The sequence below is a fragment of the Pyrgilauda ruficollis genome, unplaced genomic scaffold (assembly GCF_017590135.1).
Source record: "Pyrgilauda ruficollis isolate IOZ18807 unplaced genomic scaffold, ASM1759013v1 scaffold135, whole genome shotgun sequence".
NCBI lineage: Eukaryota > Metazoa > Chordata > Aves > Passeriformes > Passeridae > Pyrgilauda > Pyrgilauda ruficollis.
The window spans coordinates 789,409-845,744 of NW_024511988.1; the positions used below are offsets into that span (position 1 = coordinate 789,409).

At 43.4% G+C, this 56,336-nt stretch overlaps 3 protein-coding genes across 8 annotated transcripts in view; 1 reads left to right on the forward strand and 2 right to left on the reverse strand.

The window, feature by feature from the left end:
* PPM1A (protein phosphatase, Mg2+/Mn2+ dependent 1A) overlaps nucleotides 1-442 on the reverse strand; it is a 37,078-nt gene extending 36,636 nt beyond the window's left edge. For 3 of the 4 annotated variants that reach the window (XM_041459388.1, XM_041459386.1, XM_041459389.1), the window contains exon 1: nucleotides 33-442. The gene's annotated coding sequence lies outside the window, so the exon portion shown is untranslated. The remainder of the gene's footprint in view (nucleotides 1-32) is intronic. The other variant, XM_041459387.1, reaches the window with a different exon arrangement.
* An 18,177-nt stretch (nucleotides 443-18,619) lies between these two features.
* On the forward strand, nucleotides 18,620-36,082 carry DHRS7 (dehydrogenase/reductase 7). Its single transcript, XM_041459409.1, has 7 exons — nucleotides 18,620-18,816; nucleotides 23,463-23,615; nucleotides 29,162-29,268; nucleotides 29,577-29,816; nucleotides 33,416-33,538; nucleotides 34,913-35,128; nucleotides 35,872-36,082. Exons 1-7 carry the CDS (start codon nucleotides 18,681-18,683, stop codon nucleotides 35,905-35,907), a joined length of 1,011 nt encoding a protein of 336 aa, XP_041315343.1. The 5' UTR covers nucleotides 18,620-18,680; the 3' UTR covers nucleotides 35,908-36,082.
* Nucleotides 36,083-37,097: 1,015 nt separating this feature from the next.
* On the reverse strand, nucleotides 37,098-52,680 carry PCNX4 (pecanex 4). Of its 3 annotated transcripts, none has more exons than XM_041459406.1 (12): nucleotides 52,585-52,680; nucleotides 49,733-49,827; nucleotides 48,687-49,413; nucleotides 46,835-47,014; nucleotides 46,232-46,746; nucleotides 45,331-45,431; nucleotides 45,060-45,182; nucleotides 44,469-44,832; nucleotides 41,560-41,663; nucleotides 40,093-41,129; nucleotides 39,427-39,613; nucleotides 37,098-39,076 (listed from the first exon to the last, which is right to left on the reverse strand). In XM_041459406.1, the coding sequence occupies exons 3-12, from the start codon at nucleotides 49,373-49,375 to the stop codon at nucleotides 38,825-38,827; spliced, it is 3,552 nt and encodes a 1,183-aa protein (XP_041315340.1). In that variant the 5' UTR covers nucleotides 49,376-49,413; nucleotides 49,733-49,827; nucleotides 52,585-52,680; the 3' UTR covers nucleotides 37,098-38,824. The 3 variants fall into 3 exon arrangements, with proteins under 3 accessions (XP_041315340.1, XP_041315341.1, XP_041315342.1); XM_041459407.1 differs by having other exon boundaries at nucleotides 49,721-49,827; XM_041459408.1 differs by lacking the exon at nucleotides 46,835-47,014.
* Nucleotides 52,681-56,336: the final 3,656 nt, after the last annotated feature.

The window sequence follows — 56,336 nt, forward strand, 5'->3', positions numbered from 1 at the left end:
GCCCCGGCCCCGCACTGCGCAGCGCCACTTACCCCCCCGGCCGCGGCGTCGGCGCCGGCTGTGCGGGCAGGGCCGCGCTCCCGGCGGTGCGCGGGGGAGCAGGGGAAGGAGGGGGGGACGAGGAGGAGGAGGAGGAGGAGGAGGAGAAGGAGGGGGGCACCCGGCTGGCGGCCTCGCCTCAGCTCATTCACAGGGCGGCTCTGTGCCCAGGGGGAGCCCAGCGCTCATCTCGCCCCCGCCGCCGCCGGCCCCCCCCCCGTCCCCGTCCCCCGCCGGAGCTGCTCCGCGCCCACCCGCGCAGCGCCGCGCGGAGCGCCGGCCGCGGACGGACGGACGGACGGGCGGACACACGGACACACTCGCACTGCGCTGCTGCCGCCGCCGCCCCTCTGCGCAGGCGCGCACGCCGCAGGGGAGGGGAGGCGGGAGCGCGCGCGCGCGCCCCCGCGCCCTTTCCCTCCTCGCCGCCTCCCTTCCCCGTTTAAAAAAAAAAAAAAAAAAAAAAAAAAAAGATTACCCACGCAGCACCCCGGCAGGGTACCCGGATGTCGGACGGAGCAGGGCCGTTACGGGTATTACATCACCCTCCGCCCCGGGTCCCGCGCCGCGCCGCGCCGCGCGGGGCGGTGACGTCATCGGCCCCGCCCCTGCCCCTGAGGGAGAGAGGCTGGCGTGAGAGCTGGGGAGGGTGTTCCCCTCCCGATCCACATCGCGATCCCAGCCGCGATCCCAGTCTCGACCCACCATCCCCATCCCGATCCTGTTCCGATTCCAGGCCGGATCCCGGTCCCGGTGCGGCGGCGGCAGCAGCTCAGCCCACCTGAGGACGATGGAGCGCACAGTGGGTCCCGAGGCGCTGGCGGGATCAGCTTCTCTCCCTGAATCACGGAATCATTCAGGTTGGAAAAGCTCTCTGGGATCATCGAGTCCAACACCACCGTGTCAGCCACCGAGTGCCGTGTCCAGTCGTTCCCTAAACACCTCCAGGGATGGCGATTCCATCACCTCCCTGGGCAGCCCGTTCCAGTGTCTGATCACCCTTTATGTGAAGAAATCTCTCCTGATGTCCAACCTGGCAGAGCTTGTGACCCTGTCCTCTGCTCCTGAGGGACTCACGCTCGCCCGAATCGGAGCCCCGCAGGATTTCCCGTTGGAAGCACAACCGCTGGCGAAACCAGCAGCGGATTACCAGTAATGAACGCATAATGGGTTTAATAATCCCACGGGTTTCAGCTCCCTTTGATGAACGCTGGCCTGTGGACAAAAGACACGGGACTGTGTTCATAAAGCGACTCCCCCATCAGCCTGCGGGGAACAAATGGAGAGGAGAAGCTTTTAGACAAACCTCTCTTGTCTCAAGGAGGGGAGGAAGACGCTCAAGGAGGCTGCGATGAGAGGGGGTGATTCTGGGAGGAATGGCTGATTCCAGCAAGCCAGGGTTCAACCTTGTGGCTGGGGATTTCTGAGGTGGAGCGGGTGCCAGGAGGAATGCTTCAAGGGGAGGATTAGGAATGCACATTAGGTAGCTCTGAGGATGTGAAGAAGGAGTTGAATACAGAGGCAGAGATGCTGAGGACTGGGAAAGGTGAAGTGGCTGCTTGGCAAGGTTGTCTAGATAGTTTCCATCTTGAACAGTAATCGCAGCAAACAGCCATATTTTAATGGCTTTAAACTGAGAGTAGTTTTAGATTGGAAATTATGAAGAAATTCTTTACTGTGAGGGTGCTGAGGCCCTGGCACTGGTTGCCCCCAGAAGCTGTGGCTGCCCCATCCCTGCAAGTGTCCCAGACCAGGCTGGATGGTGCTTGAAGCAACCTGGTGTAGTGGAAGGTGTCCCTGCTCATGGCAGGAGGTTGGAACTGGATGGTCTTTAAGGTCCTTTCCAAACCAAAGCATTCTCTAAACTGAACATTCAGAGAGGCCTCCAATTGCAGCTTGTGTTCCCACTGTCAACAACCATTAGTGCAGTTCATCAGTGACTCAGGGCAGTTTACAGCAAAACCCTGCCAAGAGAGATAGAAGAGTTGTGAAAAATACAACAAAAAACCTCATGGCTGTATGGCTTTCCTGTGCTAGATGAACTGGCCAAGTTTTGGTGTGGTTTCAGAATCTCCATTTCCCATTGCTGCCTGTGGCTGGATGGAATGTTTAGACCCAATCTCCCTGTGTTCAGCCTAATCATGATCCTTATCACGATACTGAGAACTGTTCAGTCCTGCTCAATGTTCTGGTAACTATTAAGGGCCTTTAGTTTAGAAATTTCAGGCCTTTATAGTTAAATGCAGTAAAATTTGTTGGTGGACACAGACCTTTTGAGACATTTAAATGCAAGCCCTAACCCTTCCCTTCCCAAGATTGCAGAGTTGTTCCTGCAGGCATGTGCCATGTTTCTTTACCTTCTCCATTTAAAAATAAATTTAACTTTTTCCACTTTTCCTCTTTAACTTTTTCCTCTTTTCCGCTTTAATAAAGCTCTCCTAGCACTTCAAATTATATACAATCATGAATTTCATTTAGATTCCATGTTACCTACATCCGTGTTTTGAGTGCTTTTTTTAAAATAAAACTGAATGAAAACATGGCCCTGTATCTTTTTGGCAATGCCCTCATTTTAAGCTGCAAGAATGTAATGACAGCAGAGAGTTTGCTGCTCTCATTTGCTATTTATACACTTTTCAGGGGAAATTGGACTAAGTCAAATTACTACAATATTTTCTTAAAGCATAACTTTTATTTAGCTCCCTAGATTTGCTTGGGCTGTTGCACTGACAAGGGTAATAAATATTTACAAGAAATTCAAGCATCACTTGTAATTAGGATAAAACATCTGTGTATATAATATCCCTCTACTAAATGTATTTGTAGTTGATAAGACCACATCTCCCAGCATACAACTATTTATCTTCTCTTTAGCTGTACATCAAGTTGTGATACAGATGGTTTGGACCTGTAGTCACCACACTCATTAGCACCACAGTAACAAGAACCATTGTGAAACTCAACTCTGTATCATAAATCATTTATGAGTTATTGAGAAGGATCATATTTTACTGTTTGGAACAAGAAAATTCTTTTAGCATTATAGTCATATTTAAAATTATATGCTGCTCCCCAGCCTATTTTTGGAAAATATTATTTTGGACAATTTAAATTCTGTTTCCTGTTACAGCTTTTTAAAAGTCTTTAGATGGATAGTAATTGCCAAGAGTATTTCTAAAAAAACCCATAAACCCCTGTGTATCTAAATAAACAGTTTTTTGTCACCAATGCACACTCAGTTATTGCAGGCAGGAGGATGACTTTGTCCTGTCTATTCATTAAAACTCGATTTAGAAAATTCCACACTTAGCCCGATGAAGCTGTTCCCAATGACATCATTTCCCATAAAAAGAGAAAATGGGACCACAGTTGCTACTGGGGTCATGTGGCAGTGTAACTGCACTTTGGAATCAGCTTCCATTGCAGGGGCCATACTCTGTACGAGCCTGCTGTAATCTCTGCATGCTGTATTGCTCAATATTGCTCAATACCTCTTTTAACTCTCCCTCGTTTAATACCAGTGATTAACCTTTTATTGTAAGGCATATCATGAAGTATCACAGTTTTGTCTGTGTTTTCCTCAAACAAGGGACTTTAAATACCAATATCACAGAATCACAAGATTACAGAATCTTGGAACAACCAGGTTGGAAAGAACCTCTGAAGATCACCCAGTCCAACCCCTGCCAAGGCAGGGTCACCTGGAGCAGTGACACAGGAATGCATCCAGGTGGGTTGGAATGTCTCCAGAGAGGGAGACTCCACAACCTTCCTGGGCAGCTTGCTCCAGTGCTTTGCACTGTCAGTGTGAGTTCTTCCTCATGTGGTGGTGAGCCTTGTTGTTCATGGTCTTTTCTCCTCATCCTGTCTCCTTTCAGTTCATGGTCTTTTCTCCTCATCCTTTCTCTGGGCACCACCAAAAAGAATCTGGTACCATCTTCATGGCGTCCACCTGAGATATTTGTATGCATTGATGAGATCTTCTCTCAATCTCCTCTGAACTAAACAGGCCCAGCTCCCTCATCTCTCCTCATAAGAGGGATGCTCCAGGCTCTTGACCATATTTGTGGCCTCTGCTGGACCCTCTCCAGTAGCTCCTTGTCTTTCTTGAACTGAGGCGACCAGAATTGAGCACAGGGCTCCACATGTGGCCTCACTAGGGCAGAGTAGAGGTGGAGGATCACTGCTGTAACTGTGAACAGTTGTATTGCAGCATTTAGATGTCTTGACTTCTCAGACAAAAAACCTGAACTTCTCTCATCTGAAACCTTCATTTCATCTTCCTTTACTTACTGTCCCTGTTCCTCCTCTCTTTTATGATCTGCCATGAATATCTGATGTAGGTGGGAAATAATACATGTCAAGTTACTCTGAAGCCTAAAAGTTGGTAAACTATGAGGTTTTGTTTGAAAAAGGATTTGTATCACGTGGTAATACTCATCTAAATATTAGATGTATAATCAAGCTGTTGTCCAGGTTACCTTGGTTTGGTGGAAGGAGACAGGTGATCATTACTGTCATGTTTTTGCCAGTGCCTGGAGCAGGCTGGGTGAGTCCTTTGAAGGTGACTTGTTTCTCTTCTGTAGTTTCTGTGAGTTCAGAAGAAGCCGAGATGACTACTTAGACTAGATCCTTAATTTTTACATAGCTAAAATTAATTCATTACCTTCAATCTTAGAGATGCTTAGAGGTCATCTACAGAAATCTTCATACTAATGATATGTGTGACCTGTAATAGTGGGATGTTGCCACAACTTCATGTTTGGCTTGGGAAGTACTGATGCCCTGCCCCATCCCTTCTCCAGGGGGCTGCACCTATTTTTGGAATCCCAAAGCCAGATGGATGATTACCCTGCAGGCTTTCCATCTTCCTGGTGCTATTCCTGCAGCACCCTGGTGTGATGGCACCTGTAGGGATCTGCTCAGGCAGCTGTGCCTTTGGGAACTCCAGAAAATGCTGGCACTGTGGTGATGATTAATAATCAAGTGATGTTTAAATCATCAAAAGCACACACCTAGGGTGGATCCTGCACCCAACCTGAACTGATCTGAAGGATGTCACAAAGATTTTGGTCACCACATACAAACATCCTGCGTTCCTGAAATGCAGCACTTTTGATTTAATTCCCTTTCTGCTGGACTTTTGAAAAGTGCTTCCCAATCTGCCATACTTTGTTGCCTCTGAGACCAGATCCATGCTCTGCTGATTGCTTTTAAAAACAACAGTTATGACCTCATTTAAAAACCAAATGCTGGTAATTTTCAAACTACAAAATTAGGTACAAAGTCATTAGGGCATCACAATGTGGTTTTCTTATTTTAGCTGTAAGAGAAAGCAAGTGATGCTCAGTCATGAGTTTTATTTTTCCAGGGAGAATTTGCTGATGGGAGTAACCTATAATTCAAGAAAAGCAGCAAAAGCAAAGTACAGTAAAGACCAAAATATCAACAGAAGCAAAATCCTTTTATGCTGAAAATTAATATAAAACATATTTAATGTAGAACCATAATAAAAATGCAAAGCTTGTAAAAATAAGCACAATAAAAATATAAAGCATAATAAATATAAGCATAATACAAAATAAATAATATAAAATGCAAGCATATAAAATATGTATTATAAAAGATTAAAAGGAGAATAAAGGTAATATATTTACCATTAATGTAAACTAGTATATAAAATATTATTAATATTTTAAAATATTGGGGAAGAGTCATCCCTCCATTTTTCTTTTTTTTGTATATGAAATATGGGAAAAGCTTGGCATCTCCCAATTTCTTCAAAAACCCAAAGATGACAAAAATCCAGGCAGCTCAGAAAGAGAAATGCAGTTTATTGAGGTTTTCAGAGCTCATCTGCAAAACACCTGCATTTCACATGTTTCCTTCTATCTGTAGCAAAATATCACCAAAGACCCAGTGGCTAGGAAAATTTGCTTTTCCTGTGACATGGGGAAATTAAAAAACAATGTCAATAAAAAGTCTGCAGGAATTTTAAAGAAGATGAAAAATGAGAGGAAAGAACAAAAACATTTAAACAGTGATTTTCCCCCCCCTCCATTAGAATTTCTGCTGCCTTGGTAGTTGAAATGGAAAAGCCTTGCTAGAAAGCCTGTGTGTCCTGAACTTATTGTGGAAAAAGGGACAAAATAACCACGTTTGATGTCTGGAGAAGTGCTGGCATGGCTTGGCTGGCTGTGCCAATTCATTTTGGCCCCTGTCCCTGAGCTCTCCACCAGTTTCTCAGCAGTACAATGCATATGGTCTCTTTGGGACCATCTGTGCTCCTCCGCAGCACAGAAACCATCCATCAGCTTAAAGCCGCATTAGGAGACAGCATAAGTTCATTTGAAGTATTTAAAAGGCTGGGGCAGATTAGTACACACCAGGACTCCAGCAGGGATACCTTCCACAGTTCCTTCCAGCATGGAGGGATACACTTAATTTAATCTTCATCACTGGACACTAAGAAATGCCTATGCCTTGGTATTCCATTTCTCAAAATCTGATTCTCTTGACAAGATCTTTTGCTACAAGACAGGTTATGAAGTGGAGAACACCCAGAATACTTTATCAGCCAGGCTTTCGCCTATTCTGTTTATTAGACTCTCTTCTCTTTTCAAAATGTGAGAGAAGTTGCTGGTTTTGTTTGCTGCTGGTCCGTGCAGGGTGTCCTCACCGGAGCCGGTGACAAAGCTGCCACTGACCTCGGCGTCGCAGGATCAATCCCCAGTCATTAGCGCGTTGTAAAAACCACTCTTAGCCAGCCAGTTGTAATGGGCCTGCCCACAATTGCCGGTTGTTTAACCTAAGAATTAGCTTAGCAATCACAGCTGAAATTACATGAGAGACTGACGATGCGTAAGAATACTTCATCCTGAGTCATCGAGAGTCTTATGATGCTCTTAAGGGGTTTATGATTATTAACATCCAGGCAAGAGACTCTGAAATTTGGTAAAGACTGAAATTTCCAGATGTGAGGGAGATTAGTTTGGATGAAAGGATGAGATTTATATTCTGTAAACTCCCTTTTCCCCCCTTTTGTCTTACTAGTCCTTTTCTTCTCTCAATATGTAGTCATCTTCTTTGTAGAACCACGCACTATTTATGCTTTGCTACGTTCATTCACATAAATGTGTTTAATCAGTTGTCTCTTTTAAGGAGCTGTTAGCTATGACACAGCTGAGCAGATGAATTTTTTTTTTGTGCCAATTAAACGGTTAAATTAAGCTAAAAGCAACATCTCTGAGTCAAATAACCAAGGCATGGAGATATTTAAAATCTAAACATTACTCAGTATTTTGAAAAATAAGTTTTCCACTGTACCAAGGATTCTGGAGAGTCCCAGATTTACAGGATAATCCTGGTCTGGAGCTGGATTTTTGCCACCTATGACTTTTTTTTATTTGACAGGATAACCAAAGTTTAAATTTAGTTTCATTACATAGGTGCTGAAGGGGTATGACTAAGAAGTAAAGACATTGTTTCATATTTGCTGGCATAAGGGAATTGGTAAAAATGGATATGAGATCACAAGTTCCATGTGTTGGCTTTCTTAGGAAAGCAAAACAATCATCAATTTGGATTTTTAGCATTTTATGACAACCCTCACCCTGCAGTGACGGTGTTCTGTTTTGTTGGGGATGGTGCATAACAAAATATTAGCAAAACAATAGGGGCCATTATGAAAAGAAAGTGCTCGTTGTGCATTTTAAGCCCAGAGGTAGCAGGAAAGGAAGATCTGTATTGCAGGTCACATTAGCATACATTCTTTTGGAGAACATTTAAGGTGCAGCTTCATATCAGAGGATTACTCAAAACATGGATGCTACTTGGAGATAATCCAAGTCTCCACCCTAACCAGAAAAGTATCCTTCCTTCTCAGGAAATTTCAGTTAATCCAAGGGATTAGGACAGCTACTTCTTGAGGGATTGTGAATGTGATTTCTTTTAAGGATTTGAAACAAATATGTTTCCTTGCTTGTTTTCTTTCTTTGTACTATATGACTCCCATATTTATTAAGATAAATCTATGTTTCCATTCTCTTTGTGTGTGTAAAGGCATTCACTATGTTTTTACAAAGTCATTGGCCTTTTTTTCTTTCATAGGAATTTTTAACCTTCATAGGAATAATCAAAATAATTGACTAGTACTTGACATTTATCGTGTTGTAATTACTCCCTTGTGTTGTTTTCCTCTGTTTCATGTTGAAGATAAATAATAGGATCCCTTGTAAGAGACAAGATAAGGAAGGAAGAGTGGAAAACTTGTCTTACAAAGAAAAATGATGCGGTGAAAAAGGGAAAGTAGTGGCCGTGGTAATTCACAGCAGTCTGCTGAAAACAGAATTGGAACCATTAGCTCACTCTACAGAGGTCACAGGATTGCCATTCTATGACATAAATTTCAATGATTATAGACAGTGTCTCAACACGAAAGCAGCAGTTGACCTGAGCTGAACCCACGTTAGACAAGAGGCTCATTACCAATAACACCTGGCAAATGGGAATTTTCCTGCTGAAACTGAAAAGTGGAATTACACCCACACAGAACACTGAGCAAACTCCTGCTCTGCTGGTGACCCTCTGGGCAGGATTTGTGACTTCTCTAAAGACAGCACTTCTCATCTAACTGCAGAGACATCCTATTGAGAAACTCATAGTTAAAAAAAAACCAATTTCTAGTGTCACCTACAAAGCTAAAGTTTAGTATCTTTTCTGAACTTGAATCCTAAAAGCATTGAAGTTGATCCAGTGCCTTTCAAGTTAAGCTCAAGATTCCCACTGACTTCAGCGAGTCTGGATTTGGTTTAAATTTCTTATTTACTCATGAGAACTGTCAAAGTAACTTCCATCAGGTTAAGCTGGATTAATGATCCAGTAGTCACTCACCATAAAATCATGGAATATTTTTGGTTGGAAGGGACTTCTGGAGTCACCTGGTTCAATTCCTGGCTCAAAACAGGTCCAATGAGGAGTTGCTTAGGTTTTTGTCCAGCTGAGCCACAGAATCTTGGCGTATCCTGAGTTGGAAGGATCATGGAATCCAGATCCTGACCCTGCACAGAACAACCCCAGGAATCCCACCCTGTGCCTGAGGGCACTGTCCAAACCCACCTTGAGCTCTGTCAGCCTTGGTGCTGTGACCACTGCCCTGGGGAGCCTGTTCAGTGCCAGCCACCCTCTGGATGAAGCACCTTTCCTAACATCCAACCCAAATATCTCTGAGAATGGAAATCTCACCTGACTGGGCGCTTGTTTTTGTTTCCCACCAGAATTTCCTGTTTTATAATTTGTGTTGTCTCTTATCACTATGTATCTCTGAAAAGAGTCTATGATTGAAGGCAGCAATAAAACCTTCCCTTATCCCTCTGCCCTTACAGCTGAGCAATGACAGCTCTCTAAGTCTCTCCACCTTGGTTGGTCTCCACTGCACTTTCTCCAGTACATTCATGAATTTTCTTACCCAGGGCAGGTAAGATTTAAATACCCGTGGCCAGGATCTTGCCTGTGACATGTGAAATGCTTTTAAACATAATAAAAAATCCTGCAAACCCATGCAAAATAAACCATTATTGTCTTTTGTGACTCTTCTGAACATCTTTGGGTTGACACCTGTGCTACCACCCTTTTCTGCCTGATCCTGGGCAATGCAGGAAACATTTTTAGGTGTTGGTATTAGTTAGAGCAGTCTTGGAGCTTCTTTTTCTTAGTTTTGGATAGCAGAAAGAAACTCCTGGAATACCAGGTGCACCAAACTTCCCTTCTCCCAATGCCAGCGTGTCCTGCCCTTCATCTGGTTAAGAAAGCACTGTGCTTTAATTCACTTCTCTGACATCCAGGGATTTCCCCAGATAATCAGATCTCAGTTTTACAGTGTTGCTGGAATGGGTGCTAATACTTAGCCACCTCCTTACCTGTTTATCTCCTTCAAATATTGCTCTCTAAGCAGGACTGCGGCCTCTGGATTTTGTTAGCTGAGATCCACAGAAAAACCCCATCCCCAGCAGCCTGTGCTTCTCGAACTCCTTACATAATATCTTCATTAAAACGCCAATCACAGGGTGCTGCTAAGAGCCAGATCAGGTTGGGATCAGCTTTTTAGGCCATGTTCACTTTTGGACTTTTTGCCTGAGAAATTCCACAGGTTCACATGCTTGATTATGCAATTATTTTCTTGAATTCATTTTAAAAACTGCCCCTATGCTGAGTTCACAACCCCAAAGCTGATCTTCCTTGTGATTTAATCTCTGATAGTAAGAGGTTAAGAAAGAGAAATCTGGAATTTTCTCTTAAAAAGGTTCATTGGTAATGAAAAGTCCCTGGTATTTTGTGTTTTGCTTTGGGAAGACCAGCAGAGGGGGCCTAAGCCAGAGAGCAAACCCCGTCCCAGATTTGTGCTGGAGTTGTGAACAATATCAGTGTAAAAAACCCAAAACAGCCCCACTTTATTTTACTTCTCTATTAAAACCAAAGCAGAATACACCTGTGAAAAGGAAGGGGCCGTAGCTGTCTTAGGAAAACTGCACTATTAAGAGGCTGTCCAAAAAGTAGTACTAATTATTAAGGAAAAAAATTGTCAATTAGGAAAGAAATTTTAATTATATGATTCTGTCATTGGTTAAGAGCTACTAAAGGACTGATTCCTTGAAGTATCTTTTTTTGAAAGACATTCCCTCCACAAACTACTTAAGTTACCTCTGTGTCAGGAGATGGAGGAAGAAAACTTCTTTCAGTGCAGGATTTAGAGCAGGCTCCCAACTTATGTTCCATGGCCAGCCCAGGGAACTCCATGGTGGAGTTTTTTTTCTGCTGACTATTGCAGGTGGCCAGTGAGGCAAAACTCTGAAGAATCAGCCTGTTGTAAATACTCCTTTTCCTCCTCCTGCCCCTCACTCACAATATTCAATGTTGCAAGAGAGAAAGTTTTCCCTGTTCTCTTTGAGGAATCCTTTCAGTTCTAGTGCACTGAGAGAGCCTACATGGAAAAAAAAACCACCCTTCTAGAGTCATCACAGCAGATCTAAATGGAATAAATATTGTATATATACACACATGTAGAGATATATACATATATAAAATTCCAGATGTGTAAAGGGAATGCAAACCTTTCCATTAAATTTGGTGACCTTGGAAAAACCATCCCAAGCTGATAGACACAAAACAGGGACCTAAGAATCAGAGTGTAAATAGCAATGATATTCTCTGCCTCTTCACCATGAGAAGATGGTTTGTTCTATAGCAAGAAAGCAAGAAGGCTGTTCCTTTAAAGCAAAACAGAATTAACAACTTCTATCTTGACTTCTTCTAATGCTTCTTTTGAATGATCATAAAGAATTATGTAGAAGAAATGTCACACAAACAAAATGTTATTATCACCAAATGGGATTTTCTTCAATTTACCTGAATATGTTCTCTATTTCTGTTGTTTAAATAAACACAGGTGATTTAGTCACACCCCTAATGTAAACTAAAAAAAAGTATGTTATGAAAAGGAAATGGATAATATGACTCAAGGACTCTGGGTTCCATCACTGTCCCTTCATAATAAACAAATCTTATCTTCATATAGATGGCTCATCTCCTGCAAACAAGGCTGAAGTTTTTCTGGATTTCTCTTTATTATTTCACTGAGTAAAAGCGCTTTTAATGTCAATAAACAGGAAAAGAAGTCAAAATAGAGTGGTCTGGAGGAATGTGCAGGTCTCAGGCAGACCTGACTTGAGTTCATCCTTATGTGAAGGACACATCTGGATCACTTCAGTCACAATAAAATATCCTGTTGGGTCAGAGAGGGGAGACTTGATGTACAGGAATTCTTTGGCTGGAGGCAAACGTTGTCCTTTAAAAGCAATGTGCCTTTTTAAAACAAATACAGTTAGTGCAGGTGTCAGTGAATGCTCACACAGCACTTTGCAAACAAAACCCAAAGCCAAGCAGTTTATAATCCAATTGAAAAGTCATGGATGTGAAATTGGGGAGAAGGGCAGGGCCAAGTGGAGCTGCAGGTGGCTGGGATCACTGCAGGGTTTTACTGCTTCAAACACAAATGTCACACCAGGTACAAAGTGGTGGCTCTTGCTTCTTATACTGAGGAAATCCTGCCCAGGGTATGCCACAAAAAGTCACTGACCAACACCCAGGAATCATCTTCTGTGCCAGAAGATGCTCCTATTTTTGTCCTGGCTGTCTGCATAAGTATTGTCTTACCCCTGTGTATTTTATATTGTTATTTTGTATTTTTTCTGTGATGCTCTGTTGTTATAAGACATTTTTCTATCTATTTTTCTTTTTTTTTTTTTTTCTTGAGGGAGCAAACAGTGAGGTGTGAGGAGGGGAGAGGAGGAGAGAATGATTTGCTCACAGTTACACTCCACTTATCTAAACAGCTGCAAAGACTTGTGTAACCACCTTTGCTCCTTCTTTGCTAGCAAGTAAAGCAATCTTTGAGCTTTCTAGTACTGAGATCAGCTGGACTGGCCTGGACTGTGTGTGTAGCTGATGTCCCTCAGACATGCCCCACATTCCTAGGGACAGTGCTTGTGTGCAAAGCCACACCAGCAACCTCAGAAAGAGATTGAAAATGTGGATGACCATATGCCAGCGTACAACTCCACACCCTGGCCCTGTTTGTCTGACTGGTACAGATGCAGCTTACTCTGGCAAAAAAAAAAGTGCAGTGTCTCTAGTTTACCATCTACTGCTTGGGAACAGGCTGTATTGAATGATAAAACAGTGGCTCACAGCTGTATTTACTGTTTTACACATGGATAGAAGACACAGTATTTCATCGTCCTAATTGTTCAGCCTGGAGAAGCAAAGGCTTCAGGGAGTCCTTAGGGAACCTTCCAGTGCCTAAAGAGGCTCCAAGAGAGCTGGAGAGGAACTTTGGGCAAGGGCCTGGAGTGACAGGATAGAGGGGAATGGCTTTAAACTGACTGAGGTTAGATTAGAATTTAGGAAGAAATTCTTCCCTGTGAGCGTGGTGAAGCCCTGGCACAGGGTGCCCAGAGAAGCTGTGGCTGCCCCATCCCTGGAAGTCTCCCAAGCCAGGCTGGATGGGGCTTGGAGAAACCTGGGATAGTGAAAGGTGTCCCTGCCCATGACAGACGGGTTGGAGCTGGGTGATATTTAAAGTCCTTTCCAACCCAAACCATTCTATGATTCTATGAAAATTGGAATTAGACTTCAAGTTTTAAATTGATGGGAGCTCACACACAAAAGTTTCACTAAGCAAAGTGAAATGAAATGGATTCAAGACATAAGCAAAATTAAGGAATGATTTGAAGGAAGAAAAGATGGGAGTTATTTTCTTCAAGTCTCTAAATTGCCTGAGAAAGGCAGCAGGCAGAAGGGGCTATGTGTGAAAAAACATGAAGGTGGAACAACATGCTGCTAAAAGCTGAAATGAGAGGCAATTAGGGGAGATAGGAATGCAGAGGCTTAAGTGCTGAAAACCTCAGAGACTTGAACTCAAGAAAGTAACTTGGATGCAGAAAACAGAGGAGCTTGTGCTGTTTGTAAGCAAGAGGAAAAATTTCATTGATTAGTGCCAGCAGAGTTGTTCCTTGAATCAACATCAGATCACAATGATTGCCTCATTTAAAGCTCAAATGGATGATTCTTACCTGGGATACAGTTTTAGGTTTTCAGTAAATGCCATTACAAAAGAGATGACACTTTCTGAAATAGTAATTTGTGGTTAAACAAGGTATAAAATAAAATCAATAGAGGGAAAGTACACATCCGTTGTCTGATCAGACAGATGTATGTAAGAAGTATTTTTGGCACTCTGTTACATTTACATGGGACTGTCTTTTCCTGGATGTATGTTTGTTTGTCTCCTCTTCAGGAAACACTAAACCATACAGCACAGATCACATTCTCAAGCAGATAGGATGGAGACATGGCCTTACTTCACTTGCATTCATTTTATGACAGATTCTCCCTAAAGTTTTGTTTTCCTAAACAAAGCAAAGAGCTTTTCTGCTCATAAAGTATTCTATTTTGTTCATGGTGAAAGAGAAAATAGAAGAAGAGGGTGCTCTACTTACTGCTGTTCATTTTAATGTTGTTGTACTCTCATGAATAATTGAGTGAAGTAAGAGTGTTTTTCAAATCTATGTTTTACACAGACACTGAAATAATCTCAGATAATTGCTCTGGAGCTTTATTCACTCTAATGTGGATCAAAGAAATTGCATCACAGCACTGTGGAAAATACTCACGCCCATGCTGTCAGAGTATTATTAGCAGGGCTGGCAGCAAGTCATGTGAGGCCCACCTTGTGAACATTCCAAGAGGAAGCACTTCACCCATAAATCTGTGCAAATGTACTCATTTTATGGAATCACAGAATGGCTGGGGTTGGAATGGACATGAATGACCATCTCATTTCAACCCCCTGCCATGGGCAGAGACACCTTCCACCAGACCAGGCTGGTCCAACCTGGCCTGGAGCACTTCCAGAGCAGGGCAGCCACAGCTTCTCTGTGCAACCTCATCATCCTCACAAGGAAGAATTTCTTCTTAATATCTAATCTAACCATGCCCTCTTTCCGTTTGAAACTGTTGCCCCTTGTCCTGTCACTGCAGGTTTTGTAACCTTTGTGTTTCTTAGATGTCCCTTTATATTTTAGCAGGCCACAGGCCACAATGAGGTCTCCATGGAGCCTTCTCTTCTCCCAGGTGAGCAACTGCAACTCCCTCTGCCTTTTTTGCCACAGCAGAGGTGTCCCAGCCCACTGACCATTTTCATGGCCCTCTTCCAACAGGTCCACACCTTTTTGTCCCAGAAATCTATAGCAGGACACAGACCTTCAGTCTCACCAGTGCAGAGTAGAGGTGGAAAATGTGGGTTGCAAATCATATTGCTGGTTCATGTCCAATTTTTCACTCTCAGTATCCTCAGGTCTTTCTCTGCAGGACAGCTCTCAGTCCTTCCATCCCCCAGTTCTACACCAAATCTCCTCAATACTGTACAGCTGGAGGAAAAAAAAATGTAGAAAGTGCAATCCAATCAAATCTATATTTCTGCCATATTTCTTTAGAGACAGAAGGCAGCTTATCTTGCTTTTATTTACACTAAGTGTGTCAATATAATTTGTGTAACTCTTGAGAATAAGGCTCGTTATCATATTATGTGCTGAGTTTAATTGACCTGTTATCTGCTGCCACTGACACAGCAGGGGAACCTCAGCAAGGCTCACAGAGGGTGTGGAGCAAGACTGTGACCTCCCACATCAGTAACTGCTTGTGATTTTGTTTTCAGGGCCTTGCACTCCAGCTCTGCATTGGCTCTTGCACTTCCCAGCTGGAGTTAAGCACGTTGTGCAGATATAAGGATGTGTTTGCTGAACTCCAAAGTGCCATCTGCACCAGCCACGGGGCAAAGTGCAGAGCTGTCACTCCTGCTGCTGATGTCCAGGTTGACTTTGGTTGAATTTTAAAAGCTGTTAGCAGTGATGGCCTCTTCAGAAAGTGAAAATTAGCTTCTCATGTGGAAACTAACTTCAGGCACTATAAGGAGAAATTTTTTTTGGTCTTCCTTGGTAACTAAGATGTTGGTCCAAGGGCCCTATTATGATGTGATCCTTTCAGAAATCATAGAATAGACTTTAATAGAAAATTCCTTAAGAATTTTCCCAACAATTCCTTAAGATTTCTCCCTACCTAGCTTGGGAGACTTCCAGGGATGGAGCAGCCACAGTTTCTCTGGATAACCTTAAGATGTACTTACCTATCATTAAGATCATACTAATGAGATGAGTGTATTTACATTTCATAAGTTATAAAACAGCAAGAATGGACATTACCTTGTAAAGGATGTTTTAAATTTTCCGAGTGCTCTCCTTCTGAAGCTCAGGTTGACACCAAGCAGGAACTTCATGCCTGTCTCAGGGCAGGACATAAAATCTCAATTGATGGAGACTGTGCAGGTGTACAAATGCACAAAATGCTCCCTGACTTAACATTTTTTTTTTTAACAAGAGAAATATATCTTACTCAGTTTTGGTTTTGTTTTTTTTTTTTTTTTTTTTTTTTTTTTTTTTTTTTTTTTTTTTTTTTTTTTTTTTTTTTTTTTTTTTTTGGTAAAAGAAGGGTTGAAGCACGGAGTTAACACAATAAATTCTCACCACTAACCAATCACAAGATGCTGGAACTTCATCACAGGATGCTTGTGAGTTTCTCCTATTCATCTTTTCTGTGCTCAGCCCCAGCTGCTGCATTTCTGTGTCTTTGGGGATAGCTGGGAAAACCCCCACTGGGAATACACTGTGCAGCTGCAGTTTACATCCTTTTCCAGCTTTATGCTGCATGTTTGGGTGTGTTGTGGCACAAAGCTTCACAATTTTTTTTTTTTTTTGTTTGTTTTTTTTTTTTTGGTAAAAGAAGGGTTGAAGCACGGAGTTAACACAATAAATTCTCACCACTAACCAATCACAAGATGCTGGAACTTCATCACAGGATGCTTGTGAGTTTCTCCTACTCATCTTTTCTGTGCTCAGCCCCAGCTGCTGCATTTCTGTGTCTTTGGGGATAGCTGGGAAAACCCCCACTGGGAACACACTGTGCAGCTGCAGTTTACATCCTTTTCCAGCTTTATGCTGCATGTTTGGGTGTGTTGTGGCACAAAGCTTCACAATTGTGTGTGCACCCCCTGCAAGTAGGAAATGACACCCAGGAAACAGTTTACTTACTTGCTATTTATTTATATTATTTGTATTTTTAATGATGTTAAGGTTCTATTACACTGTGCATTGCATTAACACAAGATAAATAGTTCTCAACTCAGCAAAACAGGAGAAAACAGAGGAATATAAAGAATAGCTGTTACCTGTAACTGTGTAACTGTGAACATTCATAGTTCTGTGACTTCCTTTGTAACCTTCAGAGGCCTGCTTCTATTCTGAACTACCACAACCATTTAATTTACAATTATTAGTTTGGACATGGTTGATGACTGGGGCTATTTACAGAAACTAAGTATGTTGATGGTGTATTTTTATTTTCTGTCACCTTTCCCTTGTCATATGGATTGGGTTTGGACAGATTTGCTGAAAAATCAGTAAGAGCCCAAAGGTTCAAAGGTAGACCATGGCTGTGTTTTGCCTGAAAAAGCTGTAATGCAAATTTTATGGTAATTCAGGAGGTGATTCATGAATTCTTTGCTCACTGGTGGAGCTGGAACAGACTGAGCAGCTGCGTGTGGTAAAGAGCCATCCTGTGCTGCATCTGCTGGCAGATCAGGGGCCTGAGCCTGTGAGATTTTGGGAACAGGATGTATGTCCTGTGCTACATAAGCTCTGTATGCATTTGTGTCATATCTGGTGAGGAGCCAGGAATTACTGTGGGTTACCCTTTTCATAGAATCACAGAACAGTTTGGGTTGAAAGAGACCTCAGATCATCTGGTTCCACTCCTGCTGCCGTGGGCAGGGACAGCTTCCACTATCCCAGGTTGCTCCAAGCCCCATCCAACCTGGCCCGGAGCACTGCCAGGGATGGGGCAGCCACAGCTTCTGTGGGCAGCCTGTGCCAGGGTCTCATCACCCTCACAGGGAAGAATTTCTTCCTAATACCAAATCCAAAATCCTACCCTCCTTTAGCTTAAGGCCGTTCCTGCTTGTCCTATCACCTTATGTCCTTGTAAAAAGTCCCTATCCAGCCTCTTTTTTGCATCTCTACCTCCTCTTGTGAAATACTTTGGTACATCAAAGCAGTAAGAAGATGCTTGTCCTATCACTTTATGTCCTTGTAAAAAGTCCCTATCCAGCCTCTTTTTTGCATCTCTACCTCCTCTTGTGAAATACTTTGGTACATCAAAGCAGTAAGAAGAGAGATTTTCACCTCTGTACATAAGCACTAATAAATCTGTCATTAAGAACTGTAGATGAGTGACATGGTGACCAGAAATGCTGCAGTCCCTGGTGGTTTTAGTACTTGGGGGTATCCACCACCATGAATTTTGGAGCCCAAGGTCTGAAACATTGGCCAGAGCGGGTACATGTGAGAACTGGGCTCGCATTCAAGGGCAGCATTCCTGCAGGAACCCGGCCGGGAAAGGATGTCACCTGTCACAGGTGCTGGGGGTGGCTGCAGCTGGGCTGGAAGCCCTCAGAGAGCTCCAGGGGCGAAAGGAATCACCGGTGTCTCGTAGGGACAGCCACGATGTTCTGCAGGAACACGGGCACTGGTTTTGCTCTCGGAGCAGCGTTTGCTCTCCGCACAGCGAAGCCAAGCCCTGGCCGCGCTCCCGCTGCCCGGGACGTGCGGTGGGCAGCGCTCTTTGCAGCGGGGAAAGGTCGGGCAGCCCTGGCTGCCCTGGGGGGCACGGCGAGAAGGGGAAACAAAGCTCAGCGCTCCCAGAAACCGACCTTCACCGCCGGCGGCACGCTCGGCCTCTGCCCCAGGCACCCCGCGCTTATCGCGCAGCCTTGGCGGCCGCGGGGCCGGGCGGGGAGCGCCTCCCGCCGCGGGGGGAGCGCGGCCGGGCCGAGCGGCCGGGGAAGGGAGGGGACGGGGGTGGAAGGGAAGGCAGGCGGGAGGGAGGCGGCGAGGAGGCCGGCGCTGGCTGCGGACAGCGGGGGCGGCTCCCGATAAAGGGGCGCCGGCGTGCGGGTGGGCGGCGGCGCGGCGGCGATGGCGTGGGGGTGCGCGCTGTGCCTGGCGCTGGCGGGAGGGGCTCTCCTGGCGCTGCTGGTGCAGCTGCTGCGCTGGCTGAGGGCCGACGGGGACCTCACGCTGCTCTGGGCCGAGAGGTGGGGGAAGAAGCCAGGTAATGCCGCCCGCCTGCAGCCCCGGGCAGGGGACCGCGGTGGGAGCGGGCGCGGCGCGCTCGGTAAAGCGGGTGGCGGGGGGCGCGGGGGTGCTGGTGGCATCAGCTGTCCTCTGGGGTTGTCCAAAAACATAAACATACCCCAAAAGTGTACTTTACCTGCCCTTTACCTGCCCTTTACCTGGAAAAGGCTCGTGGTGCCCCTCGTCCCGGCTCCCAAAAAGCCGCTTCGGGGCACCCGCGATCTCCCGCGGGTCTGGGCCGAGGGCTGGCTCCTTTGGGCCAGAACTGTTTGTTTTGCACAGTTTCTGGGCGGGTTCCCGGTGCTGGCAGGGCCCCACGAGCAGCTGAGCGCAGGGACAGTGCGGGAGGAAGGCTCGGGAAGGGACGAGGGTGCCTGGCCCGTGTGGCCGGGACCAGCGGCTTTGTAGCCTGTTTGGCTGCTGCTCCAGCCTGTTTGTTCTGCGATCTTCAGGCAGATACTGCGTTCACAGGGCTGTCGACAGTGTTTACGGTGAAGTAAACATGAGTATTATTAATGCTGGGGCTAGCAGGGTTTCCTGTTCCGTGGGTTGTGATCTGAATTGCTCCAGGGAGCAGCCCCGCATGCGATGCTGTTGGGGACTGTCCCTGCATCTCCAAAAAGTGCTGCCATGGTCACCTGGGGGACAAAAGTTCAATGAAACACTGTCAGACAGACACTTCCACCTCTTGCTCGTGCTGAGCTTTCTATTCTGACTGTGACTCTCCCTATTTCTGGACCTAGAAACCTAGAAAACAAAAACCTAGAAATCATAGGTTTTGTTCGCTTAATAGAAGTTTTTGGTCAGAAAAGGCACAAAGTTGTGAAAATCCCCCCTTAGTGTTTAGCTTGCTGGGGTGATTTATGGCTGCTGTGAGCTCCTGGCTGTGGGTGCTTTAGGTGGAAGTGGCATCCCATGTGGGAATTGAAATGGGCTGTTGGGTTGAGACAGGGAGAAGGGACTGCATGGAATGAAGGTGGACCAGGAGTGGTGGAGGGAAGGTTTGAGCTTGCGACCATGATTCCTTAGGGGATAGTGGTGAAGTTTGGTGTGAGGAACAGCTGGAGAGAAGAGGAGGACAAACTTGAGATGTCCTTGTCTCCTGCTCTCAGCAGAAGCTTCCTGCAAACGTGCATCCTTTTCTGTTCTCCGTTAGATGGACTAGCACAAGTAATGAAGCTCCAAAAAATACTGCATTTAAATCAGTGTGAACCATCTCTTGTAGCTGTTTGGGTACTCAGCCCAAAGTTTTGTATCAACTCCATCAGAACGTTCCCTTGCTGTAACAAAACTGCAAAAAATCCTAGCACGTGGACTTTGTAGAGAGCACGGAAAGAATCAGGGCAGGGAAGTGAGATAAATCTTGACTAATACAAACAGAATTGAAGTTTTGTCCTGAGGGTTCTATGTGCAATATACATCAAGGTGTAGGAGCCCTCTTGGGTAGACAAATGTCATTTGAGTGTAGCCTTCAGAATTATTGAAGGCCTGGAAACCCTTTAAGTAGTCTAAAAATTCACATGCAAAGACCAGTGTTGGAATTTTATGATGGGGTTGTTTTAACATGTAATACAAGAAGAATCAGGCAAAAATTCATCAACATAAGAGGTCAGCTGCATTTTGGCCACCTCCCCTTTGCCCCCAGCCTCTGTGGTTGTTATTAAGTAAAATATTTAACTGAAATGGTACCATTTAACAAACCAGGTAGGAAAATAGAAGAGACAAACACTAGAAAAGATGATTTCATAAAATAACTTCTCCTTTTCCTTCTCCCTACATTGTGCATGTAATGTAGGGTGCCTAGGTAAATAACAGGTGGATCCCTTAATTTTTAATTAAAGATGTTATTAGAGCTATCACTCTTACAGTCATTATATTGTGTTATCACTTCTACAACATTATTATGGGTGTTCAAGTTCTTGGAGATGAAGGTGTTTAGTAGAAAGTGGACTGATCTCCTGTGTTTCTTGTGCTATAAACTATAATTACAAATAAAGGCCTTAATAAAATTTGCCTTGGTTCCAATTCAGTGATTCAATTCTATAGAGAAATTTGGATTTATTCATTGGCACGTGCTGGATTGCTTCCCATCCTCTGAATATGTGTGTTGTCAGGAGAGAAGGATTTTTGGGTGCTGGATGCCTTTCCTTCTGTTTTGTGTTTTTCTGAGTGCATAGAAGTCACCCTAAACCCTGTGCTTTTCACAGGCATCTTAATATTATGAAGCTAAGGGGGAACCTTCCATGTATGAAAACCCTCCTCTTAAATTTAGGAATAATGATATGATTCTTTAGGGCTCTGGAGTAGATGTTCTGTTTTAAACTTCCCCACTTCTCATCATTTTCCTGAAAGAAATTACATGGCAACATTTGCTATAAGAGCTATGAAATGTTGGAAAAAACTCTAAGCAGAGCTACAAACCAACTTTTTGGGTTACTTGCAGTGCTAGTCAGTTCAGCCTTTCATTTGTTATGCATTGTAGCACAGTAGTTAATAGTTAGTAATGGCATAATCTACTTTTATTTTTTAATTTGGCATGGTTAATTTTTAAGCTTATTTCCAGCAACAACAGGACATTTATTCTGGAGCAAAGTTGATGGTTTGGTGCTTGTTCTGCACCAGCATTTGAGGTTTCCCATTGTGTTAGCTCTCAGCAGCTCAGTGCTTGGAAACAATCAGCTCTGGGGAATGGGTGGGAAAACTCTCCTTATCTCAGTTAATTATTCTGTTCACAGAACAAGATCCTCAATAACTGCAGAGAAGCTGCCCAAGACAGGTTGGGAACAGGGAAACTAAGTGGTAGGAGGAGGAAGCGGATTTGTTTTCAGTAGCAAGAGGAATGAGTGTGGTAAGCAGGGCTGAAATTAAGTCCATGTGTTGTTTTGTTCGTGTGGTGTTTGTCTGCCTGGGTTTTCTGCAGGGAAAAAAATGTTGTAGGGGAGGAAAACTCCCATATTTACTGTGTTTAATTCAATAAATTGGGAATATGTTGGAATAAAACTGTAGGGAAAGGGTGTGAATAAGCTTTACAGACAGCAGCCATTTGTTCTAATGATGGACACTGCATATTTCTACAACTTCAACAGAATCTCTTTCCACCTCCCTAGTTCATCACCTAGAATACTTTGGGAAATGACTCCTGTTGCTGTTGTTAGTGTTTTTAGACACAAGAAACTCCAAACGGCCCCAAGCCACAAAAGCCTGGGTTTAGGAGGGAATTTTTTGGGGCTGAAATGCAGTCAGCTTAAGAAAAGACAAATAATACTGCCAGCCCCACAAAGTCAGGCTGGGCTCTGACAGCCGGTCTTGAGTGCTCACTGCTTTTGTCTGAAGGGTGAAGGGTTTTGATGCTGGTCTCTTTGTGGGGTTTGTGTCATTAAGACTCCAAAAATAGAAATTTGAAACCCATTGTGGTGTAGAGAGAACCAGGAACTGATTACTGGAGAGAGCAGGAAGTAAAAGCAGTCTCAGCCACAGTGGAAAAGGAGTATTTTTTAATAAATTAAATTAGTGGTTAAATTGCAGTGAGCTCAAAAAAGCTACTCTGAGCCTTTTCAGAGTGGAACTGGCTTTAGGTCTCAGGAACTGCATTTGGCTCTGATGTTTGAATTATGCTGTGAAATCTTTCTTGGTTGGCTAGATGTTGGAATGCACAAACTTGAGAAAGAGAGGGAAGAGCTGCTGTCAGCAGTGCTCTGAGTGAGTCAGATTTTCCCCAAGACTGATACTCACCATGGCTGACCTTGAGGAACACAGACACATGTCAGGCAACGGCTGCTTCTGGAAAGTGCTCTGATATTTGTGACCTTTCAGCCCTAAGTCATGTTCTGGAATTAGTTGAGTGATTTTTCAGCCACCTGTGGTATTGGATGATTTTGGATATGGGCTTTTCCCAGTGGCCAGGTGTACCATGGAGTGGGAATGATTGTAGACAAGTGGGAGCAGGCGTTATCAGCAGAGCTGTAAACAGAGCAAGATGCTCTTAATTTTACTACAGGTTAAAAAAGCATGTCAGGGCAGGAGCTGGGGAATCCACATGTGAATTTACACCTTGGGAACTCTGTGTACTGTGCCCTGGCCAGTGCAGGAGCTAACCTGCATCAGATGCTAAACAAAGTGGATGAAAACCCATTTGGGATTTTGTGATTAGCTGTCTTTCTGTTCAGGGAATTTTACTCAGTCAGCAATTACTCTGGAACATTTTTTGGGATGAAACATTATTTGGAAAGACTTGCTTAGGCTTTTGTTCGTATTTGCAATACAGTAACTGTTTCCTGTCAATTCCAAGAATTCTCTTCCCCCTTTTCCTCTGAAAATGTTTTTGATGAGGTTAGTGGAATTGTTATGTGTGGATGGCCTGCAGAAATGCAATCAGATTCCTTCCCTCAGGTAAATAACCCGTGTTTATCCAGATTAGCCTTGGAATAAAGTTCAAATGGCAACAGAACAGCTATGAACAATTTCACAACTGCATGTGACTAAAAAATAAAGTCAGGATTTTGTAATACCCCCCCAAAAAGAGCATATTTCTTAAAACCAGCACCAGATTACCCCCCTGCAGTGAGTTAGATGCTTATCCTAGCATTGGCAATGTGTGAACTGCTGTCTTGACTCTTTTGACAGAACATGAACTGCGTGGCAAGGTTGTCTGGGTGACAGGAGCCTCAAGTGGCATCGGAGAAGAATTGGCTTACCAGCTGGCAAAGCTGGGAGCCTTGCTTGCCATCTCTGCCAGAAGGGAGGATGAGCTGCAGAGAGTGAAAAAGAAATGCCTTCGTAAGTACAACCTAGCACTCCATGCGAGCAGTTCCACCCTGGCTGGGCTGGAATTGCCACAGGAACACTAACCCACATATCACCAGAATAAATTTAATGAGGAAAGTCAACTTTATACAGAGCTGGTATCTTCTTTTTGTGAGTGAGGAGCCTTTGTATAGACATGCATTTCAACTTCCTGCATAAGCCACTGTTACCTAAAAATCTCATTATCAATTGCAAGTGCTTTTGTAAGATACTAGATTAAGAAATGGAATAAATACTGTGGGGAATGGAGGAAACAATCCCAGGGGTATCATCCTGTAAAGACCCAAACCACCTAGCTGCTTGCAGCTAAGAAATATTCTTTCTTCAGATTTGTGCATGTTACAGGCAGAGAGAAAACTTTGCTCTTCACAAAATGGACTAATAAAAATATTCAGAAAAAGTTGTTCTAAGAATGTGGAAGGAGGATCTCCTGTAATCAAGAGGAAAAAATGTGGAGCAAAATTTTTACCTATTCCAGTTATCTTCCAGTTAGCTTTTAGCCTGATGACTCAGTGGTCTGGCTTCATTCCTCCTGTTTCTCTTTTTCCCTCCTGTTTTCTGGCTTGGCAGCAAGAGGAATAGGCAGTTAATTCACACTGATAGACAGAGGGTTTGAACATGATTAACATTATGCATTTTTTCAGACTATTTATCCTCTATAGCTCAGGATGGAGTATTTTATGTGGAATGTGTTGTCACACCAAGAGTTCAGTCTTAGTAATGTTGACAGAATGTCCACAGTCTTCTTGGAATGTGTGCTAGAGAATAATCAGATGTTTTTCTTGGATTACCACCTAGACATGTCTAGAAAGCTGAAAGTTGCAGCAGCCTACTCAGAAAAGCTTTCAAGGAACTTTCAAAAATGCACAACTCCTTTTATCCTGGTTTTATTTTCTGAGGGCTCCAGAGAGCAGTCACCTAAAGAGTTTGATATTTAAAAAGAGGCAGGGGACACGTGATGACAGTGTGGTGAAGTGGCAATTGTGACAAAATCCCAGTGCTGTGTGATGCAATGGTCAGCACCAGTCTGCGACACCATTTGCGTCCGTGGCTGTTTGTTGTGATTGCAAAACTGATGACACCAGACAGGCTGGCAGCAGCTGCAATCCTGGACAGGCACTTTCAGGAAACACTCATGGGGTGTGCTAAGGAATATTCAGAAATATTATTTCAAGGAATGTGAACCAAGAGCATTGATTTAGCTGAGAGGATTTCTGCCTCTGCCAACGTTCAGTGTCCCTGTGAATGTCTGAGCTGGGCCATACACATCCTTGGAAGTCTTATGCAGCCCTGTGCTTTGCAAATGTTTGCTAATGAACTTTGCTTTAACTGAAGGTCTGATTAGTAGGAGTATGGGAAACTCTTCAGTAACACAGAAACATAACCAGGGCAGGAAGTGACAGGACAAGGGGGAGTGGCTTTAAACTGACAGAAACCAGATTTGGATTAGATATTTGGACGAAATTCTTGCTTTTGAGGCTGGTGAGGTCCTGGGACAGGTTACCCAGAGAAGCTGTGGCTGTCCCATCCCTGGAAGCATCCAAGGCCAGGATGGATGAGTAGCCTGCTCTAGTGGAAGGGGTCCCTCTCCATGGCAGGGGTTTAGAATGAGGTGACATTTAAGGTCCCTTCCAACCTAAACTGGTTCATGTTTTCTACAGCCAGCTTCTAAGTAGTGCAAGGTAGTAATTGGACCCACATCCACTCTTATCCTTTCCTTCTCAAGGCTGTGTAAATCCAGCTTCCACCCCTTTCCTTGACTGTTATGTGTGCTAGCCCCTTAACAAACTTAGTGGCCATATGCTCCACTGTCTCCAGTTTATCAGTGTTTGTTTTGAACTAGGGGTCCAAAATTAGACACAGTGCTCTAGGTGCAGTCTTAGAATGCTGTGTAGAAGCTCTTAAAAATCACTTTTCCTCAGTGAGCTTTTGTTAGTGCAGCCCATTAGCATTTGTCACTGCCAGAGCTGCTGGCTTGCACTCAGCTTGCTGCTGTCCTTCCATCAGGACATCTCCTCTTTGGAGATCTGACCCTCTAGATGTTGGCCTGCAGTATTACAGAGCACTGTCCTGTCCCAGGTGTGAAAATCTGCATTTTAATTTATTGAGCTTAATGAGGTTTGTCAGATTATTCTTAGAACTTGTTAAGGTGCCTCTGCGTGGCAGTCCAGCCCTGCAGCAAGACTGCTCCTCTGAACTTGATGCTAAATCAAAATTTTATGGAAATCTGTAGTTTTTTTCCCATCATCTGGGTCATTAATGAAGATATTCAAACATACTGATCATGGAGGGATGCCACAGCTGATCATAAAAAGCAATTGAATTGGTCAGGCCATGCTAAATCCATGGTGGCTTTTCCCACACACCTTCTTGTCCTCCATTTACTTGGAAATTGCTTTCAGGAGGAATTGACACATAATTTTCTCAAGGGCTGAGGTTAGGCTTTGTGACATTTGTTTTCTTGCTGTCCCTGGGAAGCTACTCCACTTAGAATAAAATTCCAAAAAGGAGTGCCATTGGTCAGCTCTTGTACAACACGGATGCATATTTTGCCCTGCTTGTTTGTCCCTAATTTGTCTGACTCTGGCAGTGTTTCTTTCCCCAGAGTGTAGCCTCAGGAGTGTGGGAGACCTGAGAGGAGATCTTGCCAGAGAAGACTGGGGCAAAGAAGGCATTGAGTACCTCAGGTTTTTCTGTGCATTTCGGCATTTCCTCCTCACCATCCCTGTCCAGCAGTGAGCTCACCCTGTCTTTGGCTTCCCTTTTGTTGCTGTTGGAGCTGAGAAGCCTTTGCTGCCTTTCACGTTCCTCAACTCCAGTGGAAATTTCAGTTTCAGCTCCACCTGGGTGTTGATCTTCCTGATTCCATCTCTGCATGCTTGTCCACGTGCTTCCTGGGCAGCCTGTGCCTGCTTCCACCTGCATGGTTCCTCTTGGCAGCTGAGTCCAAGACTGTCCTGTAGGGTTTGAGTAGCACGGGGTGGATGAAGCCTGAGCAGCAATGTGCAACATCAGTGTGAATTTGGCTGATTTATGGGGCATAATTGGAGCTCATGTGCTGCAACACGCCTGCTGAAGAGGTTGAACACTGCAGCAACTGAGCTGTGTCAGAAACAAGCACATATATCTTGTTCAAAGTTTAGTGACACCAGCCTGTGGTACAGGTCTGTGCATTCTACACTGCTTAAAAGCTGAGGGGGGAGAGAGAGAGAGAGAGAGGTAATCCCTGTTGAGTCATGCATGTGCCTACTCAACCCTTTGCTGCACTTGGGCAGGAGGGAGAGAAAACGACTTGTACAACTCACTCACCTGCTGCAAGAGGCTTCTCTGTTTCCCCCAACCACTCTTTCTCTTTCTTTTCTCAGAAATGTTGGAGGCTGTTTTCTCTCAAAAACCCTAATAAGAAAAAAATAAAGGAGGGGGCAGGGGGGGGGATGTTTCTCGGTTTGGCAAAATCATTAAATATGATTTAATTATGGATAGGCCAAGTGAGTGACTGGCAATCTCCAAGTTCAAGATTTACACGGTAATTGAGGTTGAAATGGATCCCAGGAGGTCACGTTGATCAGCCTCTGCTGAAAGCCCAACCTCTGTCAAAGGCCATTTATACAGGGAGAAAGAAAAGACAGAAGAGAAAATGCAGAAGAACTGGAAAATACTACTCTGACCTATAATGTTTATCATCTAATGAGAAACTGCCACCTGAGATTAACATGTATTGAAAAGAGCTGTTAATCTGAAACCCAAGCAATGAACTTTCAACTAAGGTCTCCCACTTGTACCCAAGTTTCAGCTTTTTCTGGATATCGTAATTGTTCCTTTAAAACCTCACTTTGGTAGCAGACAAAAGGGACAGTGGAATATTAGGGTTTGCTGGTAAAAGCAGTGAGGAACACCATTCTGGCAGTGCATAAATTGGGACCTATATGTGCCTTCTACACCAGGCACAGTGCTGGTCATCAGCCAGAAAAATAATGGGACAGTGAATGGGAAAAGGAGTTCAGAAAAGGGTAGCAGGAATGCTTGGTTTTTGGAAAAGCTGTCTCTGAGGGGTACCTGAAGTAAGGACCCCTCACCCTGGAAAGGAAACAAGGAAGCTGCTGAGAGGCACAGTTTGAATGTGGAAATCCTGTACAAAGTTTCTGGTTTAAAGTTTCCTGATGTCAGACATTTCCAATATCTTATAAAAGAGCCCTTCCTTCCTTACCAGCAGCCTGTGTCTCTTGCTCTGCTCTTCCCTTTCTCCCCTGTGTAGATTTCATGGCTGGGCTGGCCCTGTGGTCTTGTTAAGCCATGGCAGAAATATCCACACCCCAGCAGGTACCAGCACCCCAAAAGGTACCAGCCGTGCAAATCTGCTGCAGGCAGCACCAGGCAGAGGTGTGCCCCTGAGAGGGCAGCTTAAACTACATTTTACTGCTGTATTTCTGGAAGAAATGGAGGAGAAAATGCACGTGGAGGGAGCAATAAATGGAAACACTGCTAGCATTAAACCAGACAGTTGGGTTTATTATTTATTTATTTAACCGGTGGCTTAAATACTAATGACCTTTGAACAGAGGCAACTCATGGGTTTAATTAACCTCTTTATTTCTATATCACTGTTAAGACAAAGTTCAAACTTACTCTACACTAAGTGGCAATTAAAAAGTCAAAGCCTGAGGCTCTCTAGAGAGGGCAGCAAACACATGTGGGTTAAGAACTGATTTAGGAAAAAAAAAATTAGCACTAACAAACCAATAGAAATCATGTAAAAATTCTTGTTAGATGTAGTTTAAAAAGAAGCTTGAAATGATGAAGATTTTATTTTTGTGAGTCATCTGCCCCAAAACCCCAGGGTAACAAATCACTGCTCAAGAAATGCCTTCTATGGAAAAGGTCAGTTGCTCTGAAGAGACAGTGGGGGGAAAACGTGACAAAAAAGCTGGAACTTGATGGCAGCTGACTTTTATTTCAGGGCATGGATATGCACTGAAACAAAAGCTGTCAGTTAAACAAAAGTCATTTACCTCCTCCCAAAAAACTCCCAATAATTCAGTTTCTATAGACTTTGCCTCATAGCTGCTCAGGTATGTATGTTGTGTGTTGGGTGTGAATTGTGCAAGTCCTGTTGTCAGGAATAAACATGCTTGATCTGTTGACATCCAAGCAAAGTGTCAGGGCTCCCAATGTGCTTCTGAATCCCTCAGTGAAAAGTTTCAGCTGGATTTTACTCCTAACTATTGGAATTTGTTTGGAGAAGTGAAACTTCTGTATTGTGCTACAAAGCCTGTTTATTAAAGTCAGGCTTTTCACATGCAAAAACACAGTGAGAAAAACACTTGGTAGGAACAGATTAAAAATAGATTCTGTGTGGGGGGTCAAAATGAAAACAAAGCAAGCATTTTATTTCCAACCTGATGTTATGGTTTCTTGATGTCTTCTTTGTGAAAATGTGGAGTTTAAAAGCATGTTATGTTTCCCACAGTTCTGACTTTGGGAATCTTATCAGCTCCTATTCCCTTGTGGTTGTTCTTTAGAGATTAGCAGCCTGAGTGAAAATGATATCCTCGTTCTGCGTCTCGACCTGACTGACAGATCCTCTCATGAAGCTGCAACCAACAGTGTGCTCAAGCACTTTGGCAAGGTAAGATGTGCTTCTGGGGTTAAACTGTTATTTCTTTGTCTCCTAGACCTGCATTTGTGCTCATATTTCGCTTCTGTTTTACTGCATGATAAGTTCAGAAGTGTCTACACCTTCCTTCAGCTTCAGTATTAAACTTGCCAAGAAGTACTTGCATTTTTATCCCTTCTGTTGCTTGCTTCTGGTTTTCATCAACAAACAAATAATCACTGGTCCTTCCCAGGGACTAAACACTCACTGAATTGCCTGAGGAAGCACAAATATTAAAGGAAATTGTGTTTATATTGATTTATCTTCTTATCTCTCTGGAGATTGACGTTCTGGTCAACAATGGTGGGCGCTCACAGCGCTCCCTGTTTGTGGACACCAACCTGGATGTCTACAATGCCATCATTGAGCTCAACTACCTGGGCACCATCTCCCTGACAAAGTATGTCCTGAACCACATGATCCAGAGGAAGAAAGGGAAGATTGTCACTGTGAGCAGTGTGATGGGCATCATGGGAGCTCCTCTTGCCACCGGCTACTGTGCCAGCAAGCACGCTCTGCAGGTGAGTTACGGGCTGGAAGTTAATTAAGTTAATTAAGAGCAGCAGTGCCAGTGCTGCAGCAGAGGGATTTGTTCTGTGCAGAAAACACAAGTCTCACCTGAAATTTCACACAGCGTATGCAACATGCTCAGGTATTGGAAGTCTTTTAGAATTAATTTGCTCTGAAATGTGAAATAGCTCCCACCATGGATTTTTTTCCCTGACTGGAATGCAAGTGCCAGCTTAGTTGGTTCTAACCATTACATGGTTAAATTCCAGTGTGAAACACAAAACCTCAGCCTCTGGCCTTCAGATGAGGGAATACCTCTATGAGAGCATTATTCTGTTCCATACAGAGCCCTAAAGTTCTCAGTTAATTTAAGGAGAAAGAGTCACTGGTGAGAGTTTTACGACCTGAGGAGATCTTTAGGACAGTGAAGTGAGAACAGTGAGTGGTAAGGCAGACTGCTCAGAGAAATGAGAACTCCTGATCCATCTGGGAGCAGCTGAACCACTCTTCCCAAGAGTTCTGGGTCTTTCTGTGGTGTGAAGAACCTGCAGCTCACAGTGCCATAGGAAATTATCTTCTGCCTAACACTTAGCACTCAACATTGCCTGGAAAAAGTTTTTGAAAGCAGTGTCACTTGAGTAGAAAAACATAAAAGAGGAGTTCAGAAAAGTTCCTGCCTGTATCATTGAGGAATCCCTTGTTTAACTAGTAAATTTGTTTGGGCATATTTGTCTTTCACCACTGTTTGGCCTCCTGTTAAAGTACATTTTGATCTCAGTAAAACAAACTTCGGCTGTGCTCAGTGGTGGTTTAAAAACTGGCATCTTCTTACTCCCTGCTGCATTTCAGCACGTGAACAGAACAAACAACTGCTTAAGCCAAGGGATCAACATCTTTTTGACAATTTGACCAGCAACAACAAAAATGTAACAAGTGGCTGACACTGCAAAGCTTCTTGAAAATATAAAATGTAGAATATGGTGGCAGATCTTTGCTAAAAAAAATTTCAGTTAGTTTTGGGGAGAGATCTGCTGCTCTTCATCAGAACTGCCCATTACAGGCCAGCTTTTGGATTAAGCCTGGTAGATTAAAATTAGAAGAATGCAATGAGCAGAAGCCTGACTTGCCTTCATGCTCCTTTATTTATTCAATGTTCTTTCGGTTGAATTATCTTTGGGTGTGGTGCAGCTGGGCTAAGCTTGGCTAATTAATTGAAGAGCACAAGGAATTCACGTGTTGCTTTAAAAATACTCAGAACTCTCAATCTCATGTTAAGATTGAGAGCACAGACAAAGCTTTAAAGAGACAGTTTAGTAAAATGAATTAAAATTAGCTGACTGAACTGTTTCTATCTTTATTAGCTTCTACCTCTGCTCAATAACCAGGCCAGACTCCAAACCTCCTTCCTTATTTCTTCCACAGTAAGTCTAGGAAGACTAATTGCAGGTGTTGAAACAGGACTTGCAATATTGGTTTTGGAAATACTCTGCCTTGAGAGTCTTTGATCAGTCTGGAGTTACAGCTTCATGAGGGCATGAAGCCCCCAAAAACAAGAAAAAACTTTTTTCAAAGAACCAACTCCACCAGGGCAGTTCAGATAAAGGAATTCTGTAGGAATGGCAGCCCTCCTTAGCCTTGTAGTCCATTTCTGATGGTGACCAAAAAGAAATAGAGACTGGAAGAGGGGAGGGGAAAAATAAGCCAAAGCAAAAAGTGGTGCTTTTCCTGTTCATGTTTCCCAGCATGTATCCACCTGTCCTGTATTCTAAGATCTTCTTGAAGGTGGTGTTTTGGCCACCAGTTATTAAATATGTGAGCCCATCTGACATGGATTTTTCTGTTGTGGTTTTTGCCTTGTTTTGGTATTTTTTTTAATTCATGCCTTGGAGTCTATCACAACTGACATACTTAATGCTGCAAACTTAATTACACCTCTTTTTGAAAAAGTTCTTCCTTTTACTTGGTTTTGTTTGGTTTTGTTGTTGGTTTTTTCTTGGGTTTTTTTTGGTTTTTTTTTGTTTTTGTTTTTTTTTGTTGGTTTTTTTTTTTTTTTTTTTTTAGGTGTGATTTTATCCTCAGCTGGACTGAGTCACCACCTTTGTGACAGCCCTGCACAACCCGGGGGTTTGGGGCTTTTCTGAAAGAAGTAGGCTCAGGGTCCCTGAGGGAAGGAAGGGGATGAGGAAAGTGCAGGTTGGGATGTAGGATTTTCCTGGAGTGCTGGATAAAACACAGCCCTGCTTGTGCACACGAGGGCGGGGAGACAGGGGAGGCCTTGGCTTTTTAAACCAAAATTGCTGGGTGTCCAGGAGCAGATTCCCATCTGTCCAGGGGCAGATTTCTGGGCACACGAGTTTCCAGCATTAAATTTAATCCTCTCCAGGCTTTGCTGACATGCTGTGCAGATCCAGCCCCAAATCTGGGGTTTGTGGGTACTCACAACTTTTAATTCCTCCTCAGTGTTTTTAGGGAACTGAACTGCAAAGCCTGTATGGAATCCATAAATTGGAATTAGCCACCAGTAACTGGGAAACTGGAGCCCTGTTCTTGGTCAGAGTGTGCTGCTCCCTGCTGAGCTTTGGTGGCTTCTCCCAGCTGCTGCTTCTGTGTCACCACAGGCTCATATCTGACTGGTTTTAGCCTGTGTTGCAGCTCAGGGAAGAGCTCTGGGGCTGCCAGCCCTCCTCCCAAGCTGGATGAGAGTGGAGTGATAAAATTTTACTACAGTGGGAGAAGTTTATCAGCCTGTGCTCACTCTGTGTCTCTGTTGTGACACAAAATTACGTGTTGGAATAGATACAGGGGAGTGCTGGTAGCCAGGTCAAAGATAAGACGTGATGGGGTGTTGGCTAACACCAGAGTGTTTGACCAGCAGCTTCCGAGGAATGCACCCTTCTGAACTGGCCATGTTTCCCATAATAGTTGCTGTCTAAATGTGAATTACTACAGAGATTCAGAAAACCTTGTAACCTCTCAGCTTAAAGTAAAGAAGTACTCGCAATTTTTGTAATTTTGGTTTAACTTGGATACATTGGTAGCATATTCCTGAACTGAAATGAGATTTGTATCTATGTTGCTGCCAATTTCAAACTCTGTAGCAAATGTGGTGCATCAAATTAACCCCCTTGAAGTGTCAGCGTGCATTTTTGACTTTGCCATGCTGAAAATTTTCCACCTTTTCTTACATAAACTAGTGACACTTACTTCATAGAAACTGTATAAACTCTTTTTTGTCACCCCAAACAGCAATTGACCTGCAAAAGGTAATTTCCATGATATTGCAATACTTAGGATTGGTGGCATTTCCCCTGCCAGGCAGTAAGGCTTGTCCTCAGTACAGGGACAGCAGAATCTGGCTGTAGTTTAGAGAAATTACTGGGTATTTGGTCAGATGAGGATGGATTCCTCACTGGTTTATGTATCAATGTCTGTAAGTGCTGATAAAATGCTAAATTAGCCATTGAGTGTGAAAAGTGAAAGAAAATAGAAGGAATTGCTTGTAGTGGAATCTTGTTATCTTTACAGTATAAATTTGTATGAAAAGATGTCATCAGCTAAACCTTGCAGAAAACATGGGGAAGGAAGATTTCATTATATTTTTGTCTTCTAGGGATTCTTTAATTCTCTGCGGACTGAGCTGACTGACTACCCTGAGATAAGCATTATCCAAATCTGCCCAGGGCCTGTGCAGTCCCAGATCATCCAAAATGTCTTTACTGAGAATCTTGCAAAGGTAAGCACTCAGTTCTGCTGTGACAAACCCAACTTCTGCCAGTGATCATTTTGTGGGGCGCTTTTGTCTGGTTTTGTCCTCCCTGCAAACTCTAACCTCATCTTCTTACCAAGAAATGCTTTGAGTGGTGCAGAACTGTGTATACTGTATACTCTTGGTGGTATCAACTGAAGATTGAGTTTGGTAATTGCTATTCCTTCTTTCTTGCAACACAAACAACCCAAGTCTAGTAAAATGTGCTGTACAGCCCCCGTGCTGCAGTTTTGGGGGGAAAAGCCAGGATTTTCTGGACACAGCTGTGCCTGGGGAGTGCTGTCCTTGCTGCACAGGTAGGGTTTTGTTTGCCCTGGTCACGCTGTGCCCTGGTGGGTGACGCTGCTGCTGGCACAGCCCCGGCTCAGCTGACACGAGCTGCGCATTCCTTTCCTGTTAGGGATTGTTCCAGGAGGAAAAGCAAAACCTTCCAACTGCACAATGGCTTTTAGTAAAGGCTGTCTGACAAAGCAGCTGGCAAAAATTGCTACTGTGATGCATCAAACTGTAATCTGCCCTAAATTCAATCGATTTGAAGCTCAGGATGACCCACCAGTGAGGGGGAGGTGATCTCCCATTGTTGAATCGAGTTCTGGAACGATTTTTGTGTTGCAAAACTTCTGACTTGTGTGAAAGAAAAAATGTACTTTTTGAACAATGGTGAAAGTTGCAAAACACATTCCTCAGATTTCAGTGTGGCAGAAGACCAGGGAGGAGGAGCAAATCTAGACCAGGACTGCTTTTGCCCCATGAAACAGAAGGACAGATTGCTAGAGTGGCCTGTTATTGCTGGAGCGAAGTGTGCACAAGTTCGCAGGGCTGTGGTTTGTGTTCACTAAATGAGTGAACAGTGACAAGACAGGCTGATGTCCCTGCTCCACTTGGCTGAGATGGAGAGAACTGGCAGGAATATTTAAGTTTATGGGGAATGTGGCCTAACCTGGCTACTTGAGTAACTTGTAGTGTAGAATGGGGCAGGCACAGCTGGGAATTGAGGAGTTCCCATTCCTCAGAGCTGCAGATGGAGGAAGTTGTTCAGCAGTCCCCATCAAGTGGAAGCCCTGCTGAAGCAGGACAGAGCTTCGAGACCCATTTGATTTTTTTAACCTTTAATTCATCAATAGAGGCATTAATCAAAAGGGTTAAAATTTGAGCTAAAGGAAGGTGGAAAGTGTTCTCACATGGAAAACAGAGGATAGTGAGGGATGGGTTCCCCTACCCCAGTCTCTGGGTGAGTCCTTGTGGGGAAACTGGGAGGAATGTGTGGCACGGAGCGTGGCCCTTTTCCTCTGTCACTCCCAGGGCTGCAGTTCTAACCCCTCCCTGCTCTGTCCCCCCCAGTCCCTCGAGAACAGCGGGGACCAGTCCCACAAGATGCCCACGGATCGCTGTGCCCGGCTCACCCTGGTGAGCGTGGCCAACGACGTGAAGGAGGCCTGGATCAGCGACCACCCCTACCTGGCCGTGTGCTACCTGTGGCAGTACGCGCCCACCTGGGCCTGGTGGCTCATGAACAGGATGGGCAAGAAGAGGATACAGAACTTCAAGAGTGGAATTGTGAGTGTGCAGAGTGCCCCTCTCTCCCCTGCTTGTTCGTTGCACACTGCTGCTGTTCCCTTCTGCTGTGGGAATGTTTGTTGGGATTGCATTGCTCCTCAGTCACACTTAGAGCCCTGCTCCTGCCCTGGGAGATGCTATTTATTCTTTTGGTACAAAAACCCCTCCCATCTCCAAGTACTGCAAGAACAGGAAGTACAAAAGTAAGGGTGGCACATGCAGCTTAAAACTTTGTGTATGGTTGTGTTCGAGGTTCCCAGGACGAGGGAAGAGATAACAATCTTGACTCCATGTTTCAGAAGGCTGATTTATTACATTATGATATTATATTAAAATGCTATATTAAAACTATACTAAAAAGAATAGAGAGAAAGGATCCATCAGAAGGGTGGAAAGGAAAGGTAAGAAATGATTACAAAAGCTCATGAACTCTCAGAGAGTCCAGCACAGCTGGATCTTTGATTGCTTATTAAGTAGAAACAATCCACATGGACCAGTCACAGATGCACCTGTTGCATTCCACAGCAGCAGATAGTTGTTGTTTACATTTCTTTCCTGAGGCCCCTCAGCTTCTCAGGAGAAAATCCTATCGAAAGGATTTTCATAAAATACATCTGTGACACTTCGTGCTTTCACACTGTAACTGCCCATGGTCACAAGGTGTTTCAAAGGAAGTCTTGCACTCACAGTGTTGTTTTTAACACAGGGTGGGGAAATACTGATTTAATGTCCTCTCCCTCCAGGATGCTGATGCCTCTTACTCAAGGAAGAGGAAGTAAGGACAAGCGTGTAAGAAATCCTGCTGTACTTGTGTTAAGGCTGAGAAACTTTTTCATATTGCATGACTGCAAACAACAGCTTTTTTTGGTTTTGTTATGTCTCTGTCATCCTGTAACTCGACAGATCTACTGAGCTGATGACATACTTGACTAAATAAAAATCTCTTTCTAAACACACCTGTTTCATGTCAAACTCCCACAGGCTGAAGTTTTAAGCTTACAAGGACTGAAACACACAAGAGGCTGGGCTGCTGCTCTGACATGGGCAAATACCTGGTGAGCAGCCTAAAATGACAGACCCCAGGATCCTGTTTCCCTCACTTTCATTCTTAATTCATGTTGATTAACAAAAGCCCACAAGAAGAAGGGTGTGGTATAGAGGGTAAGGGTGTCTGGTCTGTGCTTGGGATGTGTTCCTTGTGCAAAATGTGTGTTCAGGGCTAAATCCTTTCATTTCTGACACAACATCAGGACTTACCCTCTGGCCCCTTTCTCAGCTCTGCTGCCCTTACACTGCCCTGTGTGTGATCAGCATCACAGTCTAAAGCAAGGAGGTGTTGGGAAGAGTTAAACAAAGCTCTGCACACACCTGGTTAGAAGACAGAGCACTTCAGGGGTCACACTGGGCCCCAAGCTCAGTCCCATTGCTGAGAGCAGGATGCCGTCAGTAATCCCAACAGCAGCCTGTGAGCACAGGCAAGGCCAGGGCTGAAGGTGCTCCAATTCCTGAATTCCAGATAACTCAAAGAAATGCTCCAAACCAAATAGGCCATGGTTCAAGAACACACAAGCACACCAGCTGAACAGGGGCACTCAGCTGCACAGATCTGTGAGACAGAACAAGCAGCTTTATCTCCTGTTTCTGCCAAAAGCAGGATGCAGGCAGGTTTAAGGTGGGGGTACCGTGCCTCAGGGCTGTGAACGCCCTGGGCTGTGCCAAAGGAATCTGGTGTGGGACACGCTGCCTGTGACAGCAGGGGACAGGATGTGGCAGGGCAGCACAGCCCAGCTCCACAGTCCTGTGCTCCAGCAGGAACTCAGCCCATTGCTAATTGTGCTGCTCCATCTGGTGCCAATCAGGATCTCTGCTGGAACACTGGGCCCAGTTATCAGCAGCTCTCCTCAAGGCTGGGGGCCAGATGGACAGAACCCAGAGAAAGGAAGGGAAAAGGATCACAGCTCTCTTCAGCTTTTTCTCAACTGGTTTATTCAGTTTACAAAAGACAAAGTATGAAGGCAGAAATTACAGCCATCTTTGAGTAAGGACTGCTGCAAAAAAAGATAATTAAATTTTCTGTGACCATACGGAAGACAAGTAGTAAGAAATTTACAATGAGGCAAGGGAGGGTTAATTAGATTTAGGGAACAGCTCCAACTTTCCAGCTGCTGCAAGAGCAGCAAAGAACTGGAGTGAAATGCTTGAGGAGTTCATGACACTCCTCACCTTGGAAGATTTAAATCAGAGTAAACATTTGCCTCCTTGTGAGAGGGAGCTGAAATAGGTGCTCTCTATAAGCCCCTTCCACATCACTTCCATGGCTCTGTATTTCCAGATGCAGCTCAGGGCCCAGTATAGCACCAAACCTGCTTTGGAAACCCACTACACCACTTGCATAGTTTTTAAAAACCATTTCTGGCCACTATCTAAAGGAACAACCAGCAGCCAAGTACAAGGTTCTGTGGCAAATTTCGTATGAGACAAAAGATCTTAGTCTTAAAGGCGAGAAGTAATAAATGTACTTGGACTCAGACAAGGGTGGGTGTTCCAAACCAGTACTGCTTCAGTTATGGAGCAGGTCTGATTTAAATTGATTCTGTAGGAGTAGGAAATACAATTACCTACTCCCTGCTCAGCATTTGCCTACAGTGTAACCATGGAATTGCTGAGAAAACACAGCTCTGTGCTAAGACTGGTGGTAGTGAACAGGATAAATGAACCACTGGAAACTGGACCTGTTTTCAAGGTAATGTTACAAACCAGCTGTCCAGGTCTGCTCCAGCTGTAGTGAGGTTAAAAAAATAAATACTTCTAGCTGGATTTTCACCCACCCCCCATCATGAAGCTCTCACTGCATTTGTGGAAGACCAGTTAGGGAGGTGGAGAGAGGTTGAAAGTAACAACATATATATACAGATGTATATAATATATATCATATATATGGAGACTGGAAGAAGGAGATGAAATCATACCATTTGCTCTTAAAATTTCCTCTGTCCCCTAATTATATACATTTACTTCTTTCATCAATAAAGTCACCCAGGCTATCAATGTGTCAGCACACACTGGTTAATATACATTCTTTTTACCAAAACAAGTAGTTTGGTAAAAATTGTCCCTTAGAATTTATTTAAAGCACGGCTGATAATTTACTACACATAAGGAAGATCAGTGAAAGTCATATAACAAATGCTAGAACTGAACTCAGTCCAATATAAAATGGCCAGAATAAAAAAATTCATATAAATAGTCCTATGTACACTTTGGTTGCCAACTCTGGGGTTGACAACACTACAAGAAGCTGTAACCTGACTGGCAGTGCAAGTCACCTGTCCAAAGGAAAAAAAAAAGTAAAAATAAATCAGTATGCACCAAAAATAGTTAATGATCAGAATTATGGTAATGATAAGAATTATGTTGCTTTTCTTTAAGCTGGAGAAGAGAATTTCAGCATGTGGCTCATCAGCCACACAGGCAATGGTGTCTTGTGTTCCAGCAGCAAGAAACCAGTCCCCAACTTCCTGCCTGCTGAAGGCTCTGGCCAGCACCAACCCCTGTACCCAGGACATGCACTGCCCTGGTGCCACCACCCTGAGAGTAACACCTGATCCGTAGCACACAAGGGAGCGTGGACATTTGACTGCAACACACAGAGGAAAAAGACAAACCAGTAGCAGCCATAAGTGACAAGAGGACAGCCTAGAAGAGAGGCAGCTGCAGGAGCTGCGAGGAGTAGACGGGGTAGCCCAGGGGCGGGTCGGCCGCCTGCACGGTCAGGTTGCGCAGCAGGGCCGGGTGTGCCTGGATGCTGTAGCGCTCCTCGTCGTCGTTGGTGGCATAGAGCAGCTCCCAGGACAGGTTGGCCCACTGGCCTCGCACAGCTTCAGCGTTGAGCTTTCCCACCTGGACTAACAGCTCCTGCAGAGTGAGGACTCGCCCCGTGTAAATTCCCTACAAGAACAAACAGATCAGGATGTCCAGTACATGGTCCGAGAAGAGATGAGAGCATTTTTGGTTACAAAGCACTGAGTGAAGCTTTGGGGCTGCACTCTATGAACACTTTAAACACAGCAAGTATAAACCAGTGCTCTCAGTTCGGTGCCTCCACTGGAATATAATCAGGAAATATTGCTGCATCTGAAGAACAGTGCAGTGGGGTTTTCAACAACAGTGGTGCCAGTTCCTCTTCAGTACAAACCAACCTTGCAGAGCCTTCATGTTTTAGAACATAATTACAAGGGGGGAAAAAAAGAACAGTGAAAAAGAAACCCAAACTTTGCCCTAGTGATTTTTCTCCTTACCATGCTTGGGTCATGCCCCAGTGAGAACAGGTATGGCTTTTCCTGCAGGACTGCTTGCTGCCACTCCAGGTCTGACACCAGCCCAATGTACCAATCGCTTTCATATTCCTCCAGGTAATTCACCAGCTCTTCGAAGTTCTCCACTGGGCCCAGGCTGGCTTTGTCCAGCATAAGTTTAAAGGTGTATCTGAAAGGTGCAGAACATCACACAGTCAGTGTGGCAAGGACAGGAGGGAGAAAGGCTCTTCAGGCCACAGAGGGTGGAGAGGCTCCACCAACTCTGTCAGTCACTGCCTGCCAGCTGAGTCACTGCCAGTCAGTCTGGTTGTGCTTTTAGCTCACCCACATGTAAAACACATCAGCTGAAACACCTCTCATTCACCTCCAACACTTCCTCACTGCCTGATAATGGTTAGTGCCAAATATCTAAATCCAGCACAACTGAGATCTGGGGTCAATGAAAACAGGTTGTTTTTCCCCAATTAACACAGCAGATTGGAGGCAGCTGCTGTGGAGAAGAAAGAAGAACATCCCTACCACACATCAGGCAGTATTTATATAGGAAAAACCTACAAATAAATTTAAACTATATGGGTTTAACAAACCATTAATGAAGTGACACTTCTCTATATAAATTTCTAATCTCAGGAAATGTTTTTCTTTTACCTGAATGCTTTTAATGCCAGCTGGAAGAGCTCAGGTTTGCCTGTTAGCCAGTCCAAGCCGGCAGACCAGGGAATGCCACCAGTGTACGCCCTGAAGACGTGGCGAGGGGCGGGCACGGCGTTATCCAGGCCAAACAGACCAAAGCAACACGACAGCACCCCGTGGATGTACAGGTCTTTCAGAGCTTTATCCTTCATAAGGTCTGTGAGTAAACTGGAAGGCTTCTCTTTCAGATGAAAAAAGTCCAGTTGGCTCAAAACAAAGTGGTACCATTCCTCTGGAAACCTCTGCCTCATTTCACTGACTTTGGAAGAAGGCACTGGTGCTGTTCTCCATTCTTCAGGGATGCTCAGCAGCTCTGAGTAAGAGCAACTGAATTCTACACGAGGTAAAACTTCTGGCTGTTTCCCTTTGTCCACAGCAGGCAGCCCAAGCACCACAGCCCTGTTTAATTTATCTTCTGGAGACATTTCTTGTAGGAAATCTTGGCTCTGTGTTTCTATAGACCCTGGAATAGACAGGTGCACTTTTGGTGTCAGTCCCAACTGCCCAGGTTCTTTTCTGTCTCTTGTTCTGCTACTGGGTTCAAAATCAAAAATGTCACTATCATCAGTCCAGTCCTCCACTGTATCAACACTAAAGCTGTCTTCTTCCCTCAGAGCTCTGGATCCTTTCACTGCACCGCCATGCTGATTTTCTGGAAATGATCCTTCTTTGTTCTTGTTGGCACTGCCTGGGCTTTCCCACGTCTTGGATTTTTTATAACAATACTGGACAAGCATCCATACAAGCACTTTAACAAAATCATCTTTCAGGTGCTTTAAATTCTCATGGGAATCAATTATTCCAGATAACACATTCCTGGCATCAGAATACAGCCGCACAGGAACCACAGTACAGGGAGTCAGGATGTGTCCAAAATGGGGATTGGGAGACAGAATCCTTGCATGCTCCTGATGTTCAAAGGCCATTTCAAAAATTTCATCCACTCTGTGAGCTTCAGCAGCATGGCAGGATGTTTCCTGCAGTTCTAGCCCCTAAAGCACACATGAAAACAGCTTCCTGTTAGTTTCACCAGGACATAACTTTAAATGCTAGCAAGCTGTTTGCATGCAACAGAATAATTCTGAACAAGATGATTGTCAGTATTTCCACAACTGAATCTACAAATCTATCTAGAGATAACAGCAATAACAAAGCACTCACTGCAATATTAGGCACAGATCAATGTCTTAAATAAATCTTTGCCTGATGCAGATCTTATTAGCCAGCTTATTAAAGATATTCTGTCACAAGCTAAATGATAAAAAAATTCACATCTGCTACTCATGTAAATTGCAAGACTAATTAGTATAACACTCATCTTAGAAAATTAAATGTAAATCAGTTACACTGCTGAAATGTTACACAGCAAAATGTCTGCACTATTTCCAAACATCAACATCTCAGTGTTCAGCATGCAATTACCTTAATGTTAACACCACAGTATGTGAAGCCTTTTTCCAGCACCAATATCCACATCAGCCTGTCCTGAAAGCGGCACAAGTAATGCGACCCAGGCAGAGAGAGACCTAGGCAAGAAAATAAACCAAACAAAACCTACATATTACCTTTTCTACATGCCAATGAAAGGAGTCAACAGCAAACACAAAATATTTCTGCATCAGCATCGCAGTCAGTTAACACTTGCTATCCAGCACCTTAGAATCTTGAAAAAATTGGCTGAAATTGCAGCTTAAAAAAGCTGTGGAAAGTTGGAAAACCTCACACAACTGCAGGACTACATTATTCACACCAGACCAGGGTTAAACAGCTCCACCCTCAATTCCCTTTGCAGAGATGACTTTCATGATTAAGGATCATTTTTTGGCTGCATTTCCAACCACATATTTCCCATTGGAGTGTTCTCTGGAGACCTAAAGTCCTCCTTACTGAGAATACATTAAAGAATCATTATATAGCACAGGAGTTTCCTAATGGCCCAATTTGCTGTGGAGTAGGAAGTTTATTTGTTATTAGAGAAAGAAAAATATAACTGAACTGGAATTTGAAAATCAGGTCCTGAACAACAGCAAATTAGTACTCAAAAAAACCCAAAAAAAACCAAACCAAAACCGAACCAAACTTTTTAACTTTTTCTTTTTTTTTACCTGTCACAAAAAGAGCAATGCCAAATTTCCTAAGAACTGGTGGTTATACTTTATTTGAACTACAGCTGAATGTCAATCCTCATAACACAATGGTTCTATTCTTAAGCATGACATTTGCTGCCAGTTTATGACCTGCTTCTGCTGTCACTCATGTCTGGTGACCACTCACTTGCAGAACATTTTAGTTTTAAAATGTTGTAAGGTGAAATCAGTGAAACCAACCATTAAGCTGTAGTTAAAATTTAAGTAACCTTTTCTATTCCACTGAGCTAATGAAGTGCATTTTCTTGCTAACATTTTGCACAGACTTTAATTCCTTTCTTGCTAGCAGTTAAAACTACTAAAACTCCTTTACACAGAAAAAACTATGAGTTTAAATTAGTGACACACAAAGTGGTATCACTTCCTTTTGAACTCATCTGAGAGCACCAGTTTTTCTTGCTTCAAGACATTCATTCACAAATTTTCCCATTAAAGAAGAGACTTTTTACCCCTCAAGACTAGTGTTTTAAATTATTTACTCTAAGGCACACATGCCACCAGAATCATGATGGGAATGGGGGAGAAAAAAACCCTATTAAAATATGCACATATATATATATAATATAGATAGATATAAGAGATAGATAACATATATATATATATATATGACAGATAGCTATATATAATAATAATAAATATATCTATTGTAAACACAAAACATAATGGACTAATGCAGTAGACAAACTGAAGTACCCTTCTTTAGAGAAAAAAAAACTTCCAGGTTTTATTGAGTACCTGTCTCTAACCAGTGATGAAAGTGCAGCACATATTTCCTAGTAAAGCACCTAGATATATTCTTCAGAAAAGCATGATTAAGGTTAACTTCCACTGCCTTCAACTATTAGGCCACTTTTTCCAGCCATAAGCCAGCCATTTTCTAAGAGGGTTATGTAAATATTTGCCTCTTGTCTAAGGGCTACAATCTTTTGATTATTTAGGTTACACAAAGGTTGTTTCTCAAGAAAATGACCTTGCAATTTTAAAACAGTTACTCTGTCTCCAGCTGGGAAACAGACCAGGCATTTCTTCACCTCTGTCTCTGTAATTCTGTGAAAACCCCATCACAATGCCTTTACCAGGCTGTAAACCCACAAGTGATGCTACAATCCCACCCCAACTGCCTGCACAAGACAAGACATTAAATCTTATCAATGGGTTTGTTCTCAGCTGTATTTCACAAACATCCAGTCAATATTCACTATAACCAATTAACACAGCCAAATTAGCAAAGTCACTTTCTGGATGCTGAGTAATGGGATTGATGCAGAGACAGACAGACCTACAGAGAGCAGTGTGACACACATCCTTCTCTATGCTGTCTGGCTAAAGAACCCAATTTACTGCCTCCAGTTAGCTGGGATCAATGCATTCCATCCTTTTTATTCAGTACAGAAAGATTAGGATTGATACTGTTTCACCACCATTTAGTCACTCCTTTACGGTAACAAAATAATTATTTTTTTATACGATTGTAATGAGTAGACATTGTAAAATCATTAACTGGAAAATATCTCCCAGGTCATCAAGCCCAGCCTTTGACTGAATACCACCATGTCCGTGAAACCATTTCACAAACTGCTACATCTACTTGTTTCTTGAATGCTCCCAGGGATGGTGACACCCTGGGGAGCCTGTTCCAACGCTTAACCATTTGTCCAGTGAAGAAATTTTCCCCAATATCCAATCTGAACCTCCCCTGCTGCAATTTGTAGCTGTTCTCTTCTATTCTTCCCCTTTGTCCTGTTTGTATTGCTGGTTGCACAAGAAGGATAAAAGTAACCACTTTATCCTGAGCAATCTCTGAATATCAGTTTCACGCTGTGAAACATGGTTTTCTGTCACAGATTCTCCTCCACTGGGAGGAATCTGATCCCAAGGGGTTTCAGGGCATTGGGAGGGATCTGATCCCAAGGGTTTTGGGGCCTTGGGAGGGATCTGGTCCAAACGGTTTCAGGGCATTGGGAGTGAGCTGATCCCAAGGGTTTTGGGGCCTTGGGAGGGATCTGGTCCAAATGGTTTTGGGGCCTTGGGAGGGAGCTGGTCCAAATGGTTTTAGGGCATTGGGAGGGAGCTGCTCCCAAGGGTTTTGGGGCATTGGGAGGGAGCTGATCCCAAGGGGTTTGGGTGGAAAACCACATTTCCTGAAGCATTTAGCTGCAGTATTTCAGTGCTGCCTGTACATACCCAGGCCGCCGGCCGCCAGCGCCGACTGCAGCGCCGCGGCCAGGCCGGGCACGAGCTGCCGGTAGTACACGGTGTCGGAGCAGACGCAGGCGGTGCCGCCCGCGGGGCCCGGCCAGCTCCGCAGGGGCCGGGGGAAGCCCACCAGGAACACGGGAAGGGTGAAGAGCGGCAGCAGGGGCGAGGAGAGCAGCGCTGAGACGGCCACCAGGGCCAGCAGGACGGGGAAGAAGGCGAGGTTGAGCGCGATCAGGGCGGCGCTGGATCTGCGGCGCTGCTTCTTCTCCGTCCACGAGGTCAGGAGGATGGCGATGGCGAAGTGCAGCTTGGAGAGGAACTGGAACAGCCGATCCCGCAGGAGACCGACCTGCGGCACAGGGGCGGGAGGCACACGGTTTGTAGCCTGTGGCACACTCAGCACAGCTACAGTAATTTTATGAAAATGAAGCATGGTTATCATTGCTTGGTGTGAGGATATATCTTAGTACGGATTTTGGCTTTTATCTGTGGGTCCTGGCCCCTGTTGTAATTCTCCAACAGAAACAGAGACTTCAGATAACAATTAGCAGCTTAATTGTACATTATGACCATTACCAGCAAGAGTTTGATTCCTGTATCAAGGCTCCTGTTCCACCAGAGGTCTGGATTAAACACCAACATTTGTGCTGCTGACACAACCACCATGTCTAGTAAGGCATTTTCTGTATTCTGCCAGACCTAAAATAGAGGTATGTTAGAAATACATTAAAAAACATATCCATTTATCTCTGCTTTCATGACCTGGAATATTTCTTCCAGGTCACCTTGGTTCTCAAGTCATCTAGAAGAGAACTTCTAAGGCTAGCATATTTAAAATTCAAATTACCATCCTAAACATCCTCGTGAATCCAATGGAAACAGACACGGAATGCAGGTTTTGTAGCGAATGGTCAAGTGACAGGAAGGCTATCATAGCAAATGGAGACACTGCAATTGAAATAAAAGAATCACTGATCTCCTTCCAAAATCATAAAAAAAGTCAACAGAGGTAAGCAGTCTTATTGCAGCATGGAAATCCCAGCACAAAAATAGAAACCTTCCCTTCATCATCACAAACTCCTCTTTGTATTACACTCCCACGATATCAAACAATTTATTTGCACTAATGGCCCAGGACAACAAACATTTACATCAATGTTTAGCTCTTACTTGCTATTAGTTCTTTTATCCTTTATTTGTTTCTCCAAGAGAATACTCAACTAAGTAAAAAAAACCCCATGGAATAGCAGTCATCAATGTATTTCCCCAAACTAAGGCTTCTTTATGAAATTAAATAATTTAAATAAATTTTTATTCCCTCAAAGTAGATGCATTTGTCTCTAACCTACCAGAAAGGAGGCTCTTCAATTTGCTAGCAAGCCCTAAGAACCAAATATTTAGTCAGCTTGAAGATTTTCAACTAATTTTGTTTCCAAGTACATCTTTTCAAAAGTGGGTACTGGAGTTGTAACTAAAATCCTTTAAAAGGCCCTGCTTTTTCAGCTGGGCTTTTAAAAGGCTCAGTTTTTTAGGTTCACCCCTATAAAATAAATAAATCAAATCACTTTCAAATATGCTGAACCAGTAACTTTGACCTCAATGCACAATTTAACAAGATATCAACAAATATTTCCAGCCACTTGCTTTCCCTTGGTTCATTCCCAGAATCTTGCACACACAGCAATTCTAGAGTTTCAATCTCCCTACAAGCATCATCTAACAAACAACAGACAGTGGTGTATTCCTACCTAGTGTTAGTAAAATCCTCCTGACAACACCAACTTTCATTAGCCTTCTTTGCTTCTCCATGAACACAGCCACAGTCCTGACATCCTTTGGGTAAAAGGGGTTTCGGAAGACTCCAAACAAGTACACTCTCTGAATCTCTCTAAGAATCCACATAATTACAAGTAATAGGATCAGAATGTAACTTGCTATGGCCTGGGGACTGGCTTGGGAAAATGATGAGGAGCCTGCAAATTGATGCAGCAGGCCCGCTTCTGTGAGAGCAAATGTCAACACAGTCACATAGAAAATAAATTCCCTCCACCCAAATTGTATTCTAAGACCTCTGTGAGCATTTTTAGATTTGCTGGAGGCTAAATGGCTGATCATGGTGTGTTTGAAGGCAAACCCAATCTCACTTAGGTTAAGACTCAGTATGAACCCAAATCCAGTCATGAAGAGGATCACACCGAGGGGGCTGGGAATGAAATACGATGCTATTGCTGTTCCAGCAGAAATGAGAAACATTACTAACAACCTGTGAAGGAGAAAATAAAGAAGATTTGCTTGAAAAGAAAAAGGTTATAAACAATACTGATATATTTTACAATTTTATAAACATTTACTTTGTGTTACTTGACATAGGTGAACCTCCTAGTCCAAACTCCAACAGTTGTTCCATTCCCCAGAGAAAAAGTGCATCAAGTGGGGGCAGAATTCCCATTGCCCACAAGAATGGCAGAAAAAGAAACAGGATGTGCAAAATCTGGTTTGTCTGCTCTAGAATGGGTGCGTTGACAGCAAACCTGGATAAAAGAAGAAATGGATTTGACTTCTGTGAAGGGAAAAATAACTTCTGTGTGGGAAGTTATTTACTACAGCAAATCCCAAAGTAAAAACCTTACACGTTCAAACTATAAAACCCAATGAGTATCTTTTAAAAGGAAAAAAAGGGACATATTTATGCTTGGGACAGTAAAACATTAAGTAGAACACCAGAACACAGACTAAATTTTCATTTAAAAGATTTGAAGCCTTCAGATGAATACACTGATGCAATTATCCCAATTATTTTTGTTATTGTTGTGATAATACACTGAAAAAACACTTGTGAAAAAAGAAAGGTCCACAGGCTCCAAAGCCTCAACTGTTTAACAACAAATTGTAAAGTATTTTTTTCAGAAACACAAAAACAAAATTTTATGCAATTTCCAGGCCCAAGATCTAAGCTTTAACACTGGAAGAACTGACATGTTGCCATTACACCTACAGATAATATTGTATATTCCTAAAGAGGGTTTATTTCTACATAAGAATGGCAAAATCTTCCTGCAAAAATACAAAGATCAGTATTAGAAATTTGCATAAATTCTAACCCATATGTAGTTTACCAGTTAAAGGTGGTAGACTGCCAAGATATTTGGTTTCTCTCTCCTTTTTAATAAGTAAGCAAGCTTCAGAGGAATTTTATCAGGAATTTTGACAATGTCTTAATCTTCTCCTCAGGAAACTGAATAGAAGAATTTGGAGTCCAACACCACATGTATAATTCTCATACCTCACCTGAAGTGGTAATTAGGGTAAATCATTAACAAAGACATCTCCTAATGCAAAACTAGCAAATTCAAACATGCTTTTTAAAAAAATCTATCTAAAGTTACCCACCCATAAAATATGTACATGTGACAAAGTGCTACAAATATCACCTGACAGGGAGAAAGAATGCAGAGAGTAAATCTAAAAGCATCTTGTTTTAGGAGCCTGAAACTACAAATACTTCACCTAAGACACTCACCTGAAAAACAGAAATGTGACTCTCCTAATTTGTAGACTGACACAGCTCTTTCAAACTGGAAAAGCATTTAAAAAACCAAGTTCCAAATCTGTATCACAAAGCCACAGCAATATTTCCATTTGCTTATCCATTCATTAAAACCAAATTCAGAGGTTTTTGGGTTTCTTTTGTTTTGTTTTTGCCTGTTGTATAAAAGCCTCTGCTATCACTTTACAGAGCTTAAAGTAGAAAGTATTCCAGGATGAAATCTGGACATAAATCCAGTAATCCTGAAGCTTGCAGTCTTCAGATTTATGATTCCAGGACAGGAACATGTGTTTTCAAAACACATCCTTTAAAAGGATACATTTGCAAATGCTCCAATACAAAAATATGAAAAATGACATGGTAGAAGATAGAACAGTTTGTAAGTAAGGGATAAGTTTTACCTTTCTAGTTTACATGGAATGCTATAAAAATTTAAGAGCCTTTTATACACAGCACAGAACCACAATTTTTATCATATATGCATCAATCTTCTTCCTTTGAAGTTACTACTTCCTTTGAGTTGATTAGAATCTCAAAATAAATTTTCCTCAGAAGAATAATTTAACCTTTCCCATCAAAAATACACCATACACAAATATATAAAAAACACAAGAATAACCATCACTTTAAGTGGCTAAATGCATTATTACATTTACCTCTGTGCAAGATCCACTGCAATAAAGACAAAAATGTAGAAAGGTCTCATCAGAGCAGTGATTTCATAAGTATCCAGTGCTTGGAAAGTGGCTGTTTCGGTGGCTGTGTTTATGATTAATGAATACTCTCCTATACATATGGTCACCCATCCAAACACAAAGATCACAACAGTTCCTCCAATGTTGCTATATAACAAGGTTATTCTGTTTGGCAGCAAATACCAAGTCCCCAGCCCACACAACACCCCTGCCAGGAGGGAATGGAACACAGTGTTGATTATGTACTTCTTGCCAGGAATAATAAATTTTACTGTCTCTGAACCTACACAGCTGGAAAATTCGAACTCATCTTCATCTGTCAGGGTATTCTGAATTTGCATTCTTTCTACTGTCACTGTTTTCTGCTTTGCATAGAGGTTTGTCATCTGAAGAGCAAGTGCAGTAACAAACATGAGTCCTCCCGACAGCGCTGCGGTGCAGAAGTCCTTCATCACTCCCAGCTGGTACAGGAGTGTTCCCACTCCTCCCCAAAGCCATGGTGTCAGGAAAAGGATGATCTGGTTCACATAGACGTAAGGAGGGGCACAGTAGCCTAATTTGAACCTGGGACCTCCCAGCACAGTCTGAGGGAAGCGCTTCAAGAAGAACTCCTGCTTGTAGTCATTGAGCAGGGGTACATCTGGCCCCATCCTGGTGGCTCAGGAATGCTGGCTGGGGATCATCTTTCCTGTAGGAGACCAGGAAGGAATACATGGACACATTACTGATTCTGGAACTCAGAACCCAGGGAATTCTTGTGTCTTCTTTTTATTTACCAAGCTACAGTGGAATTCTGACATGCTGCCGTTAGAATTTCCCAGAATACAACTAATAAGCAAACATCTATTTTAAAATGTGAACACACTCTTTCATCTGAAGGTTGCAAATAAAAATATACAACCTGTTCTTGGGAGATGACAAAACCAACCCGTCTCCCCATCAGAATACCTTCCTAAAACTGACATTCTTCCCACTTAATCTGATTTCAATCACACCTTGCCACAGACCTCCAATTCCAAATCCTGTTAAGGATCTCTGTACACAGAGTCTGTGATTCCAGGGAACAGTCACACATATGCAGAGACTCAGGCACACCGAGGTCCTGTAAAAAAAATAAAATTAAAGCTTTATGGAATAAAGCTTTTTCTACATAAATATGTTAAAGTATGTCAGTAGAAGTATCACAAATTGTTTTCCACATCAGCATTGTTACCATCCTCCCTACACAGCCCAGCTGCAGGACAGGATCTCACTGTAAAGTAAATTAAACAGTTGACTTTCTGCTTCCTAAAACATATAAAATAAAAAACCACCCCAAACACAATACTTGTGAGTTGTAGCAGAATTAGCACATATTCTTCTTGGTGCCAATGGAACAAGCTGAAAGAAAGGAAAAAAAGATACCTGTAGACATTTACAACGACCTATCAAACAGAAGTAGGTTTGAATACTCATTCAGAGAGGATCAGGCAATGTAGAAACAATGAATGTAAGATGATAACTATGATATTGAAATATAATTCTATGCTACTAGCCATGAAAGCAAGAATCTATGAGTGACAGGCAGAAATACTCAAGCTAAGAAGAAGGGTGAAAAAAACAGCACCAAAAAAAAGCAATGCCAATGTCATTAATAATAACTCTAAAAAAGAGATGCTGTGCATTAGGAAATGTGCAAGGACAGAAGTTCTGACTTTCTTCCACTGGAAGACCTGTACAATCTGATGAATACCCATTGCCATCACTGGTGAGACATTAAAAATTAAACATCTGGCTGCCACAGAGTCTTCAAACTACTGTGATCCCTTTTTCTACAATACCAAACATTTCTGAGCCCTTCTGAGAACAACTCACCCCATTTATTTAAACAGGTCTCAGTCACTTGAATGTTGGTAGATGCTGATCATTGGGGAATGAAGTTGGAAACAGTGCAAATGAGATTTTATGCAGTATCATGACTGAAAATTTACATTCTACATCCACTAAGTCAATACTCCATCATGGAAAGCAGGACCCCACAGGCTTTGTAACTACTCTTTATGTAGGCTGTGGATTTTTTGGTTTTTTTAAAAATAAAATATTGAAAACACAGTTTTTTTGATCCTACTATTTTAAGCCACTGAAAGTTTCTTAAATGTAAGGAGAAGGCAGCAGTCAGTCCTACTGGAACTAATGGAAAAGATACATGTTGACAATGGAGAGAGGAATTCATCCCACTCAGCTCAGGAATTTGAAAATGTAACAGCGACACACCCAACTAAAAACAAATTTCAAATGTAATTATAAAATATCACAATTGAATCAATCTTCTTTAGCAAAACAAGCCCTGTTTAGAGGGTGCATGGGCGTGGAGCTTAAGTTGCTGAGATAGTTACATGCAGTAGAAGATTTATAGGCATGGAAATGACAGAAGCTGAGTTTAAAAAGAAAATATAGAATCAACAGGTGCGGAGTTTTCCTTGAAAAACAGTTTTTGGGCAGTGTTTTTCTGCTCTGAGAAGGTCTTTTCTTTCAAGTTCCAGTCTGCATTTGTGTTTGTCAGTTTATATTGCTAACCAAATGTTAACAAAACATTCCTCTTACAGTTTCTGTGTAAACAATAGGCATCTTTGTGTGAGACACAAGAAGCCACGCACATAAACAATATAGTTCCACTTGCCTCTGCTCCAAAACGAGCCATAAAAAGAGGTGAATTTATTTGCTGAAGCTCACTAACTATGGAAACTCTTCCCTCTGCTGTTCTCCTGGCTTCCAAGTGCTCAGGTAGCACGTCAGGACTTCAAAGAGGGACTCATCCACGTCTTATTCCTGTGCAAAGCCCTAGCAACAAGGCTCCACGCATTTGTGAGTGTTTACAGGACCTGGCTTCAACACACATTCCTGACATACAGGCTTGGCCCCACTTTAATAACTTGCCTGGATACCCAAACAACCCCTAACACAACAGTCTGCCATCACCAGGGGGGATCCGTGCCACTTGGATACTGTCACAGCAAGGATGGAAAAAGGGCTTTAACACCACAAAGGCACTTCACAAGTTTTCCCTGCAATAACCTCGTTATGCCCTTATGACAAAGGGGAAAAAGCCAAACTCTACCACAAATTCAGGCAGGAATTCACAGGAAGGCACGAATTTTTGCCTAAACGAACACCGTCCTTCACGTGGGCCGATGCTGGATCAGCCGAGTTTAGTTTACTTTTATTTTTAGCAGATTACAGAGTATGTGTACAGCTGTCTGCCACCTAAGCAGCTGAAACACAGAGCTTAAAAATCCTTTCCTCGGTGGTCTTACAGGTGTTTAAGGGTAGGGGTTACAAAACACCTGCTAGCCAAGCTGGAGATGATAAGGGAGGTGGGAGGTGAAGGGGAGGCTGTGGCATCCCCTGTCCCACCAAATCCAGATGCACCCCGTGCCCGCCTGCCTGCCCACACACCTGGATAAAGATTCCCTGGAGGAACATCCATGGTTAAAGACCCCACTGTGCTGCAGGCCAGCTTCCAGCCAGGAGCCAGGCAGAACAGGCTGCGAGCCCCTGCTCAGCAGTGTTGACTCCATTCCCCAGGGGACACAGCATTTTAGGACAACGCATCCCATCCCGTTACGGGATGAGCATCCCGGGATCACCTCTGGGAAGGGTCGCTGGCCGCCTCCTCCCGAGGCACCTCTGCCCCGGACCAGAGGGGCTCCCACCTGGGCCACCACGCTTCCCACCCACCCAGCTCCCCTCGCCTCTTCTGCAGGCACTGAACAAAAACACCCAACGCCAAGCGGCTACAAAAAACACCTCTGCGGTCTCCGGAGGAGAAGGGCCGGGGGGCAAACCCGCGGCAAGGAACCTCGGCGGGGATGGCACCTACCTGTGGCCCGGGCTCGGAGCGGGCAGGGGGCGGCAGGGCACGGGGCCGAGCCGGCGCTGGGAGAAGGAGGAGGAGGAGGATGGCGGAGCGTTCCCGTTCTCTGCCCGCCCCTTTTTCCCGCCCCTCAGCCACCGCCGCCATTTTGCCCGCCTGAGGCAGGCGGTGGGGAGCGCTGCCTGCGGGAAATGGCTCCGGCCAACCCTGGCTGCTCCCCGGGTACCGCAGCGCTGAGGGGCCGCGGTGCTCCCGCTCCCTCACGGCGGGCAGGGCCCAGCAGCATCCCAGAATGGATCCGGGGGGAAAAGACCTCTGGCATCATCGAGTGCAGCCCATGGCCGAGCACACGGTGCCAGTCAGAGCACGGCACTCAGTGCCCGGCCAGTCTCTAACACCTCCGGGAACCCAGACTCCGCCGCTTCCCTGGCCAGCCCATTCCAGTGTTTAATCTTCGTTCCTGGAAAAAATTCCTCCAATGTCCAATTTCCCTCCCCTGGTACATCTTCAGACTGTGTCCTCGCATCCTGTCCCTTGTTACCTGGAAGCAGATCTCAATTCCCACTTGGCTTCACCCTCCTGTCAGGGAGATAAAGAGAGCGAGAAGGTCCCCAGAATTCTGACATCATAACAGAATACCCCCAGAATTTTCCCAAATCTTGACTATTAATGGCATTTATGTATTAACTAATTGAAGACACAAGCACTGTTTTTAGCCTCAGAACCAAATTAATTCTGTTTTCTTCTAGGTTAAGTCAAATTGAGCATTCAGTGGCGAGCTGAAATATAAATCCCAATACTGCAGTACCCCTTCAAATTATGCCTGTTAAACATCGAGAATATCTAGCAGAGTCAGTATGCATGCATTTTGGGTAAGGTGTAATTCATATCTAATAAAACTAAAATGTATAATTCAGTGTATCAACACCAGGGCACACATGTCTACTTTAATACCTGTTTGAACAATCACCACATAGATAGTTAGAAACAGTTATATCCATTTTAATCTGAGTATGTAACTTAACGCACAAGCATGTGCTGGGAATTTTAGACAAATAATTGACCGGAAGCAGTTCTTATCAGAAGCATCATAACCTTTTTGTAGGTGTGTTATTCTTTATTCTTCAGAGATAATAAAAAAGCAGTTGGATTGGAGAATCCAGTGTAAAACCTTGGAAACACCACCAGAGGACAATGACCATTTGTCTTTATTGAATTTCTTTTAAGTGTAGTTCAGTGGCGCAGATTATTCTATCCTTGCATAAAAATTTTTAAAAGGATTTTTTTCACTATCTTTGATCTAATATTTTTCACCCTCTGTTTCAAATGCATCTGTTGCAATCATATTAAAATTATTTATATCTCACAGGTGTTCCAAGGTAAATAGCATCTCTTCGCAATTCCCTAAAGGTTGGTAGCAGGTATTTATTTTTTGGTTGTCAACTTTCATCCTGTCCCTGCTTCCCAATTCAGTTACAACTTTGTAAAGATGACAATTCTCTTCTGGAATATTTAAATCCTAAATAACAACAGCAGAGTGAGGGAAGTAGACACTGGATTTATTTCTTTGCAAGCTCTGTTGCTTGTGTTTCAAAACTCACATAAAGCTCCTTCAAAACTCTGAGGAATCATTTCCTTTATTTTCACTCTTGCTCAAAACAATAAATCAGAATTTCAGGCAGTGCAAACACCAAGCTACTGCTGAAGGGAGCATAGTAATTTATTGCTCTTAAGAGTTCTAAGAATTTTCTTTTTCGTATAAAATAAGATAAAACCTGCTAACAGAGTAGACTGTTCAAGGTAAATTCTGCTGACCTCCAGCTGTCTTTTTCTGATTATCACACAATATATAGCTGGAAACATGAACTATCTCAATTTAACAGGACTCCTGATCCTCTTAAAATTATGATACACATAAACTATTTCCAGGTTTGGAACTTGGTTTTTGGCTTGCTTGTTCAGTTTGTGAAAAATCTGTTAGTCCTAACTCCCTGAATAATAATATTAACATCTCCATATTTTTAATGTTGGCTTTGTTTGGAGTAATACAGGTACAAATATTTTTCTTACTGACCTTTCTTCTCTTCAAAGATAAACCAAAAAAGTGTTTTCTGTTTGGAAATGCATATTTATGTGCTGCTATAAGGGTAGGGGAACCAGCTTTCTTACAGTTATTGATTATTAAGAAAGAAAGAGCTTGTAGGATTTTTTTTTAAAGACATTTACTGCTAGAGGAAAAAAAAAAAAAGGTTACTCTCAAATTAGATTATGGAACTGTCTTTTTCCTGATGCCAAAACTTAATTATTGTTTTATTGCAATTTGCAGGCTGGCATTCCCAAAGGGAGGATGTCAGAGTGAAATCTGACTCCTTGTTTTACTCCATCTGTCCTGCATCCTGCAGGGGACCCATCCTGTGTCTGTGTGTAGGTTTCTGGAGATGTGTGTGTGCTGGATGTGTGTTATCCATGACTACTTTCCTGTGCCTCCCTTGGCAGTAATGTCTTTTGACAACGTGGCCGTAGGCTGATGGAAAAACACGCGGAGGAGCTCACTCCTTTCTGGGTGACTTTATCCCTTTAAAATAAACTTTAGGAAAAGGTTCTCCATTCCTGCATGTGGAAGATACCCATGTTTTCCCAAAGGGAAAGGCTTTTGTTGACATTTCTGAGCAACCATGAAGAGTTCCAGGGTAACATCCATGTAATAAATTTTAGTAGCTGAAGCATCAGCTCCCTTTCAGGTGCCCTTCCTGCATGGCAGCTGAACATAGGCTTCAAGTAATTTCAGTATTCCTACCTAGCTGTTTCTTACAACATCAAAACATGAGAGTATTTCTCATCAATTTAACTGTGTATAAAGTGTTTTGGATTTTATAAGAACTGTATTCTTCAGATGAAGGATAAAATACTGAGTTTGCAGATTTCTGTTTAATATGTGTACGATATTCTTAAAATCAGGAGCTTCGAGCTGAATTCTTTTTGTTGTTTATCATGGTAGGGTTTTCCTTTTTTTTCTCCTCTTTGCATTTCATGCTGAAAACATCTTGATTATGGAAGCAATCTAGTTAAATATTGTATGTTTTGGGAAAGACTCACTTCTCTTGGAAGTCTCTTTCAATTGCTGTATTTTGAGACTCTGTCACTGATCCGACGAGAAAGGGACAGAGAGAGAATTACAAATAGCAAATTTTTGTACTACTGGAATCGTTAGTGACAACCCAGAATTGACTATGGGATATTCTGCATCTTTAGTTTGACAGGGTGCAACAGTCCTGTGGCCATGCAGCCTTCACAGTTGTCATTTATACCCCAGTGCTTGGCCACACGGATGCTGTGGATACAAACAGAGACAGATCATGTGGGACACTCTCTGCTCCAGCAACACACAAGCTCCTACAGCTGCAGCTCTGGGACACTTCGTAGCTTCCAGTGGAGTTGGAATGTTTGAATCACCAACAGGGCAGTGTGTCCTGTGTCCTTGACCACTTCACCCAATTAAAAATGGTCATATACACACTTGCTGCTTGTTAAAACTTGGCTCAGTTCACCACTGTCCAGCATCCAACTTCTCAAAGACTTAAAATATTCTTGAGCAAGAAAATTCAGAGATCTCAGTGCAACATGGCTTTGTGGGATATTGGGAATGAAGGAGATGTCTCTGGAGGGAGCTGGATGCTTGTTAAGTGTAGAGCTGCTGCATTGGTCATTAGGAAACGTGTCCAGAAGCAGGTCTGAGCTGCTGGTTTGTGACGGTGCAG

What these genes read in the sequence shown, in the direction of transcription:
- DHRS7 (XM_041459409.1), top strand. Translation starts at nt 18,681, where the DNA reads ATGGCGTGGGGGTGCGCGCTGTGCCTGGCGCTGGCGGGAGGGGCTCTC. An exon ending in AGTGAAAAAGAAATGCCTTC is followed by an intron (nt 23,616 to 29,161) that starts GTAAGTACAACC and finishes GTTGTTCTTTAG; the next exon opens with AGATTAGCAGCCTGAGTGAA. An exon ending in AGAACTTCAAGAGTGGAATT is followed by an intron (nt 35,129 to 35,871) that starts GTGAGTGTGCAG and finishes CTCTCCCTCCAG; the next exon opens with GATGCTGATGCCTCTTACTC.
- PCNX4 (XM_041459406.1), bottom strand. Translation starts at nt 49,375, where the DNA reads ATGGGGCCAGATGTACCCCTGCTCAATGACTACAAGCAGGAGTTCTTC. An exon ending in GCAGTGGATCTTGCACAGAG is followed by an intron (nt 47,015 to 48,686) that starts GTAAATGTAATA and finishes TCTTTTATCCAG; the next exon opens with GTTTGCTGTCAACGCACCCA. An exon ending in CCTATGTCAAGTAACACAAA is followed by an intron (nt 46,747 to 46,834) that starts GTAAATGTTTAT and finishes TCTCCTTCACAG; the next exon opens with GTTGTTAGTAATGTTTCTCA.